The sequence below is a fragment of the Colossoma macropomum genome, unplaced genomic scaffold (genome assembly GCF_904425465.1).
Source record: "Colossoma macropomum unplaced genomic scaffold, Colossoma_macropomum, whole genome shotgun sequence".
NCBI lineage: Eukaryota > Metazoa > Chordata > Actinopteri > Characiformes > Serrasalmidae > Colossoma > Colossoma macropomum.
Window position 1 is genome coordinate 10,675,905 of NW_023494789.1, and position 60,948 is coordinate 10,736,852.

The 60,948-nt window shown below is 38.6% G+C and overlaps 3 protein-coding genes and 1 non-coding gene across 6 annotated transcripts; 3 read left to right on the forward strand and 1 right to left on the reverse strand.

Moving 5' to 3' along the window:
- The first annotated feature begins 30,421 nt into the window (after positions 1-30,421).
- LOC118807493 (somatostatin receptor type 5) lies at positions 30,422-31,921 on the forward strand. The gene has a single exon (XM_036569514.1). The coding sequence runs from the start codon at positions 30,422-30,424 to the stop codon at positions 31,919-31,921; it is 1,500 nt and encodes a 499-aa protein (XP_036425407.1).
- A 7,625-nt stretch (positions 31,922-39,546) lies between these two features.
- LOC118807879 (protein CutA homolog) lies at positions 39,547-51,465 on the reverse strand. Of its 3 annotated transcripts, XM_036570038.1 has the most exons (10): positions 51,415-51,465; positions 51,266-51,323; positions 49,207-49,279; positions 48,958-48,986; positions 48,260-48,325; positions 45,402-45,550; positions 44,734-44,793; positions 43,351-43,396; positions 43,184-43,233; positions 39,547-41,272 (listed from the first exon to the last, which is right to left on the reverse strand). In XM_036570038.1, exons 5-10 carry the CDS (start codon positions 48,320-48,322, stop codon positions 41,173-41,175), a joined length of 468 nt encoding a protein of 155 aa, XP_036425931.1. In that variant the 5' UTR covers positions 48,323-48,325; positions 48,958-48,986; positions 49,207-49,279; positions 51,266-51,323; positions 51,415-51,465; the 3' UTR covers positions 39,547-41,172. The 3 variants fall into 3 exon arrangements, with proteins under 3 accessions (XP_036425931.1, XP_036425933.1, XP_036425932.1); XM_036570040.1 differs by having other exon boundaries at positions 45,402-45,546; positions 51,266-51,423; XM_036570039.1 differs by lacking the exon at positions 48,260-48,325 and having other exon boundaries at positions 51,266-51,415.
- A 6-nt stretch (positions 51,466-51,471) lies between these two features.
- eif3d (eukaryotic translation initiation factor 3, subunit D) lies at positions 51,472-60,673 on the forward strand. Its single transcript, XM_036570037.1, has 15 exons — positions 51,472-51,546; positions 53,323-53,448; positions 53,630-53,675; positions 53,774-53,910; positions 54,082-54,240; positions 54,618-54,739; positions 54,936-55,068; positions 55,371-55,518; positions 56,056-56,186; positions 56,298-56,383; positions 58,174-58,303; positions 58,558-58,700; positions 59,659-59,851; positions 60,082-60,175; positions 60,538-60,673. Exons 2-15 carry the CDS (start codon positions 53,326-53,328, stop codon positions 60,549-60,551), a joined length of 1,659 nt encoding a protein of 552 aa, XP_036425930.1. The 5' UTR covers positions 51,472-51,546; positions 53,323-53,325; the 3' UTR covers positions 60,552-60,673.
- Positions 52,064-52,155, forward strand: LOC118808741. Its single transcript, XR_005007303.1, has one exon.
- Positions 60,674-60,948: the final 275 nt, after the last annotated feature.

The window sequence follows — 60,948 nt, forward strand, 5'->3', positions numbered from 1 at the left end:
AAAGGCATTTTGGATGCAAACCTGCAGAAGTCTGCAAAAGAAACTGCTCAGATGATAATGATCTGAATCCAACCAGCCACACTTTAAGAAAATACTTTGCCAAAAAGAAAACTAGCCTTGGCACAGTCTGTTTAAAATAAATGTCATTTGGTTTGCCATTTTATTTGTGTGATGCAAAGAGCTGAATACATTTTAAGTGTGGTACAAATATACTTTTGCTGTCGGAACAAAAGTTTTTGACATAATTTGAAAATACCTGTTGCCTTTTACATTGTGTGTAAATTTCATGATGAATGGATCAAAGGAAATGGGCCAAAATTTGAACAAAAAGTCTGGTTCCATAGAGTTACATTAAAAATAAAGTCTCCTGTAAAGTTACCATTTTGTAGAGGTTTTGTTCCGACAGCAGTGATATGGCTGTTATACTACATTGACACACACATGCACTACTGTGCAAAAGTCAGAGACCTTTTTTTATTTTGTTTCCAGTCAAAACCACCATTAAGTACAAGTCATTAATTTTTTAGCTTTAGAAATCTGTTTAACAGAGAATTACACAAAAGCCTCCATAACTAAATATTATATATTATATCAGTTTTTCAGTATTTAGCTTTTTCAAAGAAATTTGCTGGGATATTTTTCCACACCTCCAAAGTTCAGTCTTAGAAGTTGGTTGTAGTTTCTGCATCTCGTGATCCAAGTGATCCTAAATGCATTCAGTGATGTTGAGGTCTGGACTCTGGGGTGGTCAGTCCATTATTCTGCAGACACCAGCAGCTTCTGTGTTTGATATGCAAATTTTCTTCTCTTTTTTTGTCTGTTTTCTTTTCTCAGTGAGGCTTCTTGACAGCTACACATCCTTTCAGACTCAAAGCGCTGAGTTGTCTTCTCACAGTGGAAGGATGGACAGAAACACCTGTGGATTTTTTTATGTGATAGGGACAGTTTTGGTGTCTACAAGGTCCTGCACAGTTGTTTTCTCTGTCTGCTTAGTTTTGGAAATTCCTGTTTTTTTTTGCTTTTTGTTCTTTGATAGTCCACTTCCTTATGCAAGTGGACTATTTTACATCTAATCCCCTCCTAAATATCTCCTGAAAACTGAAGAACCTGTACTTAATGGCCATTTTGTGGTCTCTGCACAGTCCTGCATATCTGCACACAGATCTACAGGCTCTCACACATGGACAAACTCACAGTGCTCTCCTTGGGGAAGAAGAGAGTGGGAGGGATAGAGGGTGTGTGTGTGTGTGTGTGTGTGTCAGTGAGTCTGTGAATGTCAGGGTAAAGCGAATTGATCCAGAACGGGTATCTGAGCCCTGCGTCCATGTAAGAAAGAGCAAAATGGCATCAATCATTCAACCATTACAAAACATGCACTTTATTGAGATGCTCTCTTTGAAGTGAATAGAAAAATAGGTGGAAGCTTCTAAGATCGTTAAAAACATCACAGCTGCTGGATGTGTATAGAGGCGTCAGAGAAGGGTACAAAAAGGAGAGGAGGCCATGATCGTGCTGTGATTAGTGCTCTTTTATTAAACACCAAGCAGAAATTTGCAAAGCACCACAGTGACCAGCCCCTAAAAAAAAACTCCACCCCAACACAGAATTACATGTGACACATACACATACCTTTAAACTAACAACATAAATGTCTCTTTTTATGAGGAGCACGCACTTCCCATGAGCCTCTTCGCATGGCCACACCTCCCGAACCTCTCACAGCTACGCATGGCCAGTGGTGGGATGCTACAGGATTGTCAGCATCATTCATTATTCATTACTGCACCTTACTATGTGCAGACCAATCAAAATGATCCATTGTTTACTAAGTTGGCCCACTGTAGCTGCATCACCAGGCAAACTGTTACTATAGTGATCAGATCTCTCTCTCTCTCTCTCTCTCTCTCTCTCTCTCTCTCTCTCTAAAACTAGTAAACACAACCCTAACCTTAAAGAGGAATTCCATCATTTTTCACAAGTTCTGCATAATTAAATGGTTAAGATGTAAACAAAGGCAGTCAGTTTTTTCACATTATGGTTTGGTTTTGAAATGCTCTGTTCTAGATAAACTTACCAAGACACAGTAGTGATAGGAACCAGACGTCTGAAGGCCTCTGTAGTTCTTTGACTAGTAGTTTTATCTATCTTTTAACTATCCACCAGGAATTATTAATCATCATCATCATCATCATCATCATCATCATCATCATTCAAACACAGAGACTGTCTAAACACATTTATTGGAACCCGTCTTCTGTCTTAAAAAATGCAGCTATTTTCTGTGCAATATTTTCAATGTTCTCATCACTTGAGCACTTTATCACTATTCACTGGTGTTGAATTTACTGTTACACTGTGTAATAATACCATCACTGAGAACAATGTGCACTATTTTTCTATACAACATGCAATATTTTTTAAATATGTGTATCGCTGCTGTCGGAACAAAACCTTGTATCTCCATTTTTTATTGTTTTCATTTTTTGACACAATTCGAAAAAGCCTGTTGGCCTTTACATTGTATGTAAATTCCATGTTGAATGGACCAAAACAAACGGCCCACAATTACTTGGGGGAAAAAGTCTGGTTCCATTGACTTACATTAAAAGTAAAGCATGGTTTTTCCTTCTCTTGTAACCTTACCATTTTGGAGACACAAGATTTTGTTGTGAAAACAGCGATATATTTTTTCACTACGTGTATGTTTTCTGTCTGTTTATGCTGTCTAGTATGTCTATGTATATTCGCCTTTATATTATATTTATGCACATTTTGCACATCATAGTTGGAGAAATGCAATCTCGTTCAGCTGTGCACTCCTAGTTGTATAGCCTGAATGACAATAAAGTTCACTTTGATTTTGATATTGACTTTGATCATCATCATCATCATCATCATCATAAATTCCAGTCCAAAATCTTATCTCAAAAACAATCATAAAACAATGTCTCATACATCAGGAAGCATATACATAACCATTTCCTGGCATTAAACATTTTGGACGTCTGGTTCCTATCACCACCACTGTGAACAATTTCTACTTGGTTAGTTTCACTAGAACAGAGCATTTTGCATTAAATCTGTCCTTGTGACCTTGTTTACCTCTTAATGAAATTAATGTAATTATACAAACATTCCACTAATGTGGTGGAGTTCCCCTTTGAACTAAGTATGTATATTTTTTTATCAATACGTCCCCACAAAGTGTTAAATACGCGCACCATTCACACGCACAAGCACATACAGTCGTATGCACGCGCGTAACGCACGCTTACACATACATACACAATAAAAACAGCTTATTACAATCTACAAACTTAATTCTACATAAACGGCCCCACTTAACGCAAAAACAAGCACAAACGCAGCCCTTCCGCACGCGCACACACCGCACACACTCACACACGCACACACATAAACGCTCGTGCCTGAGGGCGCTCCGTTACCTGGATACGGGATGCTGGTCGCGCGCGCCGCGCCGTGTGGCGGATCATGAACGCGCGCTCGCGCCTCGCCGCTGCTGCTGGACTCTCCGCGGCTTCAGGACCACGCGCATCACGGCCGGACACCGCTGGACACTCCGGGCGCGCGCAGGAACACGGTGAGTTGGGCATCAGATCAGAAAGTGAACCGCGTTCAAACTTTCCTCAGCAGCTGTTGCTGTAAAGCTCACTGCGCTCAGAGCTTATGAAGGAATGCGAGCTCGTGCTGCACGACCTGTTTATGTTCGTTCACGTGCAGCGTGTGTTTGGGTTCAGATAGAAGCAGCCTGTGTTTTACAGAGGTCAGGCCAGCAGTGAGAAAGTTCAGCCTGCACTTCTGTTCGGGTCTGAATGTGTGATGTGTTGAAATGACTTGATAAAGTGTGTTTATGATTTCCACATAAGTAAACTGTAGCACATCAACACATTTGGTCTCTCAGTTTAACTTCTTTGGCAATATTTGTGTTGATGTAACAGGCCTATGCATTTCTTAATGTGGAAATAAATTCAATCCAAATGCAGTTTGGCCGTCTTGCACCAGGGGAAGTTCTTCCTTCAGCATGTTTACCCTCTGGGTGGGCTCTTATGGCTGGGTTCAGTGCTCAGTGCAGCCCTGTCGAGCAGATTTTAAATAGCTGGAGCTTGCTTGTGCAGCAGGGGTGGCCAGTGTCCCCTGATGAAAGGAATAAAAGAAAAGAATGAGTGAGTTTGATGTGCATAATCTGGTCTACTTCATATCCGGTTTGTGTGGGTTACAGCCATTAGAACTCAGTGTGTGAAGTCAGTGGGGATTTGTGCAGTCATGCTTCAGTCTTACAGGAATGGCTCCCCAAAAATGTACACAGTTTGCTCCTTACCCCCAAATGTAGCCCATCAGTCAGTGCATGTTTGGTGTCTGAAGTTGGCTTCTTTAGTTTAGCATTTGAGCTAAAACAGCTCAAACATAATGGAAGTCTATTTCAGCCAAAATCTGTTTAGGCTTCTGTTGCATTGGCCTCGTAGCTGTAGTGCAAAACTAAAGAAGACTAAATGTGTCTTGGCTGATCAGCTGTGTTTGGTGACGAGGGGAAAATGTGTAAATTAGACCGAATTTAACCATAAGCATGGCTGCAATTATGAGCACAAAACACTTAATGCTGTTATAAACCCAGCCTGATCTGTCACATCACTGACATGCCACTTGGATGCAGTGCATGGCTGGATGGTGAGCTTCGCTGTAGCTGTGGATATAATAGTGGTAGTGTGTGTCAGAAAGACTTACGGTAATGATACCATTCAGCTGAACCTTCACTGCTGATTTTCCTCCATTCCTGTCTTCATTTCCATCTGTCTGTCTGTCCCTGTACCTCTCTGCCCATCTGTCTGTCTGACTCACTGTCTGTACATCTTTCTTTCTGTCTGCTTGACTTTCTGTCTGTCCATCTGTCTATTCGATTGCCTCACTTACGATCTTCCTGTCTAACTTCCTGTCTGTCTGTTCATCTTTCCCTTCTGTCTGTCTATCTGCCTTGCTTTCAGTCTTCCTGTCTAACTGTCTCCCCATCTGTCCAACTTTCTATCTACCTGTCTGACCTACTGTCTGTCTCTCTGTCCACTGTTCTGTCTGTCCATCTGCCAGTTTCTCTGTCTATAGCTCTGACAGCCTGTCCAACTTTCTGTCTGTCTGACCTACTGTCTGTCCATCTGTCAGTCTCTCTGTCCATTGCTCTGTCTGTCTGTCCATCTGTCTGACCTACCGTTTTTCCATTAATCAGTCAGTCTCTCTGTCCATTAATCTGTCTACCTGTCCAACTTTCTGTCTATCTGTCTGACCGTCTCTCCATCCCTTTTTCAGTCTCTCTGTCCATTGCTGTCTGCCTGTCCAAATTTCTGTCTCTCTATCTGACCTACTGTCTGTCTTTCTGTCCACCATTCTGTCTGTCTGTCTGTCAGGCTATTTGTCTCCTATTTTTTCTGTCTGTCCAACTTTCTGTCTATCTGTCTGACCATCTATCCGTCCATCTGTCAGTCTCTCTGTCTATTGCTCTGTCTGTATGTCCAACTTTCTAACTGTCTGTCTTTCCATCTGTCCATCTGCCTTTCGGTCCGTCTCTCTGTCTGTCTAAATTATTGCCTGTCCATTTGTCTGTTCGTCTTTCTGACCGCCTTTTTGTCCTTTGCTCTGTTTATACGTCCATTTGTTAATTACTTTGTCCATCTTCCTGTGTATCTGTCTGAATGATTGTCTGTCTGTCTGTCTGTCTCTCTATCCATCTTTCTGTCTGTCCGTCCATCTGCCTGCCTACTTGTCCATCACTCTACCTGTCTGTCTATCATTCTGTCTGTCTGTTTCTTCATCTTCCGATCTGTCAGTCTGTCTGTCTTCCTGTTTGTCTTTCTGTCTGCCTGTCTACCTGTCTGTCACTTTCCTTTGTCTGTCCATCAGTCTGTCTGTCCATCTGTGAATGTCAGTCTGTAAATGATCGATTTCAATCATAATATTTAATTATTTGTTTATTGACACACAGTAGTCATTTATGTTTTCAAACATTTGAAAGTGTTATTGAAATATCTTTATTTAAGTTATGAGCAGGAAGATGCTGAATTTCTAAACGTTTGAATAACCCTGAGGGTCAACAGAGTCTAATCCTGCTGCATTATACGTGTGCATCCATCATTACACGCAGGTCTGACCCTCTTACTGACTCTTCAGTCTTCGGTAGTCAATGTTTGTTAGAGAAACACCACATCGTGAGATTTGCAAATGGATTTATTGAAGAGCCATGCACCTTATGAGCCTCACATAAATCAAAATGGCTGCCCTTTTGCCCGCTCAGGTGTCCATTAATTCAGATTAGAGTCCACAGCTGTTCACACTACTGCACCTTGCTTCACTTTGACTGATGGAGGGAAAAGCACGAGTGATTGATGTCCTCTCCTCGCCCTGTTGGTGCAATTAGCGTCTCTTCACTAACCGCTATCTCTCTCCAACCGCCAATCTGGCCCTTTCAATAGGAGAGAGACTGATGGAGAGAGTGTGAGAGAGAGAGAGAGAGAGAGAGAGAGAGAGTAGAAATGGAAGGCTTCTATTTAATTGTGCTCCATCCTGCCCAGAAAACCTCCTAATGGTTTTTTGTTTCAGTCTCTGTGTGCGCTCGTTTGATTCTGGCATCGATTCTGAAGTGTTTATTTTAGCTTCTTCGCCCAGCTAGCTAATGGCACGGCTGCTTCCAGAGAGCCAAGACTCTTCTATTTAGTCCCCAGTTAGTGCTGGGAGTCGAGCCGCAGGTGATTTTGTCCTGTCACTGTTGGTTTAAGCTGTTCATGAGGACTCAGTGTTGCAATTTCTGCTACTGTAAAAACAGTCAGAACCAATCAGGCTGGCAGTGCTGCCGCTAACCGGCTGCGTTCCACTACTGCCACTACAGAGGCTTTCATACAGCTACAAGTGGCGAGCAGGGGATAATCTACTTGCAAATGAGCACTAAAAACACAATTAGGAATTTTGCCACAACAAAGTGGCAGTCTTGAGTTCTCTAAACACCAAAGAAGAATGTTGGCAGCAATGTTTCCTTCATAATTTTTGTGAGTAGAGAGCTGTGACTAGCAGCTTTTAAACATTTTTTTATTTCTTTGGCTTGTTCAAAAGAGCAAACACTTTCTCTTCTGGAAAATACACACAATAAAGACGTATATAAGGTTAGTATAATGTCTTTGTGAGGCATTTCCAATGCCTTCTATTTTTAGTGAAATGCTACTATGCTAATCCTAACCCAACTCTAAAGCTCAAGGATATTTGGACAAAATGTCTAATTTACATAATGTACAGACTGGCTCAAGTGGTTTCTGATACAGATTTCTGCAATTGTTTGATTGTTGAAGTATGTCATGTAAACAGCATACTCCAATTTCTTAGATCAGATTAAGGCCTAGAAATTTGATGAAGAAATCCGACAAAGAGAGGATTTTAGCTGAGTAACGTTTTTTTTAGTGCATTTAGACACTTACTCTGATATCTTTCAGGTTTCTTAGTTTGCACATGCGCAAAAACAGCGAGCAGCGTTTGACACAGCAGCTGCGAGATGGCAACAAAACTCGTTCAAAGTGATGCTGGAACCAATCACACACTTGATGAAATTAAGAATGGCAATAAGATTTGCGTTACATTTACATCACGTCTTCTTCTGTGAGTTTATTGGCTGGTTGCAAAGCAGAAATCCATTCACTGCCTGGCTCATGTAGACCTGGAGTTTTCCCGTTATCTGATTACACAAGTGTGTGTAAACGTGTTGCACGGACGGCTGACAAAATCTGATTTTCTGCAGTGCAGTTTATTAAGTTCATCTAAACACACTCAGTGTTATTTATAAAAATTGCCAAAAGTGTGGCCAAAATTTAGGCTACATGGCTGCTACTGCTGTTTTTGGTTACTTGATGTATTTTGGCCCATTTTTATAGATAATAGTACAGGATAGTGGGGCACAACCTAACACATTTTTTTTTTATACAAGCAATCAACACATCTCTGCTACAAATGAAAGCAGGGTTAACTGCAACAGACAAAGGGGCTTGTATCAGTAGCTAACAAGTCTTGTAAGTTGATGCAAACAAATTGATTCTATACAATTCTGTTTTTGAACGAAACACGTGTTCCAACGTAAATACAAAAAAAACTATTTGCATCAAAATAAATGTGATTAGCAAAAAATAGCATGTGTCAAACACTGGCAAATCTCTTTTTGACCCCTTAAAGGGCCAGACAGGGCCATAACAGAACCATGAATGTAGCCAGCGTTCACTTTAGCTTCTTGGATCACATGATTTCTCATGTGACTCCAGCGTTAACAGTAAACACAAACAACAGTAGCAACAATGGAGGAGCTTTGAGCTCTGATTTACCGCTTGAAGATTCTGTGATGATTGTGTTTGACTAGTCAGTGGTTGCAGCATTACTACCCTGCTAGAAAAACCAGAGCAGACTAGCATGGTTGGTCACCAGCAAAACTAGCATATGTTATGTTTTGGTTGCTGATATGCTGGTGAACCAACATAACCATGCTGGGAGTCCTACTAAATCAGCACCAGACCAGCATAAACAAGCATAAGCCAGCATAAATCATGCAATTATATGCTGGTCTAAGCTGTTTTTCTCAGCAGGGTAGCTCCACCTGTACTCTTGGTACCCCCACAATCATGGCAATCAAGTTCAGCACGGGTATTCAGGATGCTAACTGGTGGAATACAAGCTTTCATTACTACATTGCTACATTAGCCTCATTGCTCCAGTGCAAAACTAAAGAAGCAAACTTCAGGCACCAAATATGTTTTTGCTGATTGATTTGTCTAAATTTGTCTTTTTCACCAAACTGTTCACTCCACCTTAGGAATCAAAAGCAAGTTTTTGACCTCTTTACTTTTTTCTAAAAAGCAGTATTATTTTTTATATAAAATAAAAATGTTTTCCTCATGGGGACCATCCCAGTGTCCTCATAATGTCAAACACTGTCATGTTTTCAGTCTTCCTGGGGACATTTTAGTTCTCAGAAAGAGATAAATACACAAATACATACACACACTGACAGAGCAGGCACTGAAGCTCCATTCATCATATTGACACAATGTTGTTTGACATGAATAGTGTTTGTCTCACCTTTTCTCATGTTTCTGCTTCCGCCACAAAACACGTCTCGCACCATGTCCTTTCAGACAGCACTTGCTGCATCAACGCATACACTTCAGTTTAACCAATTACACTTGAGTGACAGAAGTCAATTTGTCTATAGCTGCCTGTTTGAGCCCGCCGCATGCACGCTTAGACACTTCCTTTTCTCCCTCCAGTGAAGCTTCCTTTTTACCATTTCTACTCTCAGAGCGGCAGGGATGAAGTGGGATTCTGAGAATAACAGGAAATAGTAAAAAACATTCAAATGTGCAGACTGATTAATATACTATACTCTTCTAAAGGTTCCGAAAAGGGATTTTTGGAGCGAGGCCACAGGAGAGGCCCTTTTCGTTCCATAATGAAATACACTTTTCTTTCCTTTGATTATTTTTTCCCCACTTTTGTGTAAGTTTATAACCAATATTTCCAAGCTCTCTTTATCCTTTAGGATTATCCCTTAGAAACACTTCTTATGACTTCCATGTAAATAAGTGGGCCAAACTTCTGTAGGCAGATACTGTGCAGCTGTGCAAGAGTCAGAGACCATCCTTCATTTCTTTAATTCACATTCAGAAAGGCAGTTTTAAGGGCAAAATGTTCATATTTTATAGAATTAGATTTAAGATAATAATCTTACAGAGGAGAAAAAGTCAAGGATAAAGTGAAAAAAACAGGAGTTTCCGAAACACAATATGATTAAAAGTATAGAGAAATTGTGACTTCTAACAACGTTTCAAGACCTGTTAGACCACAAGACTGTACTCTTAGAAAAATGGACTGTTCACCCCAGAGTCCAGACCTCAACATCCCTGAATATGTCTGAAACTACCTGGTCAGTGAGAAGCAGAAAGTGCAACCAACTTCTAAGACTGAACTTTGCAAGTGGGGAAAACATCCCAGCTGATTACTTAAAAACTAAAAAAGAAAGATAGCTTTCTGGAAAGAATGGAAGCTGTAAAAACTCAGTACTGCATACTGAAATGACTAAATATTGAAAATGTTGATGTTATATTTCGTTGTCAGGATTCTGTGTAATTTTCTGCTATTTGTTTTTCCTAGGATGGAAAAATGAATCACTTATACTTAATGGTCATTTTAACCAGAAATTAAATAAATGAATTGTGGTCTCTGATTTTTGTGCACCACTGTACATGGTAATATGTTGAATTTTGTGAATTCCAAATAGACTGCTTGTGTAGCTTAGCTTCCTTGGACTGAGATTATAGTACCAGCACAGGTGCTCAGGTACAGTATGGGTTTCTTGGCAGTGGAAATGACAGCAAAAATTGTGATCACAGATTTATAACTGTACTGAACCACACCTCCAAGGCTGTGTTCACACAGAAGGTAAAAGTGGCCCAAATCCAATCTTTTTCTACATATATGACACAGATGTGTTGTCTGTGTGTCAGTGTGAACAGCAAAAAACACACAGAATCTAATATTTTCAAATCTCGATTTGAGACGCTTTAATATGTGGTACTGAAATCTGATACGTATCCGATCTGCGGCAATGCGAATGAAGATTTGCTTCTGTGGTGCTTGAGAAGATGAACCTGGTGTTTGTTAGCAGTCATGATTGTTTAGCTCTGGGTGAGCCACATGAAGCAACATGAAGTATTATTCTTTTGTGCATGCGGATCAGTTTAGGATCTGTTCAGACTAATGTCACATATGAATCACATTTAAATGATACTGTGAACAGCCAAATAAAATATCTGATTTGTTGAGAAAATTAGATTTGGGAGACTTTTACCTGCTGTGTGAACGTAGCCCAAGTGACCTGCACTGCCCCTGTACCACAACAAGTGCCCATGTTGGATTTGGTTACTGTTCTTTCCGGAACACCAAGTGTGCCAAACGGCACTATATAGGTGGAGTTAGAAATACCAGAGATTACTGATTGGTCAAATGCAGTCATCACAGAATCACCACTCAACCGGAAAAAACAGTGGAAAAATGTTGACACCTTACATCAAATTATTTATTTCAAAAAATGAAAGTGTATGATATAGGCCTTTTAAAGTTTAAAGAACCTCCACATAATGTAAAGGTTCTGCACCTATAAAAGTTTTTTTTTCCTAGAACCAAGAAAAGAACCATTTAGAAACTTTTTTTTAAGAGTGCAAGCGAATCTTCACCGCTAATTCAGGTTTTCTATTAGTTTAGCATTTTATGGCTATGATGTTTATCACACGACGCCAGCAGAGAGTCAGTCAGCATGTGTTCGGATGATTAATAAAATATTCATGCTTGAGACATTTAGCAGATGATTATTATGACATTATTGTGACTCAGGCTATGGCTTTTCTGAGCCAGCACTTTGCAGAAACACAAAATTACAGCTTGATTTTTTTTTTTGGTAGAATCACAGCAACAACAAAGAACACTGATTGCATGGGCTGACATGATTACAATGTTGCCGTAAGTGGTCCAGAAAAAGCCACACCAGAGCAGTGTTTTTTCATTTTTATTCATTTCTTTGTTGTGCCAGGAAGCATAACATAAATATGCCCCCATTATTAGCAATACAAAGCAAATTATTACAATTTCAACTACAGATTGTTATATGATCTCAGATTTCACAGATAAAATGATTGCCAACTCTTCAAATAATGCATATATGCAGGAATTCTGTTCAGAAACGTATGTTGGCTAATGGTTCTGTGGCCTTACAGTGATAAAATGTCTCAGAATTTCCTGCCGAGCATTCCACAATACAGTGAGTGGCTGGCCTTCACATAAACATTTTCCAAAAAGGAATACATCAGGGTTTGGATAAAAGTGAGAAAACTGTTTTTCAACTGACCTGTAAGCCCTGCAATTTGGGTTCAGATGGAGGTTTAACATGCATTGTCCATCAAAGGTTTTGGGACACCTCACCTTCTTCAAAAACTTTCCCAAGAATGTTTGGTTTTTGCTGTTACTTTCCAACTATGAAGAAAAAACTATCATGGTATCAATATAAAACAGCTATTTACTAATACTGAGAAAACCCAGCTTCACCAAACTGTCTTCCTTAGTGTAACATGCACATTTTATTTAAGTAATGTTTGACAGTTTCTTTGAAAATGTATTGAAAAAAATAGACATATTGAAGGTCTGAAGGTTTGGTCTGAAGGTTTGGTCTGAGGCACAGTGGTCACTGTGAGAAACCACTTTGTTTTTTCCTCATTTCTCAATTTGCATTAGTGTTTTAATAGGGAACCTCTACATTTTCTGAAAATGTAGAATGTTGTTCTTGGGACAGTTAAAAAAGTAGCACACAGGAAGTGATGTAAGAACTGTAGTTTTTCTGCAAAGCTGGGTTTGCATGGTTGTTGGACGAGCCTGTCCAAAACTGCTTACCAGATGATCCAGGCTGGTTTTGTATGTATGATTGTAGTTTGTAATTGTAGATAACATGCTATAGAATGAGAATGTACAAAATAACAATTACAACAACTAATATATTAATTTCACAAGGCTAAAATGTGGTGTTTTTGCCTATTAACCACTGTGAATATAAGTGAAGTAGATGGTCACATGGCTAAAAATTGGTGGTTTCCCAGAGTAACCACAGTGCATTTAGGACAAACACATAATCACATGGAGAAATGGTGAAAGACATTGTGCCTATAGTAGAACATTTGTTTATTTGTTTGTTTATTCAAAACTAGAGATATAACACAGAGCTAATTTGATTTATATTGTATATCATAGTGCATCAGCCACACAAATAACTGACTTTACCTTTGTCACAAAAATTGAAACAAAACAATGAAATCAGAGAGCAAGCTGAATATTGAATGAAAAATGAAAATGACATAGTTGGCGCCACTTAGTGCACAGTGGTAACTCACAGAAACCACCTCAGAAATGACCTTTGACCCTGAACCTAAAAAATCTCACCCAAAATCTAGTTTAGTTTAATGGTTTGTAACTTGTTCTTATCAACAAATCTGGTATTTTGAAAGAGATTCTGTGTGCCTGAAAGGGTTAAACACCTTTGAGTTAAGTTTGGTTATTGCTGACAAGGAAAAAAATGCTGCTTTAAATTAAAAATGCTTCAAAATTCAAAATTCTAATTTTAAATGCTTTAAAAACTCTCCAAAAAGTGTTCCCAAACTTTTGACAGTTTGTGTATGTTTTGAACCAAAGTGGACAACCTCCTAAGGTTTGTCCGTCTTGTCAGGATTTCACAAATTTGAATCCTGTTCAGTTTTTTTGCCCCAATATTAATATTACTTTTATTGATATCATAAACATTTGCGAATCGCCACTACTGGCTGATATTATGGGCCAACAGATAAATTAATGAGGTTCTAGAGGAGGATACAGATTTTTCTGTTTTGATTTTTACAAATAAAACCATAAAATTATGGAATATTCCATATATGAATCTAGGGAGTTTTCCTGTGCATACACTGAAGATGTGTTGTAAATTAACAAAACTTTCCATTGTAGGACTGATAGAATTGTCCATTGACCTAAAATATATGTTTTGTAGTTTTTCCAGTGATATAGGGCAGAGGTGTCCACATGATATGCAGCTACCAGCCTTATATCCACTAGGAAACCAGGATTTGGGTCCAAAAGTCTGAGACCACCTTTGCTATTGGATTTTTTCATTTAATCCTGAGAATAAAAACAGAATAATACATAATAAGAAATAATAAAAAAAAGAAAAGTCAGGGCAAGTTAAATGAAGAAATGTTGAACGTTCTGCACTATTTCTACACACCTAAAAAAAGAAAGCAAAGAAAATGTCTCTATAGAACCATGAACACTTAAAGAATGCTTTGCATGATTATAGAGTTCTTTGAATCATGAAAGGGTTCTTCAGATTGATGGATAGTGGGCTGAAGATGGACCATGTGTTGTATACGGTTCTATATAGCACCTTTTTGAAAAGGGTTCTATATAGCACCAAATAGGGCTCTGCTGTTGTTACAAGCTTGACATTTTAACAATAAAAGAACCATTTTTGGTGCTATACAGAACCCCTTTTAAAAAGGTTCTATATAGCACCATCTTCAGCACATTATCCATCAAACTGAAGAGTAAAAAAAAAAATTCTTCGAGGGTTCTTTAGTAAAGAAAATGTCTATATAGAACCATTTTCTTTACTAAAGAACCCTTGAAGAACCATCTTTTATAAGTGTGTAGGTCACTGCTCAAATGTAAACAACTTTGTGAACTGACCAGGCCTTTGTGCAAAGAGGTCAGATTTCTTTAGCCTTATCTCTTTCACTGAAGCTCATGTTCAGACAACTCTCAGGTGAATTGGATCTCCTCGTCAGAGGCTTTTGTCGCAGTTAGTGATTAGAGTCTGCGGCAGGTCGAGTGGTCATTTAAGCAAAATGGGGACAAACATTAAGGAATTCTTAAATTCAAGTTTCAAAGTTTCTGCTGTTAACTCAGATGGCTATGCTGATAATATACTTTGTAATAAAAATATTGCATTAAATTAGAAAGAACTGTGAAATAAAAGCATTTATACTAGTGGTCTCAGACTTTTGGACCCCGCTGTACATGTGAACAGATAGTACCGCATATCATGAAATATTGGTATCTGAAATCATCTTAGCCCACTCAATATGTCTAATATTTCTCATTATGAAATTGTTGTAGTGACATTAAATTATTCAACATAATTTAAGACATTTTTAACTATTTGATGTCATTTTCTTTGTAAAATTATCTCCCTTCACAGATGCTTTTAGTTGCCAAGATATCATAGATTTGTGCAATAAAAATGTACAATTTTGACAGAAAGACAATTCATGAATTAACACAGAAACCCAGTTAGGAACAGCCAAATAAATAAAATTCGCTCTCACTTCACTAACTTACAGACAAAAAGAGTGCTCTATAGCGTAGGTACCCCTGTTATCGGCCACCTCAAAACAAAACATTGGGAATCTAAGCTAACTGTAAATAAATGAAAGCACTTTACTCACCCAAATCAATGTTTTTCAGGAGAGATACGTGTGTAGATTAATGTCCAAGAGTCATTTGACATGATGAGAAAACAGTTTTTTCAATAATAATGTTTTTATTTACTTTGACACTAGTATCGCTAGAATGATGGGGGTCCCCCAATATCGGCCACCTCACTTCCGGTTTTCCGTAACTCATCTTTCAGCCTAAAATTCAGCGTATAAAATTGTAAAAAACATAAAATATATGTATATATTCGTTAGTAAAATGTGATGTTATTGTATTGTTTCATTATTCAACTTGATTTGCTTGTTTATCTAAGTATGGAGCTCAGCTCTTTGCTGCGTGCCTGATTGTGCCAGTCAAATGAGAAATCGCGTTTACGCATCATTCCTACCAGACTCAATGCTTTACAATGCTTCACAATGAGGTTAAGTTTGTCCTCTGTGGGCACCCTTACGCCATATACGTAACACCACCATGGCGGCAAACTTTTTTTTACCTCAGAGAAGAGAAAGCTAAATGATAAGCTAACTTTCTACACAGACCAATATCCATCGCGGAATGAAAATGGGTTGTGTGTTCCATGCGGTTTTGTACACACAGAATTACGACGTCATTAGTGATACTTAAATATTGTTTTCAGATATGATTTTTTGCTAGAATAAAGCTTAGATGCCCTTGTAAGGTGCAAGCTTATGTGTTTTGAATTTCGCCTGAGATACTGGCGGAGAGAGAGAGAGGAATTGCGCAATATGCGCAAGTGGCCGATATTGGGGGACGGCCGATGTTAGGGGTGGCTACGTGAAGTCACTTACCGCTTGGAATGTTAGCTAATAATAGCTCTTCATTTAATTATCTTTGCTCAATAATGAATATTAATAAAAAGTTAGGTAAAATATATATAAACAATGTATTATATCTGAAGTGAATTAACATCAATAGGTCATATGTGTTAAATGTAACTAGCTAAGCATTTATGTTACACTGCTACATGCTAACTGGGCTAGTCTTGCTAACCATGGGCGACATGTGGCAGTCGATGCTTGTCCTTCTGGTTATATACAGTATTGTGTGCATGTGCTGGAGGGGGTCAGCTAGTGACAATATACCCACTACTGCAGAATAAAGTACACTGCTGCTGGCCATACTCTGTCCAAGACAGCTTACACAGAAGTGAACGTTACTCCTTCTGCTCAGTGCTGTAAGCTAGCATACAACACAATCACCAGCTTTGCCTTTTATCAAGAGTGAGGCATACGGCACAGCTGGCATCCAAACCTGGAACCCCAGCTGCACTGTGAACCTCCGGTTAGCATGACGCTAGTTTTCTTCGCCTGCATTAGGCAGCCGCCCCATTACAACCTAAGCGGCATTTCAGCCATTTGCTCCAGAGCCTGCTGTCCATTAGCGTTACTGCGACCTCTTAAGAGCTAATTTCACATTAAATGAGACAAAATGTACCGGCCGCTGTTGCCGGTTTATTCCTGTGAGAGAATGTTTACCGGCCCGCTGGTTGGCTTTGATGGGCACACTCGGGCCCTTTGGAGAGTGTTTTTTCGCCAGTGAGGATTGCGAGGCGGATTTGTTATTATATGTAATTACAGTGGAGCTGTCTCAGACGCTACAATAGGCAGCAAAGCATCAGCCGCTGAACCATGCAATCAAGCAGAGCATTCAGGTGCACTAGGGCCATCATCAGCCATTTAAGTGCAGCTTTACCACACAACTTCAGGAAGTGTGTTTTACTCCGGTGTTTTGCTGCAAGGTAATGCGTGTGTGTTTGTGTAAGTGTATGTGAGAGTAGGAGAGTGTATTTGAGCAATTGCTTGGTAAAAATGATAGTGCAGTATTTATTGGCAAGCTAAATAGGATTCGATACAAACCGCTGTTATTCTGAAACAGTTTACTGCACAAATACTGGTGAGTCTTGAAGTTTCCACATAACTACCTTCATATAGGCCACAGTATTCACAGTCGCCACAGTTGTTCACAGTTCTCATCCCTCCACTTTCACCCAACATTGCTTGCTAGCAGCTCAACACAGAGTCATAACATTTCACACACAGAGAGCCTGCAGTGTCTGAGTTCATCTAAAAATGAAGGTATGGGGAAAAAATACTTTATTTGGTTACACTAATTAAAAATATCAATTTTCATTCTGCAGCTAGGAGGCCTTATTGATAAATCCATTAGTTTCTAATTAGGGATGTAAAGAATGAAGCACACAGCTAAAAATAGTGGTGTTCGCAACCACTTTTTTAGAGGACGATAGCACAACTACAACAATATACCATATTGATCTACCATAAGGCCCTATTTAAGCTTCGAACTGTACAAGATCTGCATGTGTATATAGTATGCATATGGTTTCATTTCTTTTGGCAGCCAGTCTAAGCTTCACTATCCCCACCGTGTCTTTATGAATAGCTCTTATTTACCCTCCCACACCTTTTGCATGGCGGTGCACTGTTGCCGACAACTTTTCTGAATCTGACCTATACGAAGGCTGGAAAATCATCATGTCAAAATAAATAAAAGCTGTATCTTGTACATAAACCAACATACATGTAACAAGTGTATCACAGGGAAAAGAAGGAAAAAATGTAGGATAAGAGGCATTTAATACAAATGAATAGTATTTAAAAGCTGCTAAATGAACCAAATGTGGAAATACAACATAGTCTTAAAGGCAAGTTCTTTCTTAACTACATCCATGTAGTATCTGTGCATATAACAGTTCTCAAAGCCATATCAGTACTACTGAACAAGGCAAAACTGGGTGCTATATAAATTTAAAATCCCTGCAGTCACAGTAGCACATACATCCCCCAAACGCGCACAAACCAATTTAGTTCTGAAAGGGGAGTGTTGCCTCCTCCCGACCCTTCATCTCCATGGCGACATGCCAGGGCTGGTCAAGGCCCGAAAAGGCCAAAAGGAAGCAGGAACAAAAGAAGGCAGGTCTCGGAGCGAGAGATTGTGTACTTCCTCTTTGTGTGTGTGAGAGATTAGGCCTGTATATCTGCTGCCTTCCATTACGAAAGTAGCCGAGAGGACACAGGCAGGGCTATCACCACCTGGTAGGCAAGCCTGAGCTGAATAGGGTGGGGGGAGGAGGGGGTAATGAATGATAGGGGCTTAGGATATGTTTCTAAGGCTCAAGTTTGTCAAACCTCAAGGATTTGTTATTGGCCTTCAGACTCAGAAACAGGCTAAGGTTTTCTGGAGGTATAAAAATATAATGGGGGGCCGGTTAAAAAATACAGGGGAAATAAAATGTGAATTTCAGCGCACATTAGATATTGTTTATTAGCAATTCTACTGTCACCTCAAACCACAACAACAACTACTAATTAGAGTAATAATAATGCTGAATGTGAGTGTAAGAGTGGTTAAACCTGCATTCTCAGTGGATTCGTTCGATAATACCATTCTCACATGCTGCATCTACCTCTATGTCATGCATGAATCCACAAAGGCAGATTCAACTAATTATCACTCTAATTCAAAATAATAGCTGAATTAATTATGACTAAATTAAAGCAATGCCTGCTTACTTTGCAGTGCTCATGTTGTGTCCAGTTTTCCTTTAAATGGCTCCTCTTGCATGCCAGACTATATTTTTGCTTTTAACATTCTAGTCATCAGACTAATCTGATTACATATATATCATTTATCATGGGTCATCAGTCACAGTGTGTGATGACTGAAGGAAATCTACCTGTACAGATATATTTTCTTTAGCTGCAGCAGAAAAATGGAAAAAAAAAATATTTATGAGCCAGATAAACTGTACATTTGTGATGGCCTAAATGAAGCTGTCTCTATGTAGCCCACAGGGTGGGTAGTTTAAGACTCTGGCATAGATAGTTGTGCCACTTTTTTAACGTTTTTAATGGGATTTAATGGGATTAACCACCACTCTAGACTCTGGAATGTTTTCCACATATTCACAGTGCTCTAGAATGTTCTTCCATATTCACACTGATCCACAGTTTTAGAATGTTCTCCCTTCGTTCACACTGTTCTACAATGTCCTTTATTCATCCACACTGTTCTACAATGTCCTTTATTCATCCACAGTTCCCGTTCATGCTATTCCTCGATGCTGTTCCCCAATTCATGCTGTTCAAGAATGTTCGCCCATATTCTGAGTCTTCTAGAACATTATCCCCATCCACACTGTTCTAGAATGTTCTCCCAATTCATAATGTTGTAGACTTTTTGTTATATTCATAGTCTTCAAGAATATTCTCCTAATTCACAGTGCTCTAGAATGCTCTCCCCATTCATAATGTGCTAGAACGTTTGTTATATTTATGGGCCTCTAGAATGTTATCCTAATTCACACTGTTCTAGACTGTTCTCTCCCCATTCAAACTGTTCTAGAGGGTTTGCTATATTCATACTCTTCTAGCGTGTTATCCTAATTCACACTGTTCTAGAATATTCTCTCCCCGTTCAAACTGTATAGAACATTGGCTATATTCATAGTCTTCTAGAATGTTATCCTAATTCACACTGTTCTAGAATGTTTGCCCATATTCACAGTCTTCTAGAACATTATCCCCATTCACACTGTTCTAGAATGTTCTCCCCATTCATAATGTTGTAGAATATGTGTTATATTCATAGTCTTCTAGAATGTTATCCTAATTCACACTGTTCTAGAATGTTCTCCCCCCATTTATACTGTTCTAGAAGGTTTGCTACATTCACAGTCTTCTAGCGTGTTATCCTAATTCAAACTGCTCTAGAACATTGGCTATATTTAAAGTCTTCTAGAACATTTGCTCACATCCACAGTAAAATGTCCCCATGCCTCTGACTGTTCTAGATTTTTTTTAGGTGGAATGCAGGCTCAGCTGGGGGTGTTTTTGTGGGTTACGGTATAGGTTCAGAGCAGCATGAGTAAGCGGCAGGCCGTGTTATATGTGACTACCGGTCTATGAGTGAGGAAGTTGTCACATTGTGTTTTCTGGTTGGTGCTTTGAGCTATCCCTCATTCTCTTTTTTAGATCAACTCAAGCAGTGTTCATGTGCCCCTTCACATCACCCATAAATATTTTTTGCACACCTTCTCTCCTGTTTTTTTTTTAAGCTTGAGCTATTTAGAGCCGTCTTCACACTTCCCACTTCCAATGGCCCAGTGAACAACCCATTTCTTCAGGTGTCGACAGGAATAGAATATCTACTTGAGATATCTAAGCTCAATTCCAGCCATCTCGACTTCTGTGATGATATCTAGACCCGGTATAATTTCGCTGTAGAATTGAGTGGAGCGGGGCCTGATTAGTTTGGGTATATAGTACACAGTGTTATCTAAAGCTGCTTGACATTGAAATCCCTTTTCTTGTTAACCCCATATGCCCTAAGGACCTATTCCTACACTTCATTTCATATTATATATTTGTTTCACAGTAGTTACCAAATCATTCATAGTTATAGGTCTTTAGATTAATAACTGGCTAATGAGGCGGAGGTTAAGGGGTTAATCACATATGCAAATTCATCAGATGTATCATTCTGTCTGGCAGTGCAATAGGCAAAAAATTGGATTTAATCTGGGAGATATATATCTATATATATATATATTTCCCAGATTAAATCCAATTATATATATATATATATATATATGTGTGTGTGTGTGTGTATATATATATATATATATATATATATATATATATATATACACACACACATTGGTGAAGATGTGTTTAAGCTTATCATTCCTGGCAGGTCATTGGCATTCACCTTCACTGGTGAAAGCAATTTGACTTGCATTCAGAATGAAAGAAGAACATCTCAAACCCGGAGGGGACAGTTAATTCCATCTCGCTGGCAAACGGAAGGGCACCAAAACACAACGCTTTCAGTAGTGGAGCAGGGCTGCACAATATATCATTTGTTAATCAGTATCACAACCTCAGCCTCCACAATACATAACATCAACTTGCAGTTGCAACATGTAGTAATATGTGATATTTTGACCATATTGTGCAGCCCAAAATATCGAGCTACTGTCTTAAGAGGGCATTTGATTTTTTTTTTTTTAATTCTGCCCAATCAAGTTGTTATGATAAAAAAGAATGTCATTCAGAGTGGCTTGGTGTGAAATGTGCCATTCTAGAGAAAAATCAGAACTGTTCACAGTGGTGGTGATAGGAACCAGATGACCGAAGCAGTTAATGCTTCTAAAAGCTTTCTTCCAGAGAGCTATTACATTAAATTACAGTTATTGCATGGAATGGTTATGGATTTGCTGCCTGATGACATCGCTCTATGATAGTTTTGTGGTTCTAACCTATTTTTTGGAATCCATTCGTAGCAAAGAGCTACATGGAGGGTGTTGTGAGGTGACATAGTACCCAATAAAAACAATTTTTTATGTATTTATTTTTGCCACAACTTTACCAGTATGAACATCACATAAAAAAATGTAGATCCACTGGTCAGTTGGATAGCAAATAAAATGGCTATAATTGTTTTGTGGATATTGCAGCCCTTGGTTCCTACAGCCACTGTTATAAAGAAGTTGCTAAGTTTCTCTACGACAAACCATTTCACATCAAACCACTCTGAATGACTTTGTTTACATTTCAAGGACTGACTTATGCATAAATTAACTCCACCTTTAAATGCACCTTTTCCTTTACTGAAATTTCAATTGCTTAATAATGATTGTGGCTTGAAATGGGCTGGAATGCACCAGAACCCCATTCCAGGAGTAAAGATTGAGATGAAATAGTGTTCCAGCTCAGATCTCAAACACCTAGGCAACTATTTATATAAGAAAACTGGGTATAGTTGGTTTACTCTGTTCTAAAGTGTGAGCATGAAGTGAAGTGTCTATTGAATGTGCCTCTCTCAACTAGTGGAAAGTCACTGTACTGCCCACCTAGTCTCATTGGTAACAGCTGTCAGTACATTACACCATATGTTTGGGATGTAAAGGCAGCCCAGAAACTCTACAGTCAGTAATAAAAATGGTCTTTTGCTTTCTAGTTTCTTCTAATTTTTTCAAACCTTGGTGGCATTTGTTTGGATATGTAATATATTCAATATAATTCATATTATTTGCTGTGTTTATATCATAATATTATGTGTTTATTGCTGAAAATGTCAGTCAGCAATCTCTCAGTTTAAAATGTCCTCTATAATTTGACATGTTAGTTAAAGTGACCCAAATGTAAGGTAGCCAGATGACTGATACCCAGCTAGCTAGTCTGCCAATGTCAGCCATTCATTGTGAGCTGGTATCTAAGTATAAATAGATTTAACGTAAAAGTAACTGGACCCTGAGTGTTTTGTCAGTCTGAATCAAATAATGAAAGAGGTAATTTAGTATTTCCGATGCAATAATGGTTGGTTGCTTTGACAAGCATATTACAGTTTTCTTTGCCTTGTTGGAAAGCTTGTCACTAGTTATCGGTAGTTCAAACGAAAGTGGCATTAACTTATGGGAGGTGTTTCTCTATGGTATATTTAGTTTATTTTTTTTTAGAAAATGTCTGTTCCTCTTAGCTTCTGAACAAGTTTAGTTATGTTTTTAACCATTCAAAGAGCCATTTTGTTCCATTTTCCAGACTGTTCTCATAGAAATGGTATAATCTGTATGAGATAATCAATGGTAAATCGTTTTGTAGAGGTTTAAGTTGCAATAAAAGTGTTTTAAAAAGTGAATTCATGGTGTTTAATTAAAGCATTAACAATTATAAGGTCTGTAAGGTAAATGCCTAGTCTAGATATAGACTTTGGTTTATTTGCAATAATCAATCAGAAGTACTGTTGTTTGCAACATACATAATTTCAGGGTTTCTAAAGGCCCCTGATGTAGGTCAAGCTAAATGGTGGGCCCTTAAACGGCCAGGGCCCACCAGCAGGCCTAAAGTTTTATTACACACTTCTTTAACTTTAAAAATAGTTCTGCCAGTTTGTATTGAAGTTCCTGTAGTTACTGAATAATATGCTTAAGTATGTAATCAGCCTGGGATGAATTTTTAGGGTTAAAGGGTTAAGTGTCTAAGAAAAAAACAAGTTTTAAACTCTTGCCCTATTACTTTTAATGCACAAAATGCACTACATTGAAGCATTTATGGGTTGATAATTAAACTCTTTGAATGGAAAGGCCATTACTGTGTTTCAATGTGAACATGCACCAGAAACCAGAAATTTTAGGACAAGAAAAAAACAGGGTTCCCCTGGAAAATCTGGAAACCAATTTCCACCCCTGGCGATAATTCGCTGCATTTGGGAATAGTTTATCTGGGTTATATGCCCTAAAATTGACTCTAGATTTGTTAAGTCTTTTTGCAAAGTGCAGTTGGAAATCTCCCTCTGTGTACACACTAATAATAGTTTGTGGGCCAAAGCTCTGACTTCTGCTTTTGGGAAAGTATTCAGAGAATGTGTGCCTTCATAAAGGTCCAATAAATGAACAGGGGAAAAAGATCCTGGGTCCAGATCAAAGCAACAGAGTCATGACAGCTCTTTCCTGTCTACCTGTCTAACAGTTAACACACTGGAAGTAAGAGGCCTCTTGGGGTCCAAGCTAATGACTCTCTGCTTGAAATCCATCTTCTGGAAGTGCCTGTCGTTATGGTGTTGAGCTGTACAGTCTCGGTGAGCAGCTGCTGAGCCTCAGCTTGGGAGCTGCAACACTATTACATATCAGAGTCACTTGAATTAGTTCCAATTTAAGTGACACTGTTTCCAGTTCTGTCAGAATTTTTCATAATGTGTTAAGAAAAACTGTTTTTTTTTGTATGCAGCATGCATGCACCACCGCATAAGCTGCATTACATGACTAAAACCTTTGCACTAAAACCTCTCAGCATGAATGGAATGCAGTACTGCTCAAAAGCCAATAAAACAGAGCAATTAACTCAGGTACAATACAGACATACCATAGGCTCTCACAATGTGAGCAGCTTCATTCAGATAAATTGCATTTCTGTAGCACTTTGGTGTGGCTTGATTGTGAGTGCCTTTTAGAGTTCAAAATAAAATGCTACAAGCTATACAGGTTGGATTTGAAAAGCCTATTGAGAAGACATCTCACTCAGCTCTGCCTTTTTGTGTCACTATTGCGACCAGAGTATGGGAGCGGTGGGAAGCAGAGTGGTATGATTTTGCCTAGAACGTGGAGCAGCTTTAGTCTGGCTTTACACAGTGAAAGATCCATGCAACTTTACTTGTTTAAAACCAACAAGAAACTAAACTGCACTTGAGCTGCACAATGTAAAGCCATCTGCAACTCACTTGAAACTCACTTGCAATAGCTGCAGGCAGCTCAACTTTGAGAAACAAGTTTCATGAAACAGCCAGTCAAAGTGGTGATAACACATGATCACATCCAACAGCATAGTTTAAAATGACTGATTTCACTGGATCAATGGAAGGTAGTTTATTGGGCAGTTGAAAATGAGACCCCCCACACTGACTGCAAGGTTGGTGGTTTTGTTGGTTTCCTAAACCAGAACAATAAACATCTTACAGAGTTTCCTACCTAATGCTTCTGTTAAATGCTGCTTTAACAAGCCAGCTAAGCCTGTTTAAATAAGTTCTTGTGTCAACATTTATTCTTTGTTTTTAGCCTGCTGTTTTTGTGATTTGCATAGCTGGATTCATTTTGTCCTCTTTTGACACCCCCTAATTCTACAAAGAGCTTAGATTTTTTGGAATCCAAAGGATGAAAATTATTACAGCAGGGGAGGCAGAGATGCTCTCCTCAATGAAGCACATCATAGGTCGATGAAGCAGAGTGTGCTTCTGTGACTGGATAAGTGAGCCATAAGTACGCAAAAACCATAATGGTTATATTCATTTTCAAAGGCTTGACATACAAACAACAGTTAAAAATACAAATATACAGTAAAGAACCATGAATGTAGAAAAAAGGACAGCTAATATGATATGCAAATATGTAAATTACACCTCTTGGATGACTTTATAGTGAGAATGATACAGTATATCAAAATAATATGAACTGCTTAGTGGAGTAACTGAATGTGAATTTGTATAACTGTCAAGTTGCATAAAAACTATGTTGCACGTGTATTACAAAGTTTCCCCGGCTCACAACGCTTAATCTAGTGTTCTCTCTCTCTCTCTTTCTCTCCAAGGTTACTTTGATCACTCCACCCCACAAGCCTAACACATGCAAAGTTCCTCAGCTCCAGCTAAAGTTTAAACTCCTGTTGGCGATCATGTAGCAATCATTGGGGTCCAAGCAATATGTGCCATTTTGGAGCCAGTAGACCACAAACAATAGACAGTTTTTAAAATGGCCTTTATTTATAATGGATGTGATGTCTCAAATGAAATGTCTCCCAAAGTTCATTTATATTGACCTTTTGACCTCAGTATGCCCTGCTAGCAAAAACAGCATAACCCAGCATAGCTGGTCTCCAGCAAAGCCAGCATAAGTTGTAGTTTTGATGCTGGAATGCTGGTCAACTAGCTGACCCATCAGAGGAGCATACACCAATTTAGACCAGCATTGAATTCTTGAAGGACTCTGTTGGCAACATAAGTTACAGATTTTTAACAAATAAATCGGAATACCTAGAAAACAATCCAATACTTTGACATGATTTGTAGTTGTTGAACTTTATTCTTTATTAAACAATATTTCATATTAAATAATTCCACAGGAATTAAACCTGTATTTTATGTTAAAATCACTAAAAATATCTCCTAGGAACAATAACCCTGGACTGAGCTACAAGAGTTGATTTCTAATCTTGTCACCTTTTTCACTGCTCATGAATTTTCATGTGTGACAGTCAAACTATGAACACTAATCCAGCTCAAATTCATAAAAATGAAAAGTTAATGAAGTAGTTCAAGAATAATAAGTCTCAAGATTAAAAACTAAATCATAAGCCTGCAGTTTAAGGGGTTAAAACAGGCTCCATAAGCACTCATGGAGAATGGAGGAGAAGGTTATTGAAGAAATCCAAGACAGCAACAGTGAAGAATATGGAACAGACACTGAATGAGCTTTCTCTTGCACACATTTAAAAATGATGGTTCTTCAAGGGTTCTTTGGTAAAGAAATTGGTTCTATATAAAACCATGAACACACAAACACTTTGCATGTTTAAATGGTTCTTTGAATTGTGAAACAGTTCTTCAGATTGATGGAGAATGTGCTGTATATGGTCCTTATATAGAGCCTTTTTGAAAAGGGGTCTATATAGCACCAAAAGGGTTTTTCTATTGTTACAATGTTAAGCTTGTTACAATAAAATAACCCTTTTTGGTGCTATGTAGGACCCTTTTCAAAAAGGTTCTGTATAGTACCATATTCTTTACTAAAGAACAGTTAAAGAACCATCATTCTTGTATGAGCGGTGAGCTCTACATGCTAAAGACTGTAAGCTGTGGTTTAAATGAATGTTTTAAGCAGTCAAATAACTGACATGCACTTGAGCATGCACAGTTGACAGTTTCACTCCAGTCACCTCACCATAGCTGGAACACAAAGTTCTTTCTTTTGCTGCCTTATGCTGAACCAGATGTTTGCATAAAATAAATAAATAAATAAATCTGACACTGTTGGAAACTTTTGTTCATCTATGATAGGAGAAATACTTTATTTATGCAAAAGACAGGTTTTCTGGCTCCTGCCGTGAAGGTTAATATTGGGTTAGTGCTAGACCTAGCAGTATTTAGCAAGAGTGAAGCGCAGATGAAAAGAAAGACAGTAGTAAAACTGTGAGCGTTTTATTTAGGGATGACATTCTCACACTGAACTAGCCTTTTTTTTATCTTCAGTACATCACTTCAGCAGCTGTTCACATCTTTCATCGTGCTGCTTGTCTGTGAAGGCGAGAGAAAGACAGGGAGAGAGAGAGAGAGAGAGAGAGAGAGTAATTTTAATTAAAATGACTCCATTCCCCTCAACATAATTGCTACATATTCAGTTTGTATTTCTTTGGCACTTTTCTAACCTGAAGCGCAGCATATTTGACAGGGTTTTGTTGTAATGGCTTTTTTTTTTCTGCCTGATTGCTTTGGGAGTCTGAAAGCTCACCTGCAGGCACAGGTTCCGGTCTGGGTCAAGCTAAAATGCTAATTGCATTGTTAGGCTACTTCACTTTGCATTTTACTGAGGCACAGAGGCAATATCAGCATTTGAAATGGCAGTATACACTAAACCAGCCAGTGGTCACTGTCATAACAAATATTACAGTATCTGTGGGGTATCTACTTAAAACCCTATGGAAGGCATTGGAAATCATTGAAATTGGAAAAAAAATGAAAGTGGGCTCATTTCTCAGAACGTGTAATGTGCAAAAGCTCATGCATCCAGTTGGTTGCCAAGGGCACAGTGGTAAAGTAAACTTAGATGTATGCCCATGCTTTACCTTTAGCAAGAGAGAAAGGAAGAGGAAGATGAGGGAGACGGTGTTGTCTCCCCTTTTATAGTTTGTGATGGTTTGTTGCTTTAGGAGACCCATTACAGAATTCCAACTCTTTAAATCATGTCGGTCTTAAGTGTGGATTGCAGTGAAATCCATCGCTAAAAAGGTCATTTCTCTAGTGCCCTTTTAACATCTGTAGTACAATGCTGGCAAAATGCTACTGTTTGCTAATGGAGTTGTTTGCCACTTGCAAGAGTGGTATGGTACCTGCTCTGTGAGGGTCCATGGGGGTCCTGACCACTGAAGAACAGGGTAAAAGGGTTGTTTGCCACTTGCAAAAGGTAAAGCATAATTCACATTTTTGGAGGGAGTTCTTTATCCATGCTAACTTACAATACAGCCTTGTGCTAACGACTGGATTGTTGTCCATCTGAAAGTGTTCACAAGCGCACTATTGAGTTCCTTCTTCATGAGGCATTAGATTGGTTCGGAAATGTCACACTCGGTTTGTTCCCACCTTTATAAGTCTGCATTCCCACTCACATTAAGCCTGAATTTTTCATGGTTTTTCCTAGAAATCTTGTTATGAGATTCCATCGGACCAACCGAGATTACTCAAACCTGCACCACCTCACCCAGGGATGGATTACTGACCAGGCTAGTGTAGCAAGTACCCAGTGGCCTCTAACTGCTAGGGGCCTTGGGGGGCCTCAGACCGCAAGGGCCAAGTTGTTCAAAGAATAGAAACAGTACACTGCAGGTGCAAATGTCTGATGAACGAATAGCCTTTGAATTTGTAAAGATTAAGTAAATGAAGTAAAGGCCCCTAAGCCCACACCCTGCAACCGTATTTAAAACAATTAAAAGCTCTATAATAGCACTAAAACATCGTGTATTGTACATGAAATAAGATTAAAGAAATTGGTTTGTTTACAGTATATTGTTTCCAATGCTGTTCAAAGCACATACACCGATAAGGCATAATATTATGACCACCTCCTTGTTTCTGCGCTCATTGTCCATTTTATCAGCTGCACTTACTATATAGGTGCACTTTGTAGTTCTACAGTTACAGACTGTAGTCCATCTGTTTCTCTGCATACTTTGTTAGCCCCCTTTTACCCTGTTCTTCAATGGTCAGGACCCCCGTGGACCCTCACAGAGCAGGTACTATTTGGGTGGTGGATCGTTCTCAGCACTGCACTAACACTGATGTGGTGGTGGTGTGTTAGTGTGTGTTGTGCTGGTCTGAGTGGATCTTACACAGCAGTGCTGCTGGAGTTTTTAAGCACCTCATTGTCACTGCTGGACTGAGAATAGTCCACCAACCTAAAATATCCAGCCAACAGCGACCTGTGACCAGTGACCAAGGACTAGAGGATGACCAGCACAAACTGTGCAGCAGCAGATGAACTATCGTCTCTGACTTTACATCTACAAGGTGGACTAACAAGGTAGGAGTGTCTAATAGAGTGGACAGTGAGTGTTTAAAAACTCCAGCAGCACTGCTGTGCCTGATCCACTCAGACCAGCACAACACACACTAACACACCACCACCACGTCAGTGTTACTGCAGTGCTGAGAATGATCCGCCACCAAATAATACCTGCTCTGTGAGGGTCCATGAGGGTCCTGACCATTGAAGAACAGGGTAAAAGTGAGCTAATAAAGTATGCAGAGAAACAGATGGACTGTAGTCTGTAATTGTAGAACTACAAAGTGCACCTATATAGTAAGTGGAGCTGATAAAATGGACAGTGAGCGTAGAAATAAGGAGGTGGTCATAATGTTATGCCTGATCGGTGTATAAACAAACACAGTCTGTTTATTAAAGTTATTTTTCAGGTCTGTTTTTTCTTTTATATTTTTTTGCGGTATAGATGTGCCCAGGGGCCTTGTGAGACTACAATCCATCCCATATTTTTAACATAAATATTTAATAATATATTTCCATATATATTTTTTTTAATGTATGTGTCAAGTTTATATTTCCATATAACATCGCTATAAGATAAAACTTTGCAAATGTAACTTTACAAGAGAATGGTTCTTTGAATGAAGATAATAGAGCCGGATTTTTTTTCCAAGTAATTTTAGAGCATTTCTATTGATCTGTTTATCATGAATTGGTAATACAATGGAAAGAGCAGCTGGCATTTTTCAAATAAAATTATGTCCAAAAATATATCTTTCACACAAAATGTTTAGCAAATATAAACATTTTTCTTTCCATATAGGATCCCTGCCCTCAGAGAAAAAAAACATAATTGTACACTAAATTAAATTCTCTTTTTAAATTGTACTGTTGAATTGTTTTAGTAATAAGACCTAGTGTAATGTTACGTTGTAATATGTTTTCAAAAATCATTTTTGAAACCTACCTACCTTCTTTATTTGTATATCCTTCAGTATTTGCTACATAGGAAGCCATTTCATATAAGCTCAGGTCCGTGTGCCTGTTTTCCTCCACTAATGCTAATAGATCCGTTTGTACCTTGTGCCACGCAACAGCTCTGTCTCGCTCTTGCTCTCTGCTTCTCTAATAGAAAGCCAATTAGCTGGCATTAGGATGGTGGCGGAGAAAGGGTGCAGAGCGTGGGCGCTAGCGTCACGAAGGGGTACCTAACAGCACAAGCACAGGCGTTGTGAAATTGTCGTGCCTCATCAGACGCCATTATTTATCCTTCCCCCTCATTTCCTGCACCGCTGGGGTCCAGGTACTCTATAATCTTGCTGAGTCTTCTCTTAGACATGATTTGGTGCCACTCTCCAGGCCTGTACATGTTTTCTGTTCATCTCAGTAATTAATGGATGTGGTTCAAGTGGTTCAAGTGCACAAGTTGGTTATGCCTCATGAACCTCCTGCGGGAGGTTTATCGTTCTTACCATTACAGCTAAAGAACAAATTATATTTTAATACAAACAAAACATATGCTACAAACATTTCTCATCTTCTTATTTATAGGTGACATGGACAGTGGCTAATGACCTCTCCAGCAAGATGGAGACACCAATTACAATCCCAGGGTTAGGATTCAGTGCCCTGCAAGCTTCAGACTCTTGGGGCAACACATCGGTTCTCCCTGCCAATCCAGCCTTTCCCTTTTCCTCTCAACTCCCAAATGATGTGCTCCTCCACAACGGATCCCTGCAGAACTGGACGGACAGTGATAGCATCGGTTTTGTGCCTAGCGTTGCAGGAATCCTCATTCCTCTTATCTACATAATTGTCTGTGTGATCGGTTTAGGCGGCAACACCTTGGTCATCCACATTGTCCTGCGCTACTCTCAGACCCAGTCCGTCACCAACATCTACATTTTGAACCTAGCCATAGCTGATGAGCTCTTCATGTTGGGCCTTCCCTTTCTGGCGGTCCAGAATGCTCTTCTCTCTTGGCCGTTCGGCTCGTTAATGTGTCGTCTGGTCATGACTGTAGACGCCATCAACCAGTTCACCAGCATCTTCTGCCTGACCGTGATGAGCATCGACCGCTACTTGGCTGTAGTGCATCCTATCCGGTCCTCAAGATGGCGGCGGCCCCGAGTGGCCAAAGCAGTGAATGCCACAGTATGGGCTGTTTCCTTTGTGGTCGTCCTGCCAGTGGTGGTGTTTGCCGACGTGCTGCAGGACGACGGCAACTGCAGCATTGTCTGGCCTGAGCCAGCGGAGGTTTGGAAAGCTGCGTTCATCGTTTACACCGCAACGGTAGGCTTCTTTGGCCCCCTGCTGGTCATCTGTATGTGCTACCTTCTCATTGTGGTCAAGGTGCGCAACTCTGGACGCAGAGTGCGTGCCACGTCAATCCGCCGGCGGAAGTCTGAACGGAAGATCACACGAATGGTGGTGATCGTAGTGGCCGTGTTCGTGTTCTGCTGGCTGCCGTTCTACGTATTAAACATCGTCAACTTGCTAGTGCTGCTCCCTGGTGAGTTCCGTGGCCTGTATTACTTTGTGGTGGTTCTGTCATATGCTAACAGCTGCGCCAATCCCATCCTTTACGGCTTCCTCTCCGACAACTTCAAGCGAGGCTTCCGGAAAGCTCTATGCCGCTCGACTAGGCGAGTGGAAAATCAGGATCTGCAACTGGGAACCATGGGAAACCACACCCTGCCACTTGAGGAAGTAAAGAAGGACCTAGAACCCAGAGAGTGCCTGAGGGAAACTTGCACAGAGGTGCAGCCAGAAAGAGAGGAAGAGGATGAAGAAGAGGAGGAAGTAGACATGGGTTACATGGAGAATGCCACTCAGATGACAGAAATCTGCAGGTCGGTGCAGAATGGCTGCAGGAATGGACACATGGAGGGCGCTAGGACCCGGTTCTCACACACGGCTGAGGCCAAAGCAGCAGGCCCCGTTAATGGAGCCAGGACTGGGGGGAATGGAGGCTATATTAGTCCAACCTTTGGACCTGTTGCTCCTCTCAGTGGAGCTCAAAAAGGAAATGTCAAACGGCTGTCAGAGGAGGCAGCAGACACTGTCCTGGAAATCAGCTACTTGTAAGAAAATGTATTAAAATATAACTGGCTGTTTTATGCCTCGTTTTCTTCAGATTCCAGCATAAGTGAAATGCTAAATCCCACCAAATTGTGGAGTTTTTTTAGAAATCAATCGAAAGTGTCTTGTGTCTTTAAATGTCAATTTGAATGTATTCAGTGTTGTGCGTGCTTCACAATTTGTAATATATAAACACATATTCTGAAACAGAGGAACAATTAGAGCAGAATTCATTTCTGCCGTGATGACCTTGAGAAGAAAAGAGTGGTAATGTTGAATGATGTTGCTTAGAAAATGATTCTCCAGACCAGATTGTGCATAATTTCAAATGCCTGGATCTGGAATGCTCTAAACACTGAACAGAAAGCTGATAAAGAACATTTGTAAATGCACTTGTGTTTCATATTATTGTGATTCACGTAGATTTAGAGGCAAAATGTTCTGTTCTGTTCTTTCATGTTAGGTTGTGGTATTGTGTAGCACAGTGTGTAAAGAGGAGCATTCGAATTATATATTAATGTTTCAACATTAAAGCTGCCCAACAGAGTTTTTGCTGAACAGCTGATGCTAGTAAGAACTTTACCTATCTATGCTCCACCCACAGTAAGTTCTTTCATAGCATATGCTGCAAAGTCACCAGGTTTTACAGAACGATGGTCAAATTTCATTTAATGAGAAATTCAACTCACGTTTAATTTTTAGGGTTAGTGTGCTATTAATTTCAAATTATATTTTAATAGTGTTAAAAGTCATAATAGCCGGGTAGATTGGATGTCGCTTGTTGGTGATCAAACCAATGCCAGCCTTAGTCTTGTGAGGCCAGATGTGATGTCATAACACAAAAACACATCTGGGGGCAACTTAAACTTTTGTTGCTGGATTGTGGTGAAATCTGGTGCTAAACAAGGGGACATCCCCTCTAAAATTCAGTCCCAAAATGCCTCTTTTAATGTCCACAGTACAATCGATAACACAAGCTAAACAAGCTAGTAGGCATATACCAAAATTTTGGCTACCGGAAATTTTGGGTGACAGACAAAAATTAAACATACAGTATGACACTTAACACAGAATTTGAATAGTAATAAAAATGAGACACAGTGATTAAAAATGCTGTTCCTTCCCTTTGTTGTCATGTTCAGACATGTTCAAACAGCTTGAGCAGCAGCAGATCTACAGTTAAACACACAAACACAGTCCACTGCAGCTTAGACCTTCGTTCTACACAGTCTTTAGCTTACATGCTTTAACTGGTTTAATGAAATTCCTTAAGGGAAATCATATAAATAATACTTTTAAAAGTTGTTTCTGTAAATGTGTGTGTTTGTTAGATGCTGTTTTTAGGTTTATGGCTATTTCTTCTCTTTAAATGACAAGCGTTGAGGGTCTGCTGGAGGAACCTCAGAATGCTAGACGGCGGTCTCGCCACATGCTTTACCTAATAAAACAACGAGGTGTTTTCTGTCGTTATAGTCGGCATTCATCAAACCATGATGTATTATATTTTTACAACTTTTAGTATTTAATATTATTTAGCAAACAGTTTCAAATAAACTTATTCCTGTAATTCTCTCAGTGCTTTTTACATTCTTTACATTCAGTTCATTCTTTTTTTAGTTTTAACTTACGTTACATCCATGGGCTAACAACAGGCTTGTCCAACATCGGACAACGTTGACGAGCACACCGTAGCAACCTTGAGCTCCCTTGGACTGGTTTACAAAATTCACACCTGGTTTGTTCCCTAATAAGTCTTCGTTCCCACCCACAGTTAGCCCAAAATTTCTCATGGTTGTCCCGTTCTCACTACAAGATCAAGTCTGGCCCTGTGAGACTCAGCCAATCTGTCACTGTCTACGCCATCTTTCAGTTAGCTACAGTGTCCTACTATTCTGTATAAGTTTGCTACTGTTCTGATTGAAAGAACGCGTTTAGGGGCGGAGCATAGATAGATCAATTGTAGCTCAGAGCCAATCAGTTTCAGTCAGCATTTAAAACTTTTTCTTAAAGCAGAACAAGGACCTGCTCTGTAGGTATAATCTTAGTGAAGCTCTACATAGTATGTAGCAGATACAGTGATTTCCAGAAGTATATTGGTGCTGACACAACTTTGTCCTTTTGCTTTGTTTTCCAGCAGATTTTATCGTTAATCATTGGTGTCTTTCTGTTTAGAAAACAGCACACTTTGGCCTGTGCAATGTTATTTCTCTGATCTTTTTCCCTGATTTTTCATTGTACACTGCAAATGAAGACGTGGCTAATACAAACTAGGTTTAAAGTAAAGCTTACAAATACATTTAAAATGAAACGATGAACAAAATTATGCTTCTAATTTTCTCTTAAATGTTTTGTCTCATATGGTTGACACTATCTTCAATTGAAAGCTCACTCCAGCACTTTAACCAACTCTTAAAATCTTTGTGTGATTAAAAATCCAGAGTGCCAAAAAAAGTACCAAAAAAGGTCACCCTGTCCTTGTACCTTTGGAAGGCATTGTATTGACTGTATTGACTGTATTGAAAGTACACAATTCTTTGGGGACCCATTTCCTGTTCCACAGTGCCTTCTATCATCTGGAGAACAAAAGCTCAGTTGGACAGCTTTCTAGAATAAGTCATTTTGTGTTAGAAATATTTTAAAAAGCTGTGTATTGAATTGTGGAGCCAATGCGACAGTGTACTCACTGTTACACAAATGATTTGAATTGTTAATAAATTCATTTTGTTGTGGATGACAGTATTGTGTGTTGCTTGTGTAATAAATGACTGTGCTCTAAATTAAGTTAACCCTTTAAATGGCTAGGACTTTTACTATATATCTATAATTTAAGAATGACTAAGCCAATTTGCGCTGTAGTTACTTTATAATAATAATAATAAGCATGAATGTTCTCTCACTACAATACCCAGCATGCTTTACGCAGATACATCCTATAGTCATTGGGAATCTCTATGGTGTCAACCAATCCTGACTAGCCTAGTCTCTGATCTACAGGCTAATAAATACAACCAAGCTAGCAGTAGTGGCAGTCTTAGCTTGGTTGTCCAACAAAACTATGAAGAAAACAGAAATTCTTTCTATATTCAGTGCAAAATGGATGCCAGAGACAAGTTTTTTACCCTTTCAGCCAGAGAAAAGATGCCAAAAGTATCTCTATAGCTGCTAACTTTTGCTTTTACCACAGTAGTACACCTCAATATGATATTCAGCCTCCTGACTGTAACATTAGCTAACTGGCTAATGAGAAAACAACAAAAGGTTTCAAGGCAGCACAAAAATCCACCCAAAGCAGTTGTTAAAAGTTCCTTCCACCTTAAAGATACATCATCAGAAGCATTTTTATTCTTTAAAGCTGGAAAATCTCACTCTAGAGAACTCCGTAAGATATGAGTACAACAACAGGTGTAACGATAGTTATTTTTCCTTTTGGTCTGAGTGCCCTTTCAAATGTCACTATTACTATAAATTAGACACCACCCTCCACCACTGGGCACTGACGTGGTTCCATTGATTAGACAGAACCTTTGTTTGCCATTGATTAAGTCCAGTCTTTGGCTGTTATTCAGCTAATGGTGATTCGCCACTAAAAATGCTCACAGTCCGGCGCTAGGATGAATTGGTGCTCTGACAACTAGACCTTAGGGATTAGAGTAGCTGGAGAGGCCAGGCTATCAGTTACAGGATGTCCAGTGAAAATCAATGAGCTTTACTCAGAACAAAAGATGCAAGAGCAAAGAAGGGCCTGTATATGACGTTTCAAATACAGTTATCATCTGTTCATTTATTTATTTTTATTTACACCATTTCAAAATGCTAACTGTCCTTCACATTGTATAAACATTTTATGACGAATAAACCAAGAATGTTTCTTTTAATGTACAGTACTGTGCGAAAGCCAGAGACCACCATTCATTTATTTAATTTACAGTCAAAGCAGCCATTTGGTGGAAGTTATTCATTTTTCAGCATCATAAAAAAGCAGAAAACATGTATTGTAATGAACAGAAAATCACATATATTGCCTCAACAACTGAATACAATTTCACTTTTTCAGTATTAGGTGGGTCCACTCTTTACCTTTATTCCAGCTTCCATTCTTTTCGGAGGAATCACGTTCAGTTTTTTATCTGCAGAGATATTTTTCCACATCTCCAAAGTTCAGTCTTAGAAGTTGGTTGCATTTTCTGCTTCTCACAATTCAAGTAATCACGAACATTCAGTGATGTTGAGGTCTGGGGTGGTCAGTCCGTTGTTCAGTTTCTTTGTTTGATGTGTCTGTCTCCTTTTCTCGGTGAGGGCTTCTTGGCAGCTACACAACCTTTCAGACCATAGCGCTGAGTTGTCTTCTCACAGTGGAAGGATGGACAGAAACACCTGTGGATGTTTTCAGATCTGAAGCAGCTTGATTTTCTTCTCTCTCTCAAAGATGAAAGCTTTAAGTGTTGTTTATCTGATGGGGATATTTATGGTCTACCAGCTTGCAGGTGGTTATTAGGAGTCCCAGTTTCTCTGTATCTTTTAATTTCTTTACTTTTACTCCAGTTTTGATAACTCCTTTTTTTCCCACATTACTTCCTTTGACTTTCTCCTTTCTTATGCAGGTGGATTTTCTTATATCTAATCTCCTCAGAAATATCTCCTGAAAATTTAATAACTTTGGTGATCTATGACTTTTGCACAGTGCTGTGTATGTATTTTTAATATGTCCACTCTTCTACAAAACTGGAAGGCTAATTCCAGACCAGTGTAGCAACACTTCCTGATGTTGCTATCAGCTGGAAATTCAGGCTAGTCCATGCATGATAAAACAGGTTCCCTCTTCAAGAGGTACTGTAAATATTAGGCTACATGTTAACAGGAGAGGTGAGAAAGTAATGGGTGTTTGAGAGTGTGAGAGAGAGTGTTAATGCATCCCACTTTTGGATGTGTTTGTATGTGTATAAGTTTGTGTGCAAAAGGCAACTGACTCATTATCGTGTAATTTAAAATGATGGAAACCAGATGGCCTACATACTGAAAGATGCAGAATGCAGCACAAGGTCTTACAAGATTTCAGTATTTTCGCACCAGTTCTCTCATGAATCACATTAGCGGCATGCTGTCATTCGCCCCAGATACGCACCTCCTGAATGGCACTCACATGATAGGCAAAACTGCAATTAAAGCATGTACATTCATCCAGCACAAGACCAAGAAACCAACTCAGCTTATTTTAACAATGAAAAAATACTGAATATTGGTCATATTAATTTCAATTAATGTGAAACATACTTTGCCTAAAGGCTCAGTCAGACTAACGTTTGCCAGACAAATTTTGCAAGCAAATTCACATTCAGTTCATTGGAATTTGCCATAATGGGTGATTTCATGTCCAAACCTCTGAGGCAAATACATTCTGAGTATAAAATTTCATGTTGAGTTCAACTTTGGTGAACTTGGATGTGCAAATTCACATCTTTGACCAATAGCACTACTTTGGCTGCGAATAAACTCTGAAGGGGCAGCTGTTCATAGCACTGAATCTCCAAAATGGAAGAACCAGTATTCAAGCACAAGTCTTCAAACATTTCTCCCCCACACATAAAGGGAAGACTGCAGTCAGGAGACTGTATTATGCTGTGTCCAACTTGGCTCAGAAGTGGGAGGTCAGAGTTTGGAACTGAGTCACTTTTGGCCTCTACATGTTCAAGTAGCAAAGTAGGAAAGCATGGATGCTTCAATGACAGCACATATTGTTAGCAACAAGCTAACCAGCTAACACTAGTGATATAAGTGATAACTTTAACCTTCATGATGTATTTATCTTCTCAAAGCAGTGAACATTATGGTTAATAGTATAGTTTAAACAACTACTGTGTCTGTATGTTGAATGATCTAAAGCAAATATCATTTAAAAGTAGAAAAGTGGTTCTATCTTACTATTGACAGTGCAAGCAGCCATGTTGATTTGACATCATATGCTGAGCTCAAAGTTACAAGTTACAAACTTTAGTGAAACACTGAATTATTATCTTAATTTTTGTGGTAAACAAGTTAGCCAGTTGCTAACTGCTGTGTTAGCTTATTGGCTAACCATGGCTGCACACAATTTACCATGCTGCTGCCAACCAGGCACATTTTTTGCTGCAGATCAGTGTGAAGCACAATGCTATAGCAAGCATATATTTATCTGATATAATTATGTTTACATTTTTGTTTTCACTGATTATGGAAGGAGAGTTAGCTAGCTTACTAACTGCATCAACAGTCCATAAGTGTCTGGACAGTGGCACCGTTTTGGAATTTTTCCTCTGTATGCAACCAAAATTAATTTGAAATGAAGCAGTCAATATGTGGTTAAAGACTTTCAGCTTCAATTCAAGGGGTTTATTTTTACATAGTCCTTCCATTTTCACAGTCTCAAAAATGACTGGGCAAACTAACAATTCTAAACACAAGGATTATTTTTAATACTTGGATGTAAATCCTTTGCAGTCGATGACTGTCTGAAGTCTAGAAACCATGGACATCACCATATACTGCTTGTCTTTCTGCTTTCAGTTTTGCCTTCAGTAAGTGAAAATCATGCTCAATTGGGTTAAGGTCAAGTGACTGATTTGTCCATTTAAACAAATTCGATTTTTTTTTACCTTAAGAAGCTCTTGAGTTGCTATTGCGGTATGTTTTGGGTCATTATCCATCTGTACTGTGAAGCGCTGTCCTGTCAGTTCTGCAGCATTTGACTGAATCTGCATAGAAAGTCTAGGTCTATACACAGTTCTATCAACAGTCACATCATCAATAAACACACAGTGAACCAGTTCCACTAGCAGTCATACAAGCCCATGCCATAACACTGCCTCCACCATGTTTCACAGATGATGTTGTTCCAGAACTGGGCATGCTTTTATTCAATCAACTCCAGACCTTCTAACTCTTCGTCATAATAAGGGAACAGGCCAAACCTGGCCATGAAACTGCACACCAGTCAACTGTCCAGTCACTTTTGAGCCTGTGAAGATGGAGGGACTATGTAAAATGTCTGTGATAACTAAACGGTTAATGCAATATCTTTGTTAAACCCCTTGATTCAAAGCTAAAAGTAAGTCTACACTTCAATCACATCTTCACTGCTTCATTTCAAATCCACTGTGGTGGTTTACGGAAGCAAAGTTACAAAAATTGTCAAAGTCCAAATACTTATGGACCTGATTGTAGAGGACTTTTTGTCACAATTTTTCAGTCCAGCCTCAGTTACTGCCATTTTGCAAGGCACCACACACTGCAAATATCTAGTGTGACTATAACTTTACTAATTTGTATTTATTTTATTGCATAGAAATTATATTCACTGCACATCTCCAGCATGTAAGTCTAATGACATGCTGTAAAGCTCTAGCATTTTGCACAGGGATCTGTATCTGGCGTGTCTGTACCATATGATCAGTTACAATGGACAATAAAAATAATTTCCTTCTGTTCATAATAGAACAGAAAAACCAAGGACTAAAAGCACACTTATAACAGAACCTAATGCATACGGGCTGAAGCACCTGCCTGTTGTCTTATTATAAGTATGGCTTCCTTGGTAAATGGCTGTATGCTATAGTTGTGGCAAATAAAGGTCAGTTTAAATCATGCTGAAGTATTCCTTTAAAAGGTAGTATGATGTTTTATTATTAATGATAAAGAGTGACAGCACAAGATCATATGTAATTCAGCAGAACTTCATCTTTTAGCAAGAGTATCATCTTTTATGTGGATCCTTCATACTGTTTTTCTGGTGGCTAATGGAAGGGGCCAACCATATGCACTTAAATGGAGCTCTTTTGTTTAAAAAGCTCAAGTAAATGCCTCACTCTAGTGGTGGCATTTGATACTTAAACTTTGGGCAAACTATGCTAACAGCTCCTTTCATACAAATATAAAGCTCTCTCAGCAGTTTCTGTAGCAGGCATTCATTTAATTCAATGGAGTCTCTAAAGCATTCAAACCTTACATGCCTTTGTATTCACAGTGGGTATGAAAGAACCAGTTTTATTTTGAGTGCAATCCCAGACATGAAATTAGGTATTACAAAGCCATAACTCAAGGGTTTTAGCTCAGACTGTTACAAAATTTCCTCAGTTATTTAAATGCAGTTCACATTTTCAAAAAGCCCCAGTGGCTGCACCATTTTTGCGAAATAATAAAAAAAAATTACAAAGGTAATTTAGATGTTTTTTCTAATCCTTCCATGTTTTTAACCCTGTATTGAAGATCATAGTCCACAGTAAATTCAGGTTCCATTTTAACCGATAATTACCAAAACTGAGCGTTTCAATATCTGTATTACATGTAAATGATGTATTATGTATGTTATAAGTGTATCACCATCATAATATGAAGATTCATTCTGGCTTGAAGATAAGAAATGCTGTCACATAAAGGCTAATATCTTTTTGTGCATTAAACAATATACAGAAAAATAATAAAACAAAGCACATGAATGAAAATGTTAATTGACTTAATTGCCCATGCTTTTATAATAGACTTTAACATGATTAAAGAAATGTTTCAGCAAAAAATCAACTTTACACAATTTTCCCTTTACCCCAGATGTAGTTGTTCAACCAGGACATGTTTGGTGTCCCAATTTTGCCTCTTTAGGGCCGGAGCTACAAGGCTAACATTGCTAACAAACATTAGATCTCAATAGTCACCCAAATCTTGTCCATAAATATGGTAAAGTACGGTGAAGTTTTGTTCATTTGTATAGTTCAAAGTCATGCTGTGCTCTAAACCACAATGACAAGTCTAGGTGATCACAGTGATGACCTGGATGCAGTTTGCGTGGGTTGGGAGAAGGTTTGAGGATGTATGTACAGAAAAGATTTGGGCGAGTATTGACTTGTAGTGTTTGATAGCACCATTAGGCAGATTGACATCTGGGGAAAGAGAAAAACCTGGGAGCGAACCATTCCTATAATGAAGGTGAAACCTATACAACTAACTTGCTCATAGAGGAAAACCGCAGCCTTTGGGAAAATGCCAGAAGCTGATGATTTAAGGTTGCATTGCTTTCACTTTGGAACTGACAAACCTGAACATTACTAACATTGTACTTGGTGCTTTGCAAATTTTACTACCTTTTTGTATAAACTCTCTGAACACGCACATAGATAACACAACATTTCAGCAACTGCATTTAAACAACTGAGGAAAAATCACCAACTGCAGTCCTGAAATCTTGCCGATAGAACTGTGCAGAGCTGAGGTTCAGCCATGATTTTGTCCATTCATTCCGGCACAATATCTCCAATCCACTTCAGGTAGGGAGGGTTTCCCTGGTCAATAGGCAAACTGATGACTTCGGCCACTTCATACGGATGATTGGACCTGCAGCAGAGGAAAAGTGTGATCACACACATACTGTTATTTGTCTTTGGTACTTTTATCTTCTTGGGCAGGTTTCAGTCAGCTACAAAGAGGTTGTGCGAAAGGGGTCCAAGCACTTAGTGTTTATCAGATTTGATAAAGATAAGATTTGATAACGCTTGATGAAATATCAAATTTCAATCACTAAGTGAAGTCTTAGTTATTTAAAATTACTGCCAATTAGAGTCAGAAACAATCATTATTTTTTCTTTTTCGTTCAGCTTTATTTTACAGTTCTGTAAATTCCATGTATTAACCAGGTAAGTGTGTTGTACAAACTCAAAAGTACTAGATAATTATTTCAGGTAACAAGATGGTAAATTCCAAGACGATCTAGCTAAATTACACTGCAATGCCAAACAGGTAAATCCACAGTACTGTGTACTTATTTTGGGTAAAAAGTACCAGGTAGTTAAATAATATGAAAAGATCCTTACCTAGTACATACCTATTACCTTTGTATTACCTTCTAGGTTCCACCTATCTATTACAGAATCTGGGCTGTAAAAGAAAGTAATGATTCTTACTGTGGTTGTTACTTTAGAAATATGCTGTCATGTTACACTCTACAACTACCCGGTGCTTGAGATTTTTCTCTTTTACTTTCTTGCTTAAACATGTGGCTTTACAGTAAATTTTAGTTTAGAGTATGTTTGTACTGACCACCTTGTTACTGCAAATATTTGATACATTTTACTTCATCTGCTTAATAGCTAGAACCTGAGAGACATTTCAGTGTAATGAAGTTAGACTGTCTTCGTACTTGCCATCATTTCACCCAAAATAATTAGACAGCACTTAAGAGACTGTACCCCACACATGTCTAGAATCTTTTGAGCATTTAAGGATAACTTAGTTAAATTGATTTGGAACATACAATTAGTTACAGATAGTTATCTAGTACATTGGAGGTTGTATTTCATAGATACTTCTGAAAACTGAATGCCTTCTGAATTACACTCTACATTTGTGCTGTAGTTATCCACTGTATATGTAATATACACCGATCAGCCATAACATTAAAGCCACCTCCTTATTTCTACATTCATTGTCCATTTTATCATCTCCACTTATCATATAGGAGCCCTTTGTAGTTCTACAATTACAGACTGTAGTCCATCTGTTTCTCTGCATACTTTGTTACCCTGTTCTTCAATGGTCAGGACCCCCACACGACCACCACAGAGCAGGTGTTATTTGGGTGGTGGCTCATTCTCAGCACTGCAGTGACACTGTAGTGGTGGTGGTGTGTTAGTGTGTGTTGCGCTGGTACAGGTGGATCAGACACAGCAGAGCTGCTAATGTTTTAAGACTGTGTCCACTCACTGTCCACTCTATTAGATACAACTACCTTGTTGGTCCATTTTGTAGATGTAAAGTCAGAGACGATAGCTCATCTGCTGCTGCACAGTCATTTTCTAATCCTTCATCAGTGGTCACAGGATGCTGCCCACAGGACGCTGATGGCTGGATAGTTTTATGTTGGTGGACTATTCTCAGTCCAGCAGTGACACTGAGGTGTTTAAAAACTCCAGCAGCACTGCAACACACACTAACACACCATCACCACATCAGTGTCACTGCTTTGCTGAATGATCCACCACCCAAATAATACCTGCTCTGTGGGGGTCCTGACCATTGAAGAACAGCGTAGAGAAACAGATGGACTACAGTCTATAATTGCAGAACTACAAAGGGCTCCTATATGATAAGTGGAGCTGATAAAACGGACAATTAATGTAGAAACAAGGAGGTGGATTTAATGTTATGACTGATTGGTGTCCTGTGATGTATAAAAAAACAGAAGCAACATAAACATCATTGTGAAGGTAAGATTAAGGTAAAATAAAGGTTTTGATGAACTGGGCTTACCTAACATATTCAGCAAGAGCAGGAATCTTTGTACTTCTTGTCTTAATCATCTGAAAAACAGTAAAGATTTACAAAACGTTTTTATGTGAAAAGATTCATCATATCACTTGAATCTTAAAGCAATGTTTTGTTTTTGTTTTCCTTTGCTGTACTTGAACTCTACTCACCAGCAACACCTCACTGTCTTCTTCAATCTTTCCTTGCCATTCATATCTGCAGGAACACAGAAAAGGACCTTGAGAAACTAGTACTACTAAAAAACAGCAGCAGCAAATCCCAGTGGACAGATTTGCAAGGATTTCTAGCCACACACACACAATGTCCCTTGTGCCCACAAAGCCTCAGTATTTTGCATGTGACATTATAATGAATGGAGATGGTCACTGTTCACTCAGTCTATGCATAGTACTGTGCAAGTATTAGGCACCTAAAGAACTTGTTTAAAACCATTTATCTGGAAACACTGTAATCCTTGAATAAATGTAACTAAACATTAATACACTAGAAAGTAACAATAATTAATCGTCTGGGCCTGTGAGATGAACAGATGTTTGGTTCCAAGATTCTCCTCAACCCCCCCAGCCATTACATGGATTTGTTAAACTCCACCTGATTTAATTGAATGGAATATTGATTAGCCAAACTAGGTTTGGAAAGGTTTGGAAATTAATAGAAAACATTAAAACTCATAAAAATCACTTTTATATTAATGTTATTAGCATTTACTCTAATATTAGTATTTTTCTAAGCAAATAAATGCATACAGCCCAGATAAAGTTTTAACGGTAAAGATACATTTTTTAAATGTAATTTTCTTTTGCAAAGTACTGTATGTGAACCGTAAAGAATGGAAAGTGAAATAAAATGGAAGCATCTTAAAAATAGGCAGTATACCTGATATTTCTTAATTTTTCTTTTTTTTTTGTTGTAAAAATGTCATATAATTATTCAACCGGTTTCTGAATACTTAAAGATTTTTATTAAATGAAATGATCTTACTGCACTTGCACATAACTCTTGAAAGCAAGACGGTTGAATTACCTTGACTTATATTTTTTCAATCATTTCAAAATTTGAAATATTAGATATACTGCCCACTTTTAAGGTGCTTTTTCACTTAGAAAAATAGGCCAAGGTTCTATCACAGTCTCAGAGTATCAGAAAAAAAGACAGAAAGGCTGGCTTCTCACTTTTGAAGATTATTTCTGTTTCTGAAGATTACTTCTGAAGCTAAGTCTACCAAGAAATGACTGGAGAGAAGATCCACTAATCTGATGTTTTTTCCTGGACAAAGTCCAGACTGAAAACCAGACTGAGGTCTCAGATTTGGTCTCAGACTGAGATCATTATACTTGACACATAACCTTATGTTGCAGACATGTTAACTTCAACTGAACTCAATGCTAAACTAAAAATGCTAAAAAATAATATTACCTAGAGTGTAATTTTTGCAGTGTATATTATGAGTGTCTCTGGTTAACACAAAAAAAGAAGAGCAGGTAAACAGTGGTTAGTATTTGCTGCTTGACATTTCTTCTTCAGTTACTCACATTGATGTAATTTTAGGCACGATGTTGACGCAGGCTGCCAGCTTCTTCTCCACAATACCTCTGCAAAAACACATCACAACTGATGTTCCATTCCAACTATTAACTGCCAATCTATATATCAATATCAAAACATAATGTAGACTGTAAAAAATAAATGTGTTTTCATTATTTCAGGTATTCTGGGACAACAAGAAGTATATTATCTTATTTTGTAAGACAACATCACAAAATTTAGTTATCTGCCTCAAGACTTCATCACTGCTTTTGAAATATGAACGTTCCTATGTAAGAATTTTAACTTCGTTCTTGATGTTATAGCTTTCTCAGTCCTCTTAGAATAAGAGTTCTGTTCATTACTTATATTTATATACAAATTATCCTGACCTTCTAACTTCAAAGTACTTAGTCAAAACCTGATGTTACACAGGACATTTTAAAATGTTAAACTTTATGTTTTGAATGGTGATTCCAAAATTTCAACAGAAGTGTACATAAATAACTACCAAGGGGTGATCTATACATGCATCACAAAGAAGCACTGAATACAGATGTATTGTGTACAGTAGTCCATGATAAGATGTTCAAGCTTCTGGTTACATTTTTTTTGTTACTATGTAATGCTGAGTAATGCATATAGCACTGATCAGGTGGCTGCAGGTGAATTTTACCTGGCCAGGTCTTTGGCCACTGTGTCATTGGGGCAGGTGACAAATGCTGCAGAGTGAGTGCCAGAGGAATAAGCTTCACTCGCCATGGAGAATGCTCGTAGTCCTATAGTCCTCAGCAGCGGGAGCATCAACACACTCAGAAAAACTGTCTAAGGGAAAAAACAAACAAACAAAACAGGTTTCTTGTCAGACTTTTTACTAATATTCATATGATTTTATACTAATATTCAATTTTCATATGATTTATCACCTGGATTTCATGATAGGTACAAATTCCTACTTAGAACATCGGTGCAAATTCGTCCCCAAACTTTTAATTTTTCTGATCGCTGCAATAGCCTACATACACTTCTAAGTAAATGATCACACCCAATAAATGGCTCTTTAATTCAAATGTAGTTATTTTAAAGCTTTTTTAGACTCACACAGCAGTCAAACACTGCTGGTGTGTTGTAAGCTTCCATTTCTCCCAACCTCGAGTAGCTGACACTGTATTAGCTTAATGCTTTAGTTGGGAAGTAGGATAGTCGACAAATTCTGAGATCCTATTTGTCATGAATGCAGCATAAAGTGCTGCACTGTGGCAAAAAGAGTAGTATGAAAGGTGATGTCAAGGCAAGAATTTATATATTAAAAGTCAAGCTGAAATCAGAATCTTTTTTACTGTGTTAGTTCATGTTTCTGGTCATATTAAGGACATTTCATCATATATCATCCAAAGACATTTCCATAATGTTCCATCAAAATGAAGTGACTTTTGCCCCACCTCAACACCTGTGTATAGACTAACAAACACCCGTACCATTTACATTACATTTACATGTTTGTTATTTGGTAGACACTCTTATCCAGAGCGACTTACAATTTATTCTTGTTACATAGGTAGGAGAAAGTAGTCCTGCCCAAGGCCTACTGGTGTGCTTTCCTGAGCAGAAAATCAAACCCCTATCACATTTATCACATAGCGATAAATTAATAACTACACTACATATAGCTCTGTTAATATAAGACCATAAATGTGATTCTGCTCATTTTAAGACAATAATTTTCTCATATTTTCTTGTAAAACTCAAGCATACAGTCATTTGAATACCCCATGTCAAATCAGGCTTTGTTGATTTTCTAAGTGAAAATAATTAACAAGTCTTCTACATGGAACACACATAAATTTGGTATTTTCTGCATTTTTTTATATTCATTAGCTTAACATATTAGAAAACCATAAAATATAAAATTTACCATAACTTTTGCACAGGCCAATTATTTATTTATTTTTTTTACAATATGTTAAATTCAGGAAATTAGCAGTAGTTGTGCATTAAAATAAAATGTGCAAAAGGGTGTTATTACCTACAGTGTAATTTTTGCAGTGTATATTATAAGTGTCTCTGGTTAACACAAAAAAAGAAGGGCGGGTAAACAGTAGTTAGTATTTGCAGCTTGACATTTCTGCTTCAGTTACTCACACTGATGTAATTTTGGGAATGATGTTGATGCAGGCTGCAATTTAATATTTATATAAATATATTAAATTCAGGAAATAAGCAGTAGTTGTGCAATAAAATAAAACGTGCAAAAGTGTGTTCTCTGTAGAAGATGTGTTCACTTATTTTCAATTAGAAAATCCATAAAAAAAATTGTATTTAGGCCTGCACCAGTCATATTTTTTTATAATTAAAAAAATTAATTATCATAACTAATTAATTGTTGTTTTTCTTTATTGCATGCAACTATTAGTAGGACAAGCCTAAAGTGAACCAACTGATTGTTGATACTTAGCAGCTCCCCAGAGCCAGTTTATGAGGAGCCTGGCCTCTTCCTATTTCCCTCGTTATATCAAAAACATGACTGCAAAACACCAGAGGACACTCGTGAGTGAGTCCTCAATGAATGGGAGTAAATGGAGCTAAATGGCTAAAACGAAATTGTTTCTAATCACTCGCTCAGAACTTTCCTTTAATTTTAGAAAGTAGAAGAATGTATTTCACTAAAAAAGCAAAGAAAACTTACGTACGTTTCCTTTTTTCGACAGCAAACGGGTTTTGGGCAGCAGGACGCTGGCTTTACTGATAATGATTGCTGATTGGTTGGCAAGTGGAGCAGCTCATTGGCTGTTTGTGCTCACTGACGTCATGAATGTACATGAAGTGCCATTTTAAACTTCTCTAACTCAAATTCAACGACTCTTAAAAAATAATTAACAGCAGTGTTTAAATGTTTATGCTGTTCTATGCTCCATCACAACCCATTCATTTTGGACTCGCTCGGGAGCGCCCTCTACTGTTTGAGAAACCCGGCAGATATTACAGAGTCTCCCAATTACAAGTTCTCTGGTAGCTCCCAACTGAGGACAGAAGCAAACATTACATACTTCTACCCTCTAACATTTTACAGCACCAAGTCGGAAGTTAGAATTTGTGTTGTTTTCTTGAGACTCACAATGTGTCTGTTTTATTTTTACATGCGTTTCTCCTAACTGAAAATGCACCCAAATCAAATCCTATACTGCGATGCAAATATATGATTGTGAAAGCTGACAACTGCAGAAAATAACTGTGGTCAGCTCAAATAATTGCAATCAGGTGATTTTGTATTGCAATTCGGCCAAACCTTTGCTCATATCTGTATATACCAAACTGTGATGTACTGTGGTAGAAATGTCATCACACTGAATCCAACTTCAACTTGGCTTAAAGTCTTCTACACCAATTGTTTCAGACAATTACACATGCAATATTTAATTGAGTGATGCAGAAATCTGACCAATGATTTCTTATCTATGCCATAGTGTGATATGCAGTAAGGCAGTATTACTCATATTACTGCCATGTCGAGTTGTCATTGGAGAACACACTCACCACAAAGAAAGCTTTTAAGAGTCTTCCTTGCACTGTCTCTGCAGGTGGCAGTCCAAACTGCATTGCCTGTGCAAGCAACATGCAGGTATGAGCCAAACGCTGATAACGCGACAGCCCTTTGTCCACTGACTGAAAATCATTTACTAAAGATGTGGGGAGATTTTCCTGGACATGAATTAAGCCTGGTCTAAATTGCAGTGTGAACTGGAAATGCTTTGTAGTTTAGGCTTTCTCTGATTTTGGGAAACTGTCCCCAAGAGTGGGAACTCCTTTTATAACGATCCCTGAGGCACCTGCCATGACAGAGGCTTTGTCACTTACATCCAAAATATTGGCCTTCAGAAAAAAACAAGAATGTGACATGCAGTAATATTTAACTAATATTTCCAAAACTTATGCATATTTTATCTGTTGAGATGTAAACAAAGTCATTCAGATTGGTTTGACGTGAAGTCGCTCAGTGTGGAGAAACTTACTGACACAGATTTCTTCAATGTTGCTGTCACAATGTTTACAGTGCAAATATTAGAGCCAGTCATGCATCAGGCAACATATTAATAATCATTTTATGTAATAACTTTCTGTGAGGAGCTTTTAGAGGTGTTAAACTCTTCAGACGTCTGGTTGTTAATACACAGCTGTCAACAATTCTAACTCTGTAAGAGACAGATAACATGGAAATGATATAAATCACTTACTGTCTGTGTGTCAGGTTGACAGATGATGTCTTGAAGAGGAAGAAATAAACAACACTTTTAATATTGAATATCTTGAATTGTTACAGACGTTCTAATCTTCTTATTCAGAATGTAGGCTTTTCTAGGCTTTTAAGAAAAACATATTATATAGCATCAATGCATATCTTACATTAGTGAAACATTACCTGACCTATACAATATACTACTATACAACATCATCTAATAAGGAAGAATGTACTATTTACTTACAGAACTGATGGTTAGGTGTTTAAGATGATGTATTTCCCTGATCTTGGCTTTGTTCTCATTGGCAACTGACGAGCTAAAAGACGGTACGATGAGAAAAATTAGCAACCTCATGTTTCCCTTCACAGAGATGTTTTCTAGTGATAATGTTCTCTCTGCGTTTTTGTCTTTTTATATGCCAGATGAGAGTTTGTTCACCATGCTGAAGACAAAAAAAATCACTGTGATGAACTCATCTTCAGGAAAATACTGACATTTCGTTCAGCTAGATACTGCTGTCTATGTGGAAAACCTACGACCTTACAAAGGTGAACATGTGTGGAATATGTTAATTAGGTACCTCATGCAACTTTAACTTGGGTTTTATTTGCAACCAACCCAAAAAAGAAAGAAAGAAAGAAAGAAAGAAAGAAAGAAAGAAAGAAAGAAAGAAAGGAAGCAGCACATGTATCACTTGTATACATACATATATATATATATATATATGTTCCCCAATTTCCAGCACCAATACACTCAGTTATACCTGAGTCAGCATCCAACAATTAAGCAAGCTTTCTATGTTTGGTCCGACTTTCTCTCGCAGACCACTGGTCGTAAAGACCTGATCTCTCATCTTTGTCAAATGTCACCTGTATGACATTGCTCACCAGACATTATACCTTTGTAAAAAGTGCCCAGATGGCTATTAATAATCTATTAATTCAAAAATTTAAAAGAGAAAGAAAAAACTGCAATTTGACCATGCAGTCTAAGTCTAGATTTTATTAGGCAGTGGTGGACGTAGTAGTCGCATACTTAAACCCTCAACATTCCAGGTTTATTTCATACAAAGGCTTATTATTCAGTAACTAAACGGACTTCAATGCAAACTAATACAGCTATTCTTAGGTTATAGAAGTGTGTTAAAAACCCTGGCTTATTAAAGGGTTAAGTCAAAGCAGATACCATTTGTATGACATTACTCAAATAAAAGTATAACCTGGCTATACTGCATGACGCGCTGTTGTCTATAACAAGGACAAAAGTAATACATACGTAATGTTGATAATGGTAAATTAGCGGAAAACTTTAAAAAAGGTTTTCTTTGGGGACTATTGTGCCTTACAACACCCTGCATGTACCCCTCTGCCATGAATAGATTTAAATAATGGATTAACAAGACGTTTTAGGCCAAACCTTTACAAAAAAGTTATCATTAAATGTCTCGGGCAACAGGCAGTGTATTTATAAGCACTGCATTCATAAGCTTTAAGGCATGAAACTCTTCAGAGTGGTTCCTATCACCACCAGCGCGAACAACTTTGACTCAGTTTGTTTATCTAGAATTAAGAGAAAACACCCTGAATGACGTTGTTTTCATCTTTACCATTTAATTACGTACAAATTTTGAAAAATTGGTGGGATTCCCCTTCAGGCTGCCGTTATTGCTTAGCTAGCTACATTAGCCTCGGAGTCGGCTGTTGAACCGAACTGCCTCTTTAAGTCTTCTCTCTATTTCTTCATGTTCATCTCTAATAGCACAACAGCGACAAACCTACATTTGCCAAGTTATATCTGGGGCTAAAAGCACAAACATAACCACACCTGCGATAATGAGAAAGTTTTGATTTATCTAATATGATGAGCCTAACGCACTGTGGCTTTTAACTCTAGAAAGTGTTTAATATCATACAGTGTGGTCTACAGTGTGAAACCCAAATATGGCAAATATGACGAGGCTGAAGTCAGCTTCAAACTTAACAGCGCCTTGTTCGAATTTTCCCGTTCGACCTTAAATGGTGCAGCAGTCGGGTTACTTGCTGGCGCCTGATAGCTCATAATAACTTGTGCTGCACAATTTTTTAAGGTGGAACGGGAAAATTCGAACAAGAATTGGCGAAATGGAAGCTGACTTTAGCTTCGTAAACTGGAGTCTCTAAAACGCGTTTTGTTCAGAGATTTTTGCTAACTTCTCGTTTCACTGTACATACAAGCACTGCAATATTTCATGCTTCGTGCATATTTTCATGTTATTTTAACCATAACTGCGTAAATATGCTGCATATGTTGCGGACTTTCTTACCTTCTCCAGCGGGGTTGCGTCTTCTGCGCATGACGGTTACTGCTCACAAAAAAGAAGTCTGCAAAAATATATATATGTATACATAATTTTTTAACATCATCTACATAATCAACGGAATAAAGAAAAACGGTGGTGATAAAATTACACACCATATGCACTTTAAAAAATCCACATTGTTAGAAAAGGCGGACGCTTTTATTACAGGATATACGTCAGTTTTGGGAGACCCTCTTCCGTTTAGCGGCGACACAAATTGGAGGAGCCTCACTGGGGGTGAAAAGGTAGGTTTAAAATATCTTTAAACATCGGCTTTTCGTGGTATTATGTTTTAAAGAAAATAGACGTTGCCGATAATGCTTGTTGTTAGCCGCTGTTCTGGGGGATTATTGGTCAGATTAGGCGTGCTGGCGGCCAACATTTTCTGCACTTAGCATTAGCTACGTTAGCAAGTGCTAATGCCGCCCAGTAAATGCCGACTAATGTCTAAAAGTACCGTTAGCTTAACTTACTTTAACGGTGTCGTTTATATTACAATACGTTATACGTATATGTGTCAGTATAATTCTTGGGCAGTGATTTCAACTAATGTTAAAAGTCCAAGTCGGCAAATAGAAAAAAAGCTAGTTGAGAAGCTAACTAAGCTAGCTAACCTAAGTTAGAAACGGTTAGTGTTATCTTGAGAATGAATCAATAGGATGACAAACTAAACATGCACATCCCCTTTTTGTAAAATGAATCTAGTTGGTTCTGAAATAAAAACGGCTACATGCAGGAATCCTTGGTTCATTGTAGTAACGGTGGTCAGTGATGACTAGTCCACTGCGCAAGCTGAGGTGCTGTAAAATACGCACTCTTGTGAAGAAGGCAGTGCTGAGCTTAGTCTGAGCCCCGCTTACTCCAACTGTGCTCTTGCAGATTATACACCAACACCAAAATTATCAAGACACCCATTTTAATTAGGCTACTTTAAAGGGGAATTGCACCACTTTTTATTTTCTGCATAATTCAGTGGTTGAGATGCAAACAGTCATTAAGGGTGGTTTGATGTGAAATGGCAGAGAAACTTGCTGACTGACTTCTTTACAGTGGCGGTGACGGGAATCAGGGATCATGATGTCTACAACACAAATATAACGTAGACTTTTCATTTACTATCCAAAATGACCAGTGAACCTACACATATATTTAGAGTTTTTATATGCAGTGGTAAAATAGGGGTAAATCTGGGGAAAAATGTTCTCATTGGGGACCATTTTGCCTTATAATGCCTTGCATGTACCAGTCTGCCTTGAATAGTTTAAGAAGTATATGTTTTAGGTCAAACCTTTAATCTTTTGTCTTTCAAAGAACCCTTGGGCATCTTGTGAAGTATCTGTAACCATTTCAGGGATTAGCTTTTGGTAATCCTATCACCACCACTGTGAATAATTTTGACTCTGTGGATTTCTCTGGAATGGGACATTTCACCCCAAAATCACATTCTGAATGACTTTGTTTACATCATGACAATTTATGCAGAAATGTTGAAAAATGAAATGGAATTCCCCTTTAAAGTTTATCCCTTGCATTTATCTGTGCACACAACTTTCTCTAGAGCATTGCAAATAAAATGGGGCACATGTCGTCATCATGCCCAGTGCCCGTCTTCAGCTAGAGAGGTATAAAGCTACCCAGCAATGGACTGTGGAGCAGTGGAACTCATTTCCTGTTGAGATGTTGCACCATCCAGTGATTTTTGGGATGAGTTGCGTGGCATTTGTGATCCAGAGCTAATCGTCCAGCATCAGAACCTGATCTCACTAATACTATTCTGACTGAAGGCAATCAAATTCTCATTGCAATGAGGCTACTTTGGCAGAAAAGGGGGGCAAGATATCTGTTAATACGCTTGATTTCAGAAGAAACATTGGATGAGGTGTCTGCAAATGTTGGGACATATTCTCCGTTGCTCCCACTCTGAGGGATGCACACTGGGGTGTGATTTGTTACATTATAAGGTTTCTGTGTGGTGACCTAACTGCATATGCTCACTTTGTCTCTATCTGCTGTTCCTGAAGACCATGGCAAAGTTCCTGGCCCCAGTGATTCAGGATAACCCCTCAGGATGGGGTCCCTGTGCTGTACCTGAAAAGTTTAAGGACATGCCCTACCAGCCCTTTAGTAAAGGAGATCGTCTGGGCAAGGTAACGTCTTGCTTGATAGAATATATAATTTTTTCACACTTAATTCATTTCACCAATTAATTATGAAATACTTCATAAGTTAAATCTACTAAGGAAGGAAAAACACTGAACTGTGTAGTCTGTTGACCCAGATCTAAAAGATGTAGCAGGACTGGGACATCTTTTTTCTTTGTGTTCATAGGTGGCAGATTGGACTGGAGCAACCTACCAGGATAAGAGATACACAAGTAAGTTACAGCCAGTCATACTTTTCCCCCCCTCCCCTGAACACACTGATGCTCTTTCAGTACTACTAGCATATCTTTCGTTCTGTGTTGTCTGTTAGACAAGTACTCATCTCAGTTTGGAGGTGGCAGTCAGTATGCTTATTTCCACGAAGAGGATGAAGCAAGTTTCCAACTGGTGGACACGGCCAAAACCCAGAAAACGGCCTACCAAAGGAACCGCATGCGCTTTGCTCAGGTACACAACAAAGGCTGAAACACCTCTCGATTCAAAACATTTTCAAGTTAAAGTTGATTTGAAGTCTGCAGTTTGGGCAGGTGATGATGGCTGTTATGATTTACAAGTAGAATGGGGCATTATTTGTCAGTGTTTTGACTAAGGCTTTTTTCTGTTGTGGAATGTCCACAGAGGAACTTGCGGCGGGATAAGGACCGCAGGAACTTGACACAGTTCAACATGCAGACTCTCCCTAAGAGTGCCAAACAGAAGGAGAGAGATCGCATGCGTCTGCAGAAGAAGTTCCAGAAGCAGTTTGGAGTCCGTCAGAAGTGGGACCAGAAATCACAGGTACCCTCACTATTCACTAAAAAAAATCAGACCCTGCCAACTGGAATAGACAGCTGTTGCTCAACTGCTGTGTTATTGTTATTGAATAATTATTATTAGTACAAAACTGGTGTCATACGGTTCTGCTTTAAATAGTGGTAAGCAATCAGTGGTCGCAGACTGACTGAAAAATAAGAGAGGCATAACAGTTATATTACTAGAATAGATTTTCTTAGTGGTTATAAACTGCTGCTCCATTATGTATGCCATGTTTGCTGGATATTAAGTGATATCAGTGAATGTTTTCCTAGATTTTCTGCAGCAGTGTCACTGGCTGTTATTTTTGCTTATTATTAGTTGGTATGCCAACTTGATTCTCCTTATAATGTCTCACACAGGCCCAGCTGAAGCCCAGGGACTCATCTGTGGAGGTGCGCAGTGACTGGGAAGTGAAGGAGGAGATGGACTTCCCCAGACTCATGAAGATGAGATACATGGATGTGGCAGACCCTATAGATATGTAAGTATTTGAACACATTGACCTCTCCTGGTCTGGCTGACCATGTACAGCCTCTGGTATAAAACTGGTGTCTCTTAACTGTAGGTTTAACTTGCTTCCGACAGATCCAGTGACTCCAACTCAGTCCTAAAAACCTGGCCTAGTTTCTCTTTATCAGTTTGCTGATCTCTGCCCTTGTTTCCTTCTTCTGGTGCAGTGAATGCTGTGGTGCTCTTGAGTATTACGATAAAGCATTTGATCGCATCACCACCCGCAACGAGAAACCGCTGAAGAGCATTAAAAGGATCTTCCACACGGTCACCACCACTGATGATCCAGTCATCCGCAAGGTAGAACAGCTTGCACACACATGCACACTCGCAAACCAGCAAAAGCTTTGCAGATAAAGCTGCAAGCCATTAAAACTAGGCAACTTTTTTGGTCTAACTATCCTAGAGGGCTTTTGCCAGTTTGATAATAATACATGTTTACCTGCCTTGATTTGGGTTGGTTTTGAGGCCTTTTTGGTGGTTTAAGAATTCTATAGAAGTTAAACACCTGGTGGAACTTAGCATAATTAAATTGCAATCACACAGTAATATCACTGTCCCCCTTCTTTCTCTCTTCCCTCCCTCTCCCTGTCTCACACTAGCTGGCTAAGACTCAGGGTAATGTCTTTGCCACTGATGCTATTCTGGCTACGCTGATGTGTTGCACACGTTCAGTGAACTCTTGGGACATCATTGTGCAGCGTGTTGGAAACAAGCTCTTCTTCGACAAGAGAGACAATTCGGACTTTGGTACGTCTCATAAGAATTGTCAATTCTTCGTCAACAGTAGGAAGATCGCTCTTAATAGTTAAAGCTTTTTTAGAATGTAGATCATATTGCAAGATGATCCAGCAGAGACGATTTAGAAATTCTGTGTTTTGTTTTTTTTGTTTTTTTTTATAGGGTCTAAAAAAGATATTCTAAATTGAGTATATTCCCCATTGAGTGTGACTGTTCTCTAATGTTAGAGTTCGAGAAATTAGAGAAGATACAGTGGTATCTCGATGTAATTATTTTAATACAGCAAATGTGCATTACATTGGTATTTTAATGGTTCCATTTTCACTTTATTGTGGCATTCAGTATTATAAAAGTACATATTTTGACACACATGCTGTGCTTTATAGTGTTCCTATCTTAACAGCACCAGCTAAAATGCTTGCTGCGATACAGTGCACTGCAATAGATTTCGATACAGTACATTTTGTTATATTACCCTGCATTGGCTATTACATTAAATGGTTGTTTGTGTGTGTAAGTGAGTAGCTTCCTGCCTGTCTCCCTTAGATCTGTTGACTGTCAGTGAGACTGCCAACGAGCCTCCTCAGGACGAGGGAAACTCCTTAAACTCACCCCGGAACCTGGCCATGGAGGCCACATACATCAACCATAACTTCAGCCAGCAGTGCCTGCGCATGGTGCTGTACCAAAACTTTCTTTAGTACTTGGTTTACTGAAATATTAGATTTGCATGCTTGCTTGACACAGCTTAAATATGTGTAATAAATGCATTAAATGTGCTTTGTCAGGGAGGAGAGAGACACAAGTTCCCCAACCCAAACCCATTTGTGGAGGAAGATATGGATAAGAGTGAGGTTGCCTCAGTAGCCTACAGGTAAGGAAAAAAATGTATAAAGAGAGTGCTTTAATAAAGACGCTATTAGGGGTGCGGGAAAAAATTGATTCTTAGATGCATCGCGATGCGGACGTGAACGATTCTGAATCGATTAACACGTCAAAAATCGATTTTCTAAATATTTAATTTATAATGTAATGTTGACGGAACGCAAAAGGTGGAACTTGGAAGTGCACTTGGACAGTCTGTGGCAGCACACAACAAAAACACTACTGGATGAGCGAGAAATCTGACCGGCTCCGTCTGCATTAAACGCCAGGTTAGATCAGGAGTCACAACACAAATGATAAGAAGAGCCATTTTGTCCTTTCAGCAAAAATCAAACCAGCTTGGGAGCCGCAACATTTTATGTCCAGTATGTGATAATATCCTAGTATAGGCTAAACAATATAAACGAGAGCGCACTTACTTTGCTCTGCTTTAAGCTTTAGCCGCTTTCCTCCCATTTCCCTCAGGAAACTTTTATTCAAAACCTAGAGCAGCTTATTGTAAAATGTCTCTGCGTTCTACTGTTTTAAGAGGCTGAAGTCGCTTCTTATTCTCCAGCTTCTTGTTTGAATTTTCCTGTTCCACGTTAAATTCTGACTGAGGTGCCGAATGCCACACCATTTAAGGTGGAACGGGAAAATTCGAAAGAGAAGCGTCTTCATCTTTGCAACTTTTTAGAGAGAGACAGAGAAAGTCTCTTGTTGCAGGTTTAACGTACCAGGAAACCAACTGTAGTGCTTATAAATGCGAATAACGCATCGCTGCTATGTGACCTGCAGTCTGCACAGCAATTCTCAGTCGTTGCGAAACAGGGCTTTCGCGCTATGTTGCACGTGTCCTGTCTCGAAGATATTTTACTGACACAGCGACCACCAACACCCCCCCCCCACCCTCGCCTCTACAACGAGATCAAAACCGAAGTAATAAAATCACTAAAGAAAACGAGTAGAATAGCTGTAACATGGACATCCATTACCACTGGATCTTTTATCACCGTAATTTTATCGCAGATGAGTGGCAAAAGCAGGGAATGAGAGCCTTCAGGTTTACTTGCCGCATCACTTCTATTTGATTTATTAATAAGAGATATTGGAAGTAAATTCATCATTGATCATTACAAATACTTTGGTTTAAAAGTACCAGGTTACTTTAAATAACACAGTCACTTTAAAATGTATATTTTCTCTATTTTCTGTGTATATTTTGTGTATATTTAATATGTCAGTTAGTTTTTCTTGTATTTTTATTCTTACTTAGTTACTTTCTGTAGAGTGATTAGCTGAGCCTCACCACAAGCATTTCAATGCATAAATGTCCTGGCATGTTGTGCAAATGACAGATAAACTTGAAACTTGAACTCGAAACTTGAGCTCACACAGTGAGAAAATAAATGTTATATAGAAAAAAAAAAGATGCATCGAGATGCATCGATAATCGTTTTATAATTGTACCGCAGCCCTCTGAATCGTAATCGAATCGTGAGGTGCCTAGAGATTCCCACCCCTAGACGCTATGGTGAAAACAATGAACTGTTATAATGCTGGTGAGATCATACTGACATTTTCTAGCTTTCAGTAAATATTGAAACTTTCAAGTGTTCAGAATACTTTCGAATGGAATACTGTGCCATGACATTGTAACATGTACAGGATCAGCCCCATAGTGACTTCGGTATACAGCACTGATCTGGGACAGATGTGAACAAGCTGTCCCTTGCATTGTGAGTATACTGTAACAGAAAGCTGAGAGAGAGTATTGACTTTGTGTGTGCGTGTTTGTAGGTACCGACGGTGGAAGCTCGGGGAGGATATTGATTTGATGGTGCGCTGTGAACATGACGGCGTTATGACCGGAGCGAACGGAGAGCTGTCCTTTATCAACATTAAAGCACTCAATGAATGGGACTCACGGGTGAGATACAGAAAGTGTGCATCTAATAAGTGAGAAACTATAGGAAATGAGGGATAGTAGGAATAAAAGCATATATATATATATATATATATATAGGGGAAAATAATTTGATGTTTATTTCTCTTCTGATTTACAACTAATTTCTTCTTTCAAACATCTCAGCATGTGTGAAACATCTCGAATTTATTTTTTAAGACTTCAGTGGAGTTAATTAGCATGTGTTAGCCAAAGTGACACTGCTGTTGTTTGTACAGTATTGTAATGGAGTGGACTGGCGTCAGAAGCTGGACTCCCAGAGGGGAGCTGTGTTGGCCACAGAGCTGAAGAATAACAGTTACAAACTGGCTCGCTGGACCTGCTGTGCCCTATTGGCTGGCTCTGAGTACCTTAAACTGGGGTGAGAACGCACGCATGCACGCTTACTTGTTTATTTGGGCACTTTTATGCATTTATATAGCAGGGTGCATATCACTAACACAAAGATATTTTATTACCTATAAAGGAATGATCAGCTATAAGCAATCCCTACTCTCCAACAAGCTTCTAGTTAATATACAATTTTTGTAAATTTCTGCTTAAATTAATGGTTGAGATGTAAACAAAGCTGTTCAGAGTGGTTTAATGTGAAATGGTTCTTTGCAGAAAAACCTGCACTTCAGATTTCTTTTAGTGATTTTAGTGAACAAAGGTCACAATGACACACACACACACATTTTCTAAGCTGCTTATCGTTCTGGGTTGCGGGGGGTGCTGGAGCCTATCCCAGTGCTTATTGGGCAGAAGGCAGGAAACACCCTGGATAAGTTGCCAATCCATTACAGGGCAGTCACGATGACTACAGGACAAATATAGCTATTTTATTCACTGTCCAAAACAACTAGTTAACCCTACAGATTTTTTTTATAGAATGTTGAAGGTGAAATAATAGTAAATTTGAAATATTGGTTTCTTTGAGCACTATTTTGCTTTGCAGTGCCCTGCATGTACCTCTACACCAAGAATTGATACTAAAGAATTTCTATCACCACCACCACTGGGAACAATTTTGATTCTAAATTTCTTGAGAATGGAGAATTTCACATCAGTTCACTTTGAATTACTTTATGAAGTTTTGAAAACTCTGTGGGATTACCCTTCAATGCTATAAAGTTGTCGTAGAGTTGTTGTGTTTTTTTTGTTGTTGTTGTTGTTGTTGTTGTTGTTGTTGTTGTTGTTGTTGTTGTTGTTGTTGTTGTTGTTGTTGGTTGGTTGTTTGTTTGTTTGTTTGTTTTTTTTTTCTCCTCCAGTTAGTATGCTGGACTTTTGAAAGTATGTTTATTAGATCAAACATTGAATACATTGTTTTTGCGCTTCAGTTATGTGTCCCGCTACCATGTGAAAGACTCCGCACGTCATGTGATCCTGGGTACGCAGCAGTTCAAGCCCAATGAATTTGCCAGCCAGATCAACCTGAGTATGGAGAACGCCTGGGGCATTCTGCGCTGCGTCATAGACATCTGCCGCAAACTGGATGAGGGCAAGTACCTCATTCTGAAAGACCCCAACAAGGTGAGAAACCATAACACGCACACACAATCTTGTTACTGTGACCCTAAACTTATCCTTAAGCATGATCCTAATATTCACCTTGATAGCACAAAAGAAAATGTTGAAGGCTTAAAATAACTATTATTATTATTTATAAATAACATTGCAATTTCTATTTTTTAATGGGAATGTACTGAACGATTACTTCAACACTACTGTTTTGTTCATCACTTGTTTGTTTGTGTTCACAGCAAGTGATCCGCATCTACAGCCTCCCAGACGGAACCTTCAGCTCTGACGAAGATGAGGATGAAGAAGAGGACGACGAAGATGAAGATGATGAAGGTAATAAGTTTAGATTTTTGAGCTTATCTTGTGCACTGAAAAGCTGCTGCCATGTACATACTTAATATGATGATCTGTGGCACCGTTCCCAAGTTCTAAACCAATGAGCATGCTGTGTAATAAAGCCCAGTTTAAAATCATTTCTAATCTAATAAAATCACACTTGCCAAATCAACATATCAAAATCATTCTCCCTTCTCTGAATGTGTGGTATTTCATGAGACTTTCTAGACTTGGAGATTGTCCCAAGTGGAGATGAAAAAATTTGGCAAGGCTGATCTGAGGCATCTTTTTGGCAGAATCTGCATGAAACTCTACATGAAAAGGTTTTACTCATTCAGGTTTTTCTGTCTATTTCCTAGATGAAGAGAACTGAGGAGCTGGATGAATGAAATGGAGGACAATGAGACCAAACGAGTCAGCACTTTCCCTGCTGCTCTCACACCTCTTCCCATCACATACAGATTAAACAAGGCTTATTAAAAGGTTGAGCAATAATCGTGTCCCTGATTTCTTGTTTTACATTCTATGGTTGGTGGGGGGGGGCGGGGGGGTGGGGTTTGGATAAATGTTGCTATAGCTATATCCCTCCCCCTTGCTGACACCTGGGCAGTCCACACGAGGGCAGTGTTTGGCTAGGTTTTAAATGCAGGGTGGTAACTGAAAGACATGCATGAACAGAGTTTTTTAGTCAACAGTACATTTTTATATATATATATATATATATATATATATATATATATATATATATATATTTTTAAGTAGTATAATTT

Coding starts and splice junctions, on each gene's coding strand:
- eif3d (XM_036570037.1), top strand. CDS start 53,326: ATGGCAAAGTTCCTGGCCCCAGTGATTCAGGATAACCCCTCAGGATGG. Junction 53,676..53,773: donor CCAGGATAAGAGATACACAA/GTAAGTTACAGC, acceptor GTTGTCTGTTAG/ACAAGTACTCATCTCAGTTT. Junction 53,911..54,081: donor ACCGCATGCGCTTTGCTCAG/GTACACAACAAA, acceptor GAATGTCCACAG/AGGAACTTGCGGCGGGATAA.
- LOC118807879 (XM_036570038.1), bottom strand. CDS start 48,322: ATGCAGTTTGGACTGCCACCTGCAGAGACAGTGCAAGGAAGACTCTTA. Junction 45,551..48,259: donor TCTTAAAAGCTTTCTTTGTG/GTGAGTGTGTTC, acceptor TTTTTCCCTTAG/ACAGTTTTTCTGAGTGTGTT. Junction 43,234..43,350: donor AAGACAGTGAGGTGTTGCTG/GTGAGTAGAGTT, acceptor ACTGTTTTTCAG/ATGATTAAGACAAGAAGTAC.
- LOC118807493 (XM_036569514.1), top strand. CDS start 30,422: ATGGAGACACCAATTACAATCCCAGGGTTAGGATTCAGTGCCCTGCAA.